Source organism: Quercus suber, unplaced genomic scaffold (assembly GCF_002906115.3).
Source record: "Quercus suber isolate HL8 unplaced genomic scaffold, Cork oak 2.0 scaffold_476, whole genome shotgun sequence".
Lineage (NCBI taxonomy): Eukaryota > Viridiplantae > Streptophyta > Magnoliopsida > Fagales > Fagaceae > Quercus > Quercus suber.
The window spans coordinates 236319-308407 of NW_027069927.1; the positions used below are offsets into that span (position 1 = coordinate 236319).

The 72089-nt window shown below is 33.9% G+C and overlaps 3 protein-coding genes and 1 long non-coding RNA gene across 4 annotated transcripts; 3 read left to right on the plus strand and 1 right to left on the minus strand.

Moving 5' to 3' along the window:
• Positions 1–4935: 4935 nt before the first annotated feature.
• LOC112030922 (uncharacterized) lies at positions 4936–5250 on the plus strand. The gene has a single exon (XM_065762845.1). The coding sequence runs from the start codon at positions 4936–4938 to the stop codon at positions 5248–5250; it is 315 nt and encodes a 104-aa protein (XP_065618917.1).
• A 15183-nt stretch (positions 5251–20433) lies between these two features.
• On the plus strand, positions 20434–22338 carry LOC112030918 (adenylate-forming reductase 03009). Its single transcript, XM_065762851.1, has one exon. It carries the CDS (start codon positions 20492–20494, stop codon positions 22136–22138), a length of 1647 nt encoding a protein of 548 aa, XP_065618923.1. The 5' UTR covers positions 20434–20491; the 3' UTR covers positions 22139–22338.
• A 12277-nt stretch (positions 22339–34615) lies between these two features.
• Positions 34616–36371, plus strand: LOC136063015 (uncharacterized). The gene is made up of 4 exons (XR_010624724.1): positions 34616–35063; positions 35176–35404; positions 36081–36123; positions 36262–36371. It is a non-coding gene; the product is annotated as an uncharacterized LOC136063015 (long non-coding RNA).
• Positions 36372–36737: 366 nt separating this feature from the next.
• On the minus strand, positions 36738–37874 carry LOC136063013 (uncharacterized). The gene has a single exon (XM_065762846.1). It carries the CDS (start codon positions 37872–37874, stop codon positions 36738–36740), a length of 1137 nt encoding a protein of 378 aa, XP_065618918.1.
• Between the last annotated feature and the right edge of the window lie 34215 nt (positions 37875–72089).

The following is a 72089-nucleotide window of genomic DNA, read 5'->3' on the forward strand; positions in this document are numbered from 1 at the left end:
TACCCACTAGAGCATTCAATTCATTTTTTTTCTCATTATTTTGCAGTCATTAAAGAGAAACAAAGAATGTAATGTGTATAATTAGGTATTTATACTACGCATCGTGAAAAGAAAAAAAAAATTATTATGCTAAACTATAGGTAATTATGATATTTAGATCTAGCAATGTTATATAATTATCTATACTACTATTTAAGGGGTTTTGCCAGTTTGGAATCCTCATTTTTTTTGTTCAAAAATACTCATACACCCTTATGTTTAAGTAGAAACAAAACTAAAGGATAATCAAGTAAAAATACAACCACTCTTTTGTTAATTTTTAAATTGTTTTATCCACTTATAAATTAGATTCTCAAAATAAAAATTTTATATCTATACTATTATTTTAGGGGTTCTCCTTGTTTGGATTCCTCAATTTCGATGTCCAAAATAAGCTAGGCAGCTATCGAAGAGCGTAGGAACGAAGTTTCGCTGCTTTTTACTTTTCTCTTTCTCATGTATATTTGTAAATTTGCTAATTTAAAAACTCCTAAATTTTAGCAAAATTTAAAAAAGCATTTTACAAATTATTTGCTCCTTGAATAACTGACTCCCACTCTTCAAACACCATACACAACCATCCCACTTACTTCCCACTAAATCAAAATCTCCTAGGATCATTTACTACTTTTATATCTATATCTCCCCCACTATTACTTGCTCTTCTGCTCATTTTTCAATTCCAAATAATCCCATTCTACTCCTATTTTAGATTCAGTTTTCACCTTGCACACGTTACTCCATTACTCTAGAGAAAAATTAGAATGAATTATAGGGTTGATGACTCACCAATCTATCCTTCCATCAAACAATTTAAAAGAATTTTCTTCAACTCTTGCCTTTTCAACCAAAGCCCATGATGATGGTGAGCAATTCCTAAGATTCCCTGAATTGCATATTTCCCGTTGTTTGGATTTTTCCTAAGTTAATTTCATCAATTCAACTACATTTATAAATGAAAACTAAAACTTTGAAAACATGCAATAGGAATCGACGGAGAAATACATACAAAGGTTAGTAATGCAGAACTTGATTTAACTATTACGTATTTGTTTTTATGTTGATGTTATTGGTTCTTTTCCATGTAGCCTTTTCAAATTGAACAGAAATGACCTGCTCTTAATGAAATATGCCAGAAATTATGATACTATTTCAACAAAAGAGAAATTCATTCGTGCTAAGATATTCCTCTAACAAATTTAGTTTCTAGCCTTGGGTACATGCCAATAAAAAATGGCACATAAAATTACAATCTCATGTAAAGGTGAATAAAAAGTTATCTTCAAATGATTTTTTTTTTCCTTTTTTAATAAAAGAGTGTCATTGGAATTATAGTAAACTACATATTCATGATTATGTCATATGTTTGTTTCTGCTAATTGATTGTTTATACTGGCAGGTGTTAAGTCTTTCTATTGTTCTATGTCTATGTCTATTGGAATGGAAATCTCAAGCGCAAAGCAAAGAAGTTATGACTGGAGTTGAGTAATGCTGTACATATTTTTTTCCAAAAATGTTATGTCTATAACAATTTTACAACAAATCCTAAATGTCACTTATAATTTGTTGTAAAAATGTTGTGAACGTAACACTTCTTTTTTTTTCAGTAGTAGGGTGAAACGTTTATTCTATAAATTTTAGTTTTTCTTAGGGGAAATTACACTTTACCACCTTAAATTATACCCCAAATTATACTTTGTACCATAAACTATTCAAATGCACATTTTGCACCTTAAATTAGTACTCTTGTTACACTTTGCACCCCGACATTAACTTTACTAATATTTTAAATGGAAATCTTGAACATATGACTCGCGCATGTGCATTGCTTAAGTGGCACAAAATTAAAAGACTAAAAACCCCTATTTTCAATTAATTAAAAATAAAAAGTTATTTCTTTATTTTTTACCTAACTCTATCTCTCCCTCCTTTGTGCGTGCATAGCAACTCCTCTTCCCAAATCAAATCATCAACGGCTCCACTACTGCTCCACTAGGACCACCACTGCAGCAAATGGCCGACTTGACCTCTTGAATATAAATGGTTAATGGCCTTTACAAGAGCCGCTGAACATGTCCATGAGGGAAAGTGAAAAACAACCTTTTCCTTAGCAGTTAATATGTGGCTTTGCCAATTCCACGAGGCTGACAATTTTATGGCACTGGATATTTAATTAATATTAACTTGTAAGCCATATATCAGCTTTTTGATAACCACTTACTGCAAAAAGGAGTGCAGACTTACCTTGAACTTAATTTTAATATTCAATGGAAATACATAATTTCAAATGCTCACACTGGCCTTTTCCCTTCCATGGAAAATTAACCATGATCTTACCTCTATGTAGTATAACATTTCCTAAGTGCTCCGATAACAAAATTTACCGATATATTTACTTGGGACCATGTTCTGATCTAACGTTGAAGATTTCCATCATCTGATCATCGTCATTGTTTATAAATTGGACCAGCCATCTTGAAATATTTTTTAGTTTATGGGAAAAAAATAACGAAAATGTCACAGTGGGGGAGTAATGGTGGAGTAGTGGTGGTGCCATTGATAATTTTGTTTTGGGGATTTAGGGTTTCACAAATTTTGATTGGAGAGAGAGAGAGAGAGAGAAAGCTAGGTAAAAAAATAAAGAAATAAGTCTTTATATTTAATTGACGGGAAAGAGGGGATTTCGGTCTTTTAACTTTGTGCCACTTAAGCAATACACATGTGCAACAGTGCAAGTCATGTGCTCAAGATTTCCATCCAACATAATAGTAAAATTAATGTCGAGGTGCAAAGTATAACAAAGGTAATAATTTAGGGTACAAAATGTGCATTCAAATAATTTATGGTGCAAAGTGTAATTTAGGGTATAATTTAGGGTAGTAAAGTGTAATTTTTCCTTTTTCTTAGTAAGAATTTGTTCCATAAATCTACATACCAACATATGTTTTCAATACTATATCAATGTTCATTTTTTGGAGTGACTCTCTTGACAGTTTTGGTCATATTAATAGTTTAAAATGCATAAATATTAATTAGCCTCAAGCGTCAAAGGCTCCTCTAATTTTTTGTAAAGGTTAATAATTTGCATATATTATAAATTAAGATTACTACATTTTTCAATCACGAAAATACCTAGAAGTGTGATAAGCATTTGTACCAAATATTAAAATTATTAACTTTTCTCCATGCATAACACTCATCACACTTCTAAATATTTTTGTAATTGAAAAATGTAGTATTCTCAATTTATAATTGATACAAATTATTAGTGTGGGGCCAGAAAATCGGGTAGCATTGGCCCACTCCAAACCAGGCCCAAATGGCCCACGCCAAGGATGCTAGATGGGTTCAAGGACGAAAGCTCGAAGACCAACCTCTGATGAGAATATCCGAGGATGACCATGTCCTCGGGCGTCCGAGACCTCGGAAAAACACGAGGACCACCTCACCAAAGGAATCCTTAATATCCGAGGAGGAGAGGACCCAGTGCCACGCGTCGGCGACAGGAGCAAGCCTTAGGTGAGCAGTCACCTCCGCATTGAATGCGCTCACCTAACCCCCCTGGCCGCATTAATGGGGATGTAACCCCTTGGCAGGGCAACATCGATCATGGTGAGCCACTTGAGTAGGGATAAGACCCCTGATGGGACAGAGGGTCAGAGCGGAGGCCAATGGATGATCAACAAAAGGAAGGAGAAGATAAGAGAAAGAAGCAGGATATAAGAGGTGGAACAAAGGAATTAAGGGGGGACTTTTTTGGGGGGATGGAAGGGAGTGACAGAGAGGGACTTATAGGTAGTGTCGGTTTCAGGGAGAAGGGCCTCCTCGGACGGGTGCCGAGGAGCTAACGTTAGTTGTAAACTGGGCTCACTCCCTTTCAGTGAGAAGAAAATAATTTGTATTCCGTTGTTAGTCTGTTAGGGCCTACACCTTCGATCCACTCTCTAAAAATGTATTGTTGGGAAACTTTTCCAAATCTGAGTCCCTACAATTAGCCTTTATCAAAAAATGTAGGATAACATTGCTTCGTTTCCATGTGATGAGATCCAATGACGGACCCACGTTAGGGCAGAGGGGGGCTCCCCCCCACCTCCCATTTTGAAAAAATATAGCACTATACATGCTAGTAGTCATATGAAAATGGAGATTTAACAGCTGATGCTATTGCAAATATTTGAAAATTAAAAACAGACAATAAGCTCACTGAAAAATATTCACTAGGGTATGACTATTTGGATACAACTTATTATTGTTGAAAACTGATTGTTGTTAAAAATACTGTAACAAAATAATTTTTAAATGTATGAATAGTGCCGCGGGACCTATTTTTAATATTTTTTTTAATAAAGTGATTGTGAGTCCCATAAATAGTGGGTAAACAGTAACAAAACAGTGTGTGAACAGTATTTTTATTCTCTACGCAGTAAATTGACGTGATTTACTGTTTACGCGCTGAAAAAAAAAAAAAAAAAAGTCTGAAAATGCAGGCGTGGGTTTAGAAACGCCATATCCAAACCCATTCTAAGGCCCCCAACTTCGCATGAGATCTAAAGATTCGAGTCCATCTCTACCCGTTGATGTAACAATTAAAAAGAAAAAAACGATATACATATCTTTGAATGTCATGTGGCGAAACGTTAGTGAAGCCACGAAGGTCGGGTCGCGACAGGAGACTTTTTCAAAATTATAATAATGCTATCCTCCACCAGGTCCAAAAGTCCAAAACCAAATTAATTGCAGACAAAACCATGTGTGTGATGGTGAAATTGACCCCACTTCCCATCTTATATAATACACCTATTACACGCTTAGAACACAATAATTCATCACAGGCTACTTTATCTCCGATCTTATCCTCAATTCAATAGTCTGAATTTCTAATATAAGCTTAGGATAATGTCTCATCAGGGTCCACCTCACGGCGAGGGACACCATGGAGGTCCTGGTCCTCAAGGACCTGGGCAACATGGAGGTCCTGGTCCTCAAGGACCTGGGCATCATGGAGGCCCCGGCCCCGGCGGCCATGGTCATGGAGAGGGACATAAAGATGGGCATGGTCAGGGTCAGGGTCCTCAAGGACCTGGGCATCATGGAGGCCCTGGTCATGAAGGTGGACATGGGCATGGTCATGGAGGAGGAGGAGGTGGACATGAACATGGTCATGGTGGTGGACATGAACATGGTCATGGTGGTGGACATCACCAACATTAGGGAGATGCTGCCTTGCCAAGGGTATGTAGTACCATCATAATATTAGCAAATAACTTGCTCTTTGCTTTGTAAGCCAACGAGCAAAAGCTACCCTGTGTGTTTGTGAAAAAAAAAAAAAAAATTGGAATCTAGATGAGTGTGGTTTAGATATGTTGCAGAAATTGATGCTTATGTAATGATTCTGGAATATGTAATGATTCCGTATCATGTATGTTGTTCTCATCTTTGGGATCTATCATCTATGTGTGTTACAATGTGAATTACTAATGAAATCTTGCCTTTATCACTACGATTTTCGCACCTTTACCAGATCTACTTTCCCTTTTATTCTACTCCACCACAATATCATATTGGTCATGTTTACTTTATGTTCTGGTGTGTTCTAAGATGGTCCATAGATATCTTATCTATGCACAATTTTTCATATCAGTTTGAATCTGCTGTTAACTAACCAAACGGCGTAGTTTTGGACATTAGCTAATATTTATTTATTTCTTTCTTAATCTTAGGAAAAACCTTAATAAATAAATAAATAAAAACTGAAACCCCACTCCCACCCCCACTCGATAGATCTGAGAAACCAAGAGTGAGAAAGAGGAAAGAGGGGGGAAAGAGAGAGAGTGAGAGATCGAGAAGGGGAAATAGAGATCGCTGATCAGGGAGAAAGAGAGAGAAAGAAGATTGCAGCACCGAAATCTTTGGTATCAGACATGCCAACTACAACTGTTACTTCAACTATTCATCATCATCATCTTTGTACAGTTTGTATCGAAAGTTTCGGGTCAAGTGATCAGGATAGTGAACAACAAGTCCCATGTGACCGACTAGTATTTACTGGAAATCCACTTTTCTTCCGATAAAGGTTGTTTCTGTTTTGAGGTTTCTATAGCTTTTAAATAGTCTATATCATATATGCCCTTGTAAGTTGTAAGATCGTCTTCTTCTTCTTTTTTTCTTTTTTAATTTCTTTTTTCTGATATTGAATTCTGGTGTTGGTAGACAGGAGACTGGTGGTTTTCTTGTCATGGATTATGGCAGAAAGTTGCAACACTTACCGACTGGGTTTTTTTTTTTTTTTTTTTAATTAACATTTTTCATAAGATTAATAATTAAATAAATAAATAACTAAATATTCATTAAGGTTCAAAATGATATTATTTTGGTAAGTTAACAGCATAAACTAACAAAATATTAATGGAAGATTTAATTGGGTAAAAATAAAATTTTAAAATTGAAATGACAAAATTTAAATTTAGAAGATTAAAATAAAAAATTAAAAAACTTAGAAGATGAATTTTACATTTTAACCATAAGATTAATATTCAGCACATATAACCATCAAATATATATATATATATATATATTCAGCACATATAAAAATATAATAAAGATTAAGCTGATTATTTTTCTTTTAAATGAATAAATATATAAAATTAATGTTGATGCTGCATCCTGTGGAAACCTGTTGAAGAATGTCCTTCAAGCCCGACCCACGCAAAAACTTGTGGGCCTTTGAACAGGCTAAAATTTATGAGATACTGGAGGAATTGGGCTTATTTCCAACGCGGCCTATTGGCCCGTTTCTACAACCAATCTGTGCACAAAGCTGATCCAAGAAAAATGCAACAATGTAGGGAAAAGCAACAAAATCCTTTTAAAATGTTAGATGGTCCAAAACATACAAAAATCCTTTTAAAAGGGAAAATCCACAAAGCCCATTAGTCTTAAAATTCAGACTTAAGTGTCTTGGTAGGCCGAAGGACTTGTGAAATTTGAATCTTTGGATCAAAATGGAACCCTATAAAAGAGGATATTTTACAATATTCTTTTCTATGGACTCACCTTAGCTCTCTTCTCTTTTCTAAGAAAATATCTTCTGGTTTTTGCTTGCTAATTTACTTTTATTTCTCTCTTGCTTCTAGCTTGCTTGTTTTGTTAACATTTATTCCTTTCTATTAAATCTGAAAATATTAAAAAGTAAAAAAAAAAAAATTAAGTGAAATATATTAGAATATAAAAAATTAAATAAATATTAATTTTATTAATATTTGGATGTAATAAAAAAAAAATGCCTCGTTTGAGTGTAACCTTTAGGCCCAAAAATGTATGAAGCTGGCACTGTTTGATAAATACAAGGAGACCGCCCCATGATTAATGTTCTTTAACTTAGGCAAGATTCAAATTTATGTTTTTTTATTGGATGATAAGAAACTTTAGGGTAAATTGCAAAGTACACCCGTGAAATTTGGAGTTGCTTGGATTTTACACCCTGAACTTTAGTTCTATTAGCAAAAACACACCCTCAATTAGTTTTGCCTGTTAAATGACATGTCATCATGCTGACAAGTTTTTATCTTTGCCCAAATCGTTAAACAATGCAATTTTGCCCAAAAGTCAAAACACAAAACTCAACTATTACATCATACTGTTTCTCCCAGATAAAAACTATTCCCAAATTCCTAACTCATGAACCCCAACTTCTGATAGCAGACCCCACAAACCTATTCAAGCTCATCCCAGTCTGTATACTTATGAATATACTTCTTTTTTTAAATGCCTAAATATATATGTAGTCACCGTAGCGCAACCCATTCGGGTATCATAGCACTCAAAGTACCATTTTAGGTCAAATTGACCTAAACGCTTCTGGTCAACCCTAAATTGACCGAAAGTCAAAGTTCGTCAAAATCATCCCAAAATAACATTTTTCATGTTTTTACATCAAACTTGAGCTACTCAGAGATTTTCGTCAACTTTGACCAAGTTTGACCCGGAGTTGACTCTCGAGAGCCCTAGAAACCTTAATTTTGATCCAACCTTCAGAACTAGTTGAAACCAGCGTCATCACAAAGATTGTTAAATTATATTTTCAACGACTATTCATGGATCAAAATCGAAGTCAAAACGATTGAGATATCTCGAAAACCGTGCAAGGCTCGTCAACTTCCTTTCGTAGGTAAGGCTATAACTTTTGATACAGCCTTTGAATTTTCAATTTCTTTAGTGTTCTAGAAACTAGTCATCCAAATCTTCCCAAGGACACCAAGATCAGCTCAATCGGAGTTCGGAAAGGCCTTTAAATATGCGATCGAAGTTAGAACCGAAAAGCTATAGGAAAAAGACAAGATTGCTTATGTCAGTAGACTCGACCTGGTGGCCACTAAAAGGCTGCTGGCCTGACCCGGCACACCCCTCAGGAAGCATGTCAAAGTTTTATTTAACCCCGCAGACCCGCAAATTTCAAAAGAAAAAAGGTTTTTAGGGCATTTTCTAGAAATTTTCTAGGCAGTTTTCTCTTTCTTTTCTCTACATTTCTTTCCCAAAAACACATCAAAAAACCTTTGATTCCTCCTTTCTCTCAACAATCACAAGGTAGTGTTCTTGCTCTTAATCTTCCTCTCCATGGATCTATTCCTTGGATTTGAGATTTATGGGTGTGGATGTAGCTTTTTAGCTACAATCCAAACCCATTTCTTTTCCTAGCATGTTCTTGCTTTATCTTGCTTCCTAGCATGTTCTATGTTTTTTTTTTTTTTTCTAGCATGTTTCCTTACTTTTGTCCATGTTTTAATGCTTTGATGTTGTTGGCCTAGCCTTCTTGGGCTAGAATATGTCTAAATTTTGTGTTTGTGCTTAGATCTACATGTGTATGTGCTCCTTGCCATGCTTTTGCTTAGATCTACATGTTTATGTGCACATTGCCATGTCTATGCTTAGATCTATATGTTTATGTGCTTCTTGCCATGTCTATGCTTAGATCTACATGTTTATGTGCTCTTTGCCATGTTTTTGCTCAAATCTGTATTTTTGAGTGCTCTGTGCCCTGTTCATATGTCTAGATCTACATGTTGATTGCTATGCCATGTGCTTCTAAAGCCTTTCTACCTCTTGTTATCTCCTTTTTCTTGTGTTTTGGCCCTTTTGGTGGGGTGTAGATCTAGATCATGTGGTCTAGGCCTACATCCTTACACCTAGGCCTATATCAAAGGGTTTGGATCATTTCCTTTATGCATATCTATGTTTGCCTGCTTAATTCTATGCTTTATATCCATGTTTGCCTGTCTAGATCTAGGCTTTGCCATGCCTTGTGCCCTCTGTGGACTTGTGCTTATCGGCTTTTGGAACTGATTGCTTGTGTGGTTACATCAATCCCTCCTAGGGCTTGTTTGGATGTAACTACTTGTGAGATACACCTCTGTGGTATCGGTATGATTGATACACACTTTTCTCCACTCCATGCAATGTTGATATGGTTGCCTTGCTTGTTTTGTGCTGCCTGTTTAGCTTTCTTTGCTCTTTTGCACGCTTGCCTACATGTTCGTGCATAAGTTTGTGTGTCGTCCATACTCCAATCCAATGGAACTATGGAAACTCAAACCAAACCTATATTTTTCCTTGTAGGACACCCTTTTCTGTTCGATAACATGTTTGTTTGCCTTTTTGTGTGCTTCACATTTTTTTGTTTGCCCCCGTTTAGCATCTTTTGCTAGTTTCTCTTTTAGCATGCTTTTTCTTCTATTTGTTTCTTTGCTTGTCTGCTAGCTTGTTTCTTTTGTTATTGCATGTACACGCATGAAGCATGGACACTTAGAGCAAGGGTACGACTTCCTAAACACAAGAAAAATGGGCAAGGATGCAAATAAGAAGATGCACGCCCACAAAGGGCAATGTTCAGTAAATTAGAGGGCCTAGCCCCTCATGAGTGGTTCTCTCTCTCTCTCTCTCTCTCTCTCTCTCTCTCTCTCTCAGCCTTTTCTCTAAAGCATTGTGTGTAATAGCATTGTGTGTGATGTATGTATGTGTATCTATGTGTGTGTGTGCGTGTGTGGGTGGGTGATCATGCACTTTGTATGATAGATTCTCATGATTACGTGAGTGACCCTCTCTGGCCATGAGTACTCTTGACCTTGTTGCATAAGTATGCGCTCAAGGCGATTATTGTAGATGCATATTCGTGTCATACTATGTGCATGGTCACCGCGGTGTAATTGTCCCGATCCATGTCATCAAGTGACACCGGTTTCCCTATGTATGCATCACGTATCAACTTACTTAATGCTTTAAGAGGCTCCGGCTCGTCCTAGCACAAGCTTGTTGGCATGTGTCGTATACACAGGCACGAAACCCTATTGGTGTACCATAGCACACCAAACGCAAAACTCTGCCGGATTTTCGCTGTGAAAATGAGGCATCCCCATTGCCATATTCTCATGTCAAAAGCTTGGTGAGAATAGCATTCGATGTGCTATGACGCATTTGAGGCGAAGCGCTGCCGGATTTCCGCCACGAAAATAAGGCGAAATGCTATCGGATTTTTGCCGTGAAAATTTGGCAACAATTCCAAACACACTTGGAAAGTATCAACCGAGACCACACCCTTTCTGAATCCAAATCTCAAAGCCCCATTCGCTTAAAGCCCCAAAAGCTAATGCCAATAGCTCATTTTCAATTGTCAATGTTCGAAAATTATGATTTTACCAAAACAAAGGACTGTCTATGGACAGGCGTTGTGGGGTGCCTAACACCTTCCCTACACGTAACCAGACTTCCGAACTTAAGAATCAAGATTTTTTTTACCCATCCATATTAGATTAGGAAATATGACCTTTTTCTTAGCCTAGGATCGGTAATAAAATAAAATAGAGTTAGGTGACCAATCACGCCTTAGAAAAACCCAATGATTGATGGCGATTTCACTTACTCTTGGTAATTTCCTTAAAATCAATTTATTTTCAATCACACACCCGAGGTACGACACACCTCCATACACCCCTTCACACCGAAAGAGGGAAGAAGCGTGCGAGTGTCGCCACGATGGGTGGTCGAGCAGCCGCGAGGCGTCAATAATATATATATATATATATATTGTAAGATATCGGGAATTGAACTTACTATTTATATAAGTGGGACAGATTCATGTACATTCAGTAGAGAGCTTCAAAATCAATTGAAAAATATGAAAAAGAGAAGAAGGCCCTCAAGGAGATGAAAGGTCTATTTGTTTTAGGGGTTTGAAATTGGATTTTTTAAAAGTCTAACTAGCTTTCAAAATTCTCACTCTATTTTCAAAATTCTGAAAAATAAATTATACTAAACAGTTGTGAAATCAAGTAAACGAAGGAAAAGACAAAAAGGAAACATTAAATCGTGGCTTTCCAAGAAATAGGCCCCTAGAGCAATAAGAAGCCTTATAATTGAGTTCATATATAAGAGATTTGACGAAGATAAGGACGAAGACATTTATGTAGAGAACCTGATCCCTGGTCTTCCTTTGAAACTTCAATGAGCTGTCAAGCTCCATTATCTGCTTGGATGGGTTCATGGGGTCTGCTATCAGAAGCTGGGGTTCGTGGGGTAGGGATTTGGGAATAGTTTTTGTGGGGACAGTTTTTGCGGCCCAAGCCCAAGGAGGTATGGATTCGGAACCCACTGAGCCCAAAACAATAAATTTTGTAGAGAGTGGGCGAAAGGGCTAGGCAAGTAATGAAAATGACAGTATTAAGCAGCAACACTGATGTGAGAAGCTGAATTAATGTGCTCTCGGACTAAAATGGGTACTCTGTCCGAAGAGATGTTTTCATTCATAATCAAGGATTACAATTCCTGGAGCTACAACCATCTACTATATCCTTTCTCTCTCCTGTTTTCCGATCCTTTTCTATCAGAGGTACATTTTTTTTTTTTTTTTTTTTTTTTTTTTTTTTTTGGTCCTTTTGGTGGGGTGTAGATCTAGATCATGTGGTCTAGGCCTACATCCTTACACCTAGGCCTATATCAAAGGGTTTGGATCATTTCCTTTATGCATATCTATGTTTGCCTGCTTGATTCTATGCTTTATATCCATGTTTGCCTGTCTAGATCTAGGCTTTGCCATGCCTTGTGCCCTCTATGGACTTGTGCTTATCGGTCTTTGGAACTGCTTGCTTGTGTGGTTACATCAATCCCTCCTAGGGCTTCTTTGGATGTAACTACTTGTGAGATACACCTCTGTGCTATCAACATGATTGATACACACTTTTCTCCACTCCATGCAATGTTGATATGGTTGCCTTGCTTGTTTTGTGTTGCCTGTTTAGCTTTCTTTGCTTCTTTGCACACTTGCCTACATGTTCGTGCATAAGTCTGTGTGTCGTCCATACTCCAATCCAATGGAACTATGGAAACTCAAACCAAACCTATATTTTTCCTTCTAGGACACCCTTTTTTGTTCAATAACATGTTTGTTTGCCTTTTTGTGTGCTTCACATGTTTTTGTTTGCCCCCGTTCAACATCTTTCGCTAGTTTGTCTTTTAGCATGCTTTTTCTTCTATTTGTTTCTTTACTTATCTGCTGGCTTGTTTCTTTTGTCATTGCATGTACACACATGAAGCATGGACACTTAGAGAAAGGGTACAACTTCCTAAACACAAGAAAAATGGGCAAGGATGCAAGTAAGAAGATGCACGCCCACAAAGGGCAATGTTCAGTAAATTAGGGGGCCTATCCCCTCATGAGTGGTTCTCTCTCTCTCTCTCTCTCTCTCTCTCTCTCTCTCTCTCTCTAAAGCATTGTGTGTGATAGCATTGTGTGTGATGTATGTATGTGTATCTATGTGTGTGTGTGTGTGTGTGTGTGTGGGTGGGTGATCATGCACTTTGTGTGATGGATTCTCATGATTACGTGAGTGACCCTCTCTGGCCATGAGTGCTCTTAACCTTGTTGCATAAGTATGCGCTCAAGGCGATTATTGTAGATGCATATTCGTGTCATACTATGTGCATGGTCACCGCGGTGTAATTGTCCCGATCCATGTCACCAAGTGACATCGGTTTCCCTGTGTATGCATCACGTATCAACTTACTTAATGCTTTAAGAGGCTCCGGCTCGTCCTAGCACAAGCATGTTGGCACGTGTCATATACACAGGCACGAAACCATATTGGTGTACCATAGTGCACCAAGCGCAAAACTCTACCAGATTTTCGTTGTGAAAATGGGGCATCCCCATTGCCATATTCTCATGTCAAAAGCTTGGTGAGAATAGCATTCGGTGTGCTATGACACATCTGAGGCGAAGCGATGCCGAATTTCCGCTACAAAAATAAGGCAAAATGCTATTGGATTTTCGCCGTGGAAATTTGGCAACAATTCCAAACACACTTGGAAAGTATCAACCGAGACCACGCCCTTTCCGAATCCAAATCTCAAAGCCCCATTCGCTTAAAGCCCCGAAAGCCAATGCCAATAGCTCATTTTCAATTGTCCATGTTTGAAAATTATGATTTTACCAAAACAAAGGATTGTCTATGGACAGACGTTATGGGGTGCCTAACACCTTCCCTACACATAACCAAACTTCCGAACTTAAGAATCAAGATTTTTTTTACCCATCCACATTAGATTAGGAAATATGACCTTTTTCTTAGCCTATGATCGGTAATAAAATAAAATAGAGTTAGGTGACCAATCACACCTTAGAAAAACCCAATGATTGGTGGCGATTTCACTTACTCTTGGTAATTTCCTTAAAATCAATTTATTTTCAATCACACACCCGAGGTACAACACACCTCCATACACCCTTTCACACTGAAAGAGGGAAGAAGCATGCAAGTGTCGCCGCGATGGGTGGTTGAGCACCTGCGAGGCGTCGATAATATATATATATATATATATATTTTGTAAGATATCGGGAATTGAACTTACTATTTATATAAGTGGGACAGATTCATGTACATTCAGTAGAGAGCTTCAAAATCAATTGAAAAATATGAAAAAGAGAAGCAGGCACTCTTGGAGATGAAAGGTTTATTTGTTTTAGGGGTTTGAAATTGGATTTTTTAAAAGTCTAACTAGCTTTCAAAATTCTCACTCTGTTTTCAAAATTCTGAAAAATAAATTATACAAAACAGTTGTGAAATCAAGTAAACGAAGGAAAAGACAAAAAGGAAACATTAAATCGTGGCTTTCCAAGAAATAGGCCCCTAGAGCAATAAGAAGCCTTATAATTGAGTTCATATATAAGAGATTTGACGAAGATGAAGACTAAGACATTTATGTAGAGAACCTGATCCCTGGTCTTCCTTTGAAACTTCAAAGAGCTGTCAAGCTCCATATCTGCCTGGATGGGTTCATGGGGTCTGCTATCAGAAGCTGGGGTTCGTGGGGTAGGGATTTGGGAATAGTTTTTATTTGGGTGAAACAGTGTCTTGTAAATAGTTGAGTTTTGTATTTTGATTTTTGGGTAAAATTGCGTTGATTAAGGGATGATTTGGAAAAAATATAAAAACACATCAGCACAATGACGTGTCACTTAACAGTTAAAATTAACGGAGAGTGTGTTTTTGCTAATGGAACCAAATATTAAGTTGTAAAATCAAATTTCTCAAATTTCAAAATGTAAAATCTAAATAACCTCAAACTTCATAGGTGTATTTTGTAATTTATCCGAAACTTTATCAATTAATATAACTGAACCATAAGCATTGGAGTTATATGTTTTTGTTTCATTAATTTGTACATTAATTAATTCCTAGCTAGCTCTGTGGTAGCACCGTTGACCGTTAAAGTCTGTAGCGTGACATATATCAGGCACGTCATTTGATTGACATAAGCCCTTTTTACATTTAGCCAAAAAACAAGTGTGTTCTATCTTGATTCTATAAGAAAATAAAACCGTAGAAGAAGGTTTCTAACCATTGAATCTGTATATATGGATAATTCAATTCAAGTTAGATTTAAAAATAATGGAATATATTCGGTCAGACAGAGCGAGCATGGGGAGGCATTAGTCAGTCATCTACGTACTACATGCGATGCAAGTCATTTCCAGGGGACTGATTCAATTTCACAATGGACCGCCACCTGGTCTATTCGAAAATTCTTTTTGACTTGGAAACAAGAGGTTCAAGAGTGAAGAGAAGACCATGGAAACAAGTAGCTAGATCCAAGCTTACAATGAATTAATTGTTATAAAGATAACAAAGACCAGTAATTGATAGACTGCTGGAATGATCTACCTTCAATTGACTACGAACTGTTGTCGCCTTGTAGATTTTAGGGTGACTTACTTTAACTTGTTTAGTGGAGTAAGGTGAATGAACAGAGCCAAGCTTGGAATGGGAGGCAATGGCCCCCCATTTTTTTTATATAAAAAAAATTATATATAGAGGTTTTTTTTAGAAAAATATATATAGGTATTAATTTTACCAATTTTATATATATTTTGCCCTCCCTAACAATATTATTGATTCTTTTATGGAGGCCAAAGTCGTTGCACGCAACCAACTGCAATGCCGCCCTCTCTAACTCTAAGTCTTGGCTCCATCCCTAGTGAATCAATTACTTTTCCTTCAAACTTCTAGCTTCCCTGAATTGACTGCAATTGTTGACTTATAGAATTTGGAGTGACGTTCTTTGAATTGTTTTACTAAGCAGTGGTTTAGCATCCTCAATAATCTTGTAATTAACACTTTTTTGTGTTTTCATAAGAATATTCTTTTTTTTTTCTTCTTGGGATAAACAAACATTCAGGATTTAAATTACTCCATCTCTCCAAAATTTATCGGATTACCAAAACAAAAAAAAAAACAATAATTGTTTTTAAAAAATATTAGCTCAATTTTAGTTTATACTAAAACTCTCTCATATATAATAAACTCTTATCCATCCATTTTGAAATACTTAGATTGAATATTTCCACATCAATAATACAAATAGATATCAAAGTGGTGATAGTCCTTGATTTCCTAAATGTTGATGACACGATAGAATTAAGTTCTCAATTTTCTATTTTTTATTATCTTTAATGGTGAAAAACTGAAAGTGATGAAGTGAGTACCAATTTCATAATATAACCAACCTCAAGTAGTTAAAGCGATACTTTTTAAATCACAGATAAATAACATTAAAAATTAACCAAAATGCATGTTGATAATCCTATATAAAACCATTGAAAAATTTATTTCATCAACAATTTTTTTTTCTTTTTAATGATTCCATTTCCATCATTATATACTAGGTCCTATAGAAAATTGATTTCATCAATTTTTTTTTTTTTTTTTTTTTTTTTTTATGATTCCATCATCATATACTAGATCGAATCCCACCTTTAGCCTTATGTGAGTGGCGGTAGCTGAGAAAGCACTGTTCAGGTGTCCTGTCCACATAAATGCGGCCAGAAAGGTAGATGCAGGGCATTAAATGTGGTGGTTGAAGTATGCCTCCTTGATATTCCCCTGTTGCCGTTATCTTTATGTGTGTCCGAGGCTCCTCTCCCTCCTGACGCTTGTCAAATAGATCACTTGAACCTCCCATACTCGCGTTTGATCAAACCTCTTCGGATCCGAGAACTCATGACTACTCGGACATATGAGCATCTCCTCGGATGGTATACGTGTTCATCCCCAGGCATCCCCCATTGGCGTGGGCTTCCGACTGAAGGCTTCATCTCCTCGGATGAAGAGTGTTCCTCTTTTAGGGCCTTGGGCCGAATAAGCTGGGCTGGGTTTTTCTCCCCCCACAGTTTTTATTTGGGTGAAACAGTGTTGTAAATAGTTGAGTTTTGTGTTTTGATTTTTGGGTAAAATTGCGTTGATTAAGGGATGATTTGGCAAAATATAAAAATACGACAGCACGATGACGTGTCAATTAACAGTTAAAATTAACCGAGAGTGTGTTTTTGCTAACAGAACCAAATATTAAGTTGTAAAATCAAATTTCTCAAATTTCAAGATGTAAAATCTAAATAACCTCAAACTTCATAGGTGTATTTTATAATTTATCAAAAACTTTATCAATTAATATAACTGAACCATAAGCATTGGAGTTATATGTTTTTGTTTCATTAATTTGTACATTAATTAATTACTAGTTAGCTCTGTGGTAGCACCGTTGACCGTTAAAGTCTGTAGCGTGACATAATCAGGCACGTCATTTGATTGACATAAGCCCTTTTTACATTTAGCCAAAAAACAAGCGTGTTCTATCTTGATTCTATAAGAAAATAAAACCGTAGAAGAAGGTTTCTAACCATTGAATCTGTATATATGGATGATTCAATTCAAGTTAGATTTAAAAATAATGGAATATATTCGGTCAGAAAGAGCGAGCATGGGGAGGCATTAGTTAGTCATCTACGTACTACATGCGATGCAAGTCATTTCCAGGGGACTGATTCAATTTCACAATGGACCGCCACCTGGTCTATTCGAAAATTCTTTTTGACTTGGAAACAAGAGGTTCAAGAGTGAAAAGAAGACCATGGAAACAAGTAGCTAGATCGAATCTTACAATGAATTAATTGTTATAAAGATAACAAAGACCAGTAATTGATAGACTGCTGGAATGATCTACCTTCAATTGACTACGAACTGTTGTCGCCTTGTAGATTTTAGGGTGACTTACTTTAACTTGTTTAGTGGAGTAAGGTGAATGTTGTGCGTATTGGATGAAATAAATCTGTTTACACAAGGTTAAAGAAGAGAGAGAGAAGATAATATGACACAAGGGATTTACGTGGTTCGGCAATATGCCTACGTCCACGGGAGGCGACAGGATAATTTTCACTATAGTTTGGAGATTACAACAATGACTTGTAAGCACTCTCACACAAACCCAAACCCCAAATACACCATTGGTTCTCTCACAAACAAATAGAGAACACCCTTTTGTATTTAGGCAAATTGCAAGACCCAACTTCCTAGCTCTGGTGCACACACACAGAAGAAGTTATTTGCTATCTCCCTAGCTCACCCTTGCATGCTTTCATTTGCTCCACACATATTGTATTTATAGCCAAGGTTTAGCCAAAACCTCCACCTTTAGAGCACACTAGAGACTTCTATTGTTTAGGGAAGTCAACAATAGTGGCTAGCATTTCATGAAACATCCAATTCATGAATGTTGTAACTCTTCACGCAAGCTTACATACAAGGAATTGTATGTCTTTGACTTTGTTGATCAAACCATGCTTTCACACATAGGCATGCATCCATTTATTAAAGTCATACATTTCGGCTAGAACAAAGAATGCATGAATATAGTTCAATCGGTTTTCTTGATGATTCATGAATGTCATGAATGTTTCGGCCAAAAGGTGAAGTTTGTAGAACATTCAAGACTTCTATCAAAGAAGTCAATAATTTCAGCTATGAGTCCATGCAATATTTCTTGAAACTTCTTTGCATTTCTTCATCTACAAAAATCATGCAATTTCTTGCAACTTCCAAATTGTTTGATATTTAATTGTCAAGCCACTCTATTTGACAATTCAAGCCATTTTATTTGACAATTCAAGTCATTCTAACAGTGAATGAACAGAGCTAAGCCTGGAATGGGAGGCAATGGTCCCCCTTTTTAAAAAAAAAAATATATATATATATATAGAGGCTTTTTTTTAGAAAAATATATATAGGTATTAATTTTAGCAATTTTATATATATTTTGCCCTCCCTAGCAATATTATTGATTCTTTTATGGAGGCCGAAGTCATTGCACGCAACCAACTGCAAAGCTGCCCTCTTTAGCTCTAAGTCTTGGCTCCATCCCTAGTGAATCAATTACTCTTCCTTCAAACTTCTAGCTTCCCTGAATTGACTGCAATTGTTGACTTAAGAATTTGGAGTGACGTTCTTTGAATTGTTTTACTAAGCAGTGGTTTAGCATCCTCAATAATCTTGTAATTAACACTTTTTTTGTGTTTTCATAAGAATATTTTTTTTTTTCTTCTTAGGATAAACAAACATTCAGGATTTAAATCACTCCATCTCTCCAAAATTTATCGGATTACCAAAAAAAAAAAACAATAATTGTTTTTAAAAAATATTAGCTCAATTTTAGTTTATACTAAAACTCTCTCATATATAATAAACTCTTATCCATCCATTTTGAAATACTTAGATTGAATATTTCCACATCAATAATACAAATAGATATCAAAGTGGTGATAGTCTTTGATTTCCTAAATGTTGATGACATGATAGAATTAAGTTCTCAATTTTCTATTTTTTAATATCTTTAATAGTGAAAAACTGAAAGTGATGAAGTGAGTACCAATTTCATAATATAATCAACCTCAAGTAGTTAAAGTGATACTTTTTAAATCACAGATAAATAACATTAAAAATTAACCAAAATGCATCTTGATAATCCTATATAAAACCATTGAAAAATTTATTTCATCAACAATATTTTTTTCTTTTTAATGATTCCATTTCCATCATTATATACTAGATCCTATAGAAAATTGATTTCATCAATTTTTTATTATTATTTTTTTTATGATTCCATCATCATATACTAGATCGTTATTTACAAAATTAAAATAGTGAAAGTCAGTTAGCGCGGTTATTAGGTAAAAGAATTGATTCATTATTATTTTTTAAATAAAAAGAGTTCAAAGAGTCGTTAAGTCATTATTACTCTTTTTTATTTTTTATTTCGTCCCGCATAAGCTTCAATTTTAAGGATCAGACAAAGAAATATGGTTGTATACTCATTTAATCAAAATCAAAATCATGCTAGACTTAGACATAGTCTGCGCTTGAATCATCACTCTTCCCAGATAAGTCTATTTCATTTTATTTTATTGATAAAACATAACCCTACTCTCTCAATTTCTAAACCTACTTCGTGATTAGGATTAAGCATTACTCCCAATTTGTGATTGTGTCTGATATATCATATTATTTGAGATATATATCTATCTATATATATATATATAGAGAGAATTTCAACTTATGGTACCTAATGATAGTTTTTTCTCATCAAACGAAGACACCAATCAGTTTTTGGTATAAACAGAGATTGAACCCTAGATTTCTTATTTAACTATTAGAGATTTTATTAGTTGAGTTAACCGAAACCTACAGGATATAATTATTATTAAGAAAAAAAGTTGTAAAACTTGTTTACATCTAAACAACAAGGGTATAAATATACTAAAATTGTGATGGTTTTAAATTTTAAAACGTAACTTAGAGTCACAATTTCAATGCATTTACGTGTAATAGACACTCCTAATTATTATATTAATTCTCTTACAATTATTATATCCTAATAATACCTAATTATTTTCAGATATCCTAGTCCTTTTCTCTTCTTTTCTTTTCTTTTTTTTTTTTGGGTCAACTATCCTAATCCAATTGGAGGTTATATAAGTAGCATATATTTCAGAGCATGAAAGCCAGAGACAGTTGGAAACCCTCCCTCAAGGTCTGTTTTATCCTCTTAACTATATTTTTTTTCTTCCTTGTACAAAAATATGCAAAGCACAGTAAGGTTTTCAAGCTGCCGAGGTGTGGCTTTTGAGGTCAAACCTCATGCAGATCCCTTTGCTATCAAAACACCCACACCAGAAGAGTCCTTGAGCAACAAGATATCTTGGCTCGGCTCTTCCAAAGTGTTCCCTTCCTTTATTTTCAGGTCGATAAGTAAAAGCAGCAGCCACTTTTGTGATCTTGACCCTGACGACGAACACCAAGATATAGATATTGATAATTTGGAGATTTTGGAAGAAGGGAACGACTTTGAGAAACAAATCAAGCAAAGCCCACTTCCACTTTTGGCTGCTAGTAAGCGTGATCAAGCATCATCAAAGCCTGCAGCTCGAAAGAAACATTCGAGGCTGTCAATTATACTCCTCGATCAAGGGTTGTTCACAGTGTACAAGCGACTCTTTGTTGTTTGCTTAACTCTAAACATTACTGGCTTGGTCCTTGCAGCCATGGGACAGTTCCCATATGCGAGGAACAGAGCTGCACTTTTCTCAATTGTGAATATTCTTGCTTTGACACTCTGTAGGAGCGAGGCTTTCTTGCGTGTTGTGTTCTGGCTATCAGTCAAGTTGTTGGGAAGGTCATGGGTGCCTCTCCTTCTTAAGACTGCCACAACATCTCTTCTCCAAAGTCTCGGAGGAATACATAGTGGTTGTGGTGTCTCTTCAATTGCATGGTTGATATATGCCTTAGTCCTAACTCTCAAAGATAGAGAAAACACTTCCCCTGAGATCATAGTTGTAGCCTCCACCATTCTTGGCCTTCTCTGCCTATCTTCTTTGGCTGCGTTCCCTCTAGTTCGCCATCTCCATCACAATGTATATGAACGAACTCACCGCTTTGCTGGGTGGACTGCTCTTGCCTTCCTTTGGGCCTTTATTGTCCTCTCTATTTCTTATGATTCCAAAACCAAATCCTACATGAATGACCTTGGCTCCAGGTTGATCAAACGACAAGAGTTTTGGTTCACAATAGCCATCACTTTGTTAATCATGTTGCCATGGATGACGGTGAGACGTGTCCCCGTTGAGGTCTTTAATCCTTCAGGCCACGCCTCGATCATCAAGTTTGAAGGCGGAGTTAAAGCTGGCTTATTGGGTAGGATTAGTCCATCCCCTTTATCCGAATGGCACGCATTTGGCATAATTTCTGATGGAAAGAAAGAGCACATGATGCTTGCTGGTGCTGTTGGTGATTTCACAAAATCCATGGTGATGAATCCTCCAAGCCATTTATGGGTTCGAAAAGTGCACTTTGCTGGCTTGCCTTATCTTGTCAACATGTATGATAGAGTTTTGTTGGTGGCAACTGGTTCAGGAATTTGTGTGTTTTTGTCATTCCTGTTGCAACCATGTTTGGCTGATGTGCGCTTGGTTTGGGTGGCCAAGGGAATTGAACAAAACTTTGGAAAGGAAATCATAGAAATTGTAAGTCGGTGGCCAAAAAACAAGGTGATTGTCCATGATACTGCTGTGTTTGGTCGTCCTAATGTATCTCAATTGAGCGTTGATACTGCTAGAAATTGGGAAACTGAAGTAGTTATTGTTACCAGCAATCCAGAAGGAAGCAGGGATGTTGTTAATGCATGCAAGGATGCAGGAATTCCTGCCTTTGGTCCCATATGGGATTCGTAAATCCCTTATCACTCTATACTCAATAAAACAGATGCCATATGTAAAACTAACATTTTCCAATTTGCTTTTGATAATTTATTAGCTTCAATTTCTCATATACTAGGTTGTTGACCCAAGTTTCAAGTGCTATGGATTTAAGAATAAAATAAAATAGAGGCAAAAATATCATTTTGGTCCTTACATTTTGAGGTCACAGTCAATTTAGTCTGTACATTTTAATAACAGTTAATTTAATCCCTGTTATTTTCATCTTGTAATCGATTTGGTTCCTATTATTACTTCACTAACAGAAAATGGCTACGTTGCTAACGGTGTGCACCGTTAATACGATTACAGAATACATGTCTACTAAAATAATATTGCATGTAATTTGACCTAATTAATCAACTTGGGTAATTGAATTAATTAACTAATGTCAATTTATAACCCAACACCCCATTAGCCCTAGAGATAAACTAGTTATTATAGGTTAACACAAACACCTTCCAAGAAAGGGACGTTAATTCTATTGTCTAAGAGAAGATGGAGGTTCCAACTTTCTTAGTGACGGAGAAACTTTTAAAAACAACAATACAAAAATCTGAAAAGCCTATGGGAGATGCTCTTAATTTTCTTACAGAGTTTGACTTGGAAAGCTACTTAAGATGTACTATAATTGGCTTAGTTTGAGTGTTTGGGTCATGAGTTTGACTTGGTTCTTCTAAAATGATCACAAGTGAAAGTTTTAAAGATTACAAAACTAATTTAAAATTAGGTAAACTATGTATTTGGCCCTAAACCTTTATGCTGTTTTTCAATTTGGTCTCTAACCTTTTAAATGTGTCAATTTAGTCTCTAACCTTTTTGCATTATGTCAAAAAGGTCTCCACCATTAAGTGGCGAATGGAAAAATTTTATGTGGCTAATAGTCTTATTAAAATATTAATTTTTTTGCCATGTAACCTGCCATGTGGGCTTAAAAAAAAAAAACAAAAAAAAACAAAAAAAAAAAACTAAAATAAAACAGATGCCATATGTAAAACTAACATTTTCCAATTTGCTTTTGATAATTTATTAGCTTCAATTTCTCATATACTAGGTTGTTGACCCAAGTTTCAAGTGCTATGGATTTAAGAATAAAATAAAATAGAGGCAAAAATATCATTTTGGTCCTTACATTTTGAGGTCACAGTCAATTTAGTCTGTACATTTTAATAACAGTTAATTTAATCCCTGTTATTTTCATCTTGTAATCGATTTGGTTCCTATTATTACTTCACTAACAGAAAATGGCTACGTTGCTAACGGTGTGCACCGTTAATACGATTACAGAATACATGTCTACTAAAATAATATTGCATGTAATTTGACCTAATTAATCAACTTGGGTAATTGAATTAATTAACTAATGTCAATTTATAACCCAACACCCCATTAGCCCTAGAGATAAACTAGTTATTATAGGTTAACACAAACACCTTCCAAGAAAGGGACGTTAATTCTATTGTCTAAGAGAAGATGGAGGTTCCAACTTTCTTAGTGACGGAGAAACTTTTAAAAACAACAATACAAAAATCTGAAAAGCCTATGGGAGATGCTCTTAATTTTCTTACAGAGTTTGACTTGGAAAGCTACTTAAGATGTACTATAATTGGCTTAGTTTGAGTGTTTGGGTCATGAGTTTGACTTGGTTCTTCTAAAATGATCACAAGTGAAAGTTTTAAAGATTACAAAACTAATTTAAAATTAGGTAAACTATGTATTTGGCCCTAAACCTTTATGCTATTTTTGAATTTGGTCTCTAACCTTTTAAATGTGTCAATTTAGTCTCTAACCTTTTAGCATTATGTCAAAAAGGTCTCCACCATTAAGTGGCGGATGGAAAAATTTTATGTGGCTAACAGTCTTATTAAAATATTAATTTTTTTGCCATGTAACCTGCCATGTGGGCTTAAAAAAAAAACCAAACAAACCAACCGAATGAAATCGTTAGACACACATTTGGGATTGAAATCCCTAGAGTCCCACTAAGAGCACGAAGAGAGAGATAGCTTCGACATTGATGGTGACCCACTCAATGGATAGCAGCAAACTCAGCATCAACGACGAGAAGTTTGAGAGGCAAAGACCGGTGAGTTTTGAGAAGATTTTGCAATATATATGTTATTCTTGAATATTTATGTTATTCTTGTCAAGAATCAAGATATCTAACTAAATGTTATATTTGTATTTGCTTGGTTGAGATAATTGTGGGATTGGCTTGGAAATTGGTAGTATGAATCAAGGTTAGGAACCAAATTGAAAAATGACATAAAGGTTAGGGACCAAATACATAGTTTACCCTTTAAAATTTTAAGAATTATGTAGGGACTTTTCAAATATTACCTTGAATTTTGACATATGTTTCACTTGTAATTTGAGCTTTCCACTAAAACAATTAATCCTCTAGAATCTAGACATTATGATTGTGAGTTTGTGACAATAAGCCTAATATATATATATATATATATATATATATTAATAGGCAAAGCTAAGAGCATAAAGAAAAGAAAATAAAGAAAGTTTTTAACCAAGAATATGTACCATTATGTAAGAGGTTATTTTAGAACTTAGCTTTGGTTCTCATTGTGTCATTATGCTATTAATACTATAGTTATTAATTAATAGTAGTATTTAACTAATTATGTGAACACGTGGCAAATATTTATTGGTGGAGTATAGAGTGGAGCAGGAAAAGTGGGACAGAAGATTTGGACTCGTATTTAGCTAGGTAAACCAAGCATAATGACACAATGAGAACCAAAGCTAAGTTCTGAAATAACCTCTTACATAATGGTACATATTCTTGGTTAAAAACTTTCTTTATTTTCTTTTCTTTATGCTCTTAGCTTTGCCTATTAATATATATATATATATATATAATGATAATATTAAATTAATTAGGTGAACACGTGGCAAGTATTTATTTGTAGAATATAGAGTGGAGCAGGAAAAGTGAGACAGAAGATTTGGACTCACTAAATACACAAAAGTTTCCTTTTTGCTACCAGACCAAAAGTAATGCACTCAATTACTTTAGGCATTGCAAAGAGATTTCGAGGGTCCAATGGGTAATTTACTTTTCTTCTGTTTCTTATTCTTTCTTTTTCTTCATTCTTGTTCTTTTTTGTGCTTTTCTTACATGTCAATTTTCATTCTAATGAGCCTATACTTGTAGTATAGTTTTTTTTTATTAGTTGATTTCTATTTTACAATGTGTAATTTACTTCTTTTTTTTCTTTTTTTCTTTTTTTCTTTTTTGCTTTTCTTGTTCTTTCTTCTTCTTCATTCTTGTTCTTTTTTGTAATGTTCTTGAATGCCAATCTTCATCCTGATGAGCCTATAATTGTAGTATAGTTTTATTTATTAATTTATTTCTAATTACAGTGGTTGATTACTGGGGTAACATCAACTATCGATAAGCCTATACTTGTAGTATAATGAATTTATCATTGTTGGAAATAAAATAAAATATTGATTGGTCTTTCCTCACTTGCTATCACAACCACACACCGTATAGAAGAGACTCACAAATTAAGAAAAAAAAAAGTGTGTTTTTCCAAAAACTAATTTACAATTGGGATCACCAATCACATGAGACTTTGGCTCTCAATTAGAGAGAAAGATACTTAAGAGCTTGAGTTGTACTTACAACACAGTTTAATTAATACAATAAGTTACTTTGCTATTACTAACTTTAAAACCTTCACTAGGTAATTTTTTTTAATTACTTACAATCTTCGCGCCAAATTTTTTCTATTAAAGGAAACACATTAAGACACTGCTCACACAGAAACCTTGTGAGCCATAGAGATATTTTTAGAGAGAGACACCGAGAGAGTGAGCCAGAGAGATATTTTCAGAGAAAGGCATATTGAGAGAGAGTGTGAGACTGAGATGCTGTGGAAGAAGCGCAACCACCTTGATCCTTAACCTGACCACAAAGAGGTCAACTATTATTATCGTTACCCTCATTCCTATGATAGCGTCAAATGCATGGTGAATCATTACCTTTGCGTCCACAAATTGGATATTGTGGAATGCACTTGCGACATTTGTGGCACACCATACTCTTGTCAGGCTCTGTTTTCTGAGCATAAGACCGATTTGCACGTTGACAATGACGGGACTAGGAGGCGCTGCATTAACTGCAGCACTTTTGCCCGCCGAAATGACCAAGTTGACATCTGCCGTGTTTGCAGTAGATCGTTTCTAGTTGTCCAGGAGGTCTTTCTTGCTTCTTCTTCTTCTTCTCTCTTTCTCTTCTTTCTCATTGTTTAATGCTACTTGGGCTTTTCTTGCAGGTCAACATTCCTCCTGAGTGATGAGCCTTTTCTTGTGGTATGGTTTACATATTTTTGTTGTTTGGATTCATTAGTATGTGTGTATATATATGTGTATGCAATTTTTTTGTTGTGTGTGTTTGAAGTGATATTTGTGAGTAAGAGGAATTGCTAGCTAAAGGCTTTGTGAATGTGGGAAAGTTTTTCGTAAGAGAGATGCACTACAAGAAAAAAAAAAATGTTTATTACAACAACCAAAAAAAAAAAAAAAAAAAAAAAAAAAAAAAAAAAAAAAAAAAAAAAAAAACATAGCAATAAAATCAAAGTCATTGCAATAATTGATGCAAGTTGTTGTAATAAAATTTGAGGTAATAAATTTGTGCAACAAAAAATTTCATTGCAATAATCTCTAGATATTTTCATGACAACTTTGATGTATATGATATATATATTGTTGAAATAAACAATTTATTGCAACGATATATTCGTTGTAATAAATAATTGTTTCATATTTGTCATTACAATAAATTGTATGCAATTTTTTTTTGTTGTGTATGTTTGCAAAAATAATTGGTCTCAAGTTTTTGCAATCTATTGCAACAAATTTTCTTAATGTAGTATCGATAATTATAAGTTATTGCAACTAATTATTTTTAATGCAATAATTTACCACTTTTAAGTTACTATTGCAACGAATTTTAACTTGTAGATGAAATATTGTATCTAATACTACTATACTAATGTTGTTGTATTAATATTTGATGTAATAGACTTATTTTGGTATAGTGATGGTTAGAGATAGGGTAAGCCTTACCATAATTAATAGGTGTAGATGGAGGAGTTGAGTAAGTAAGAATAGCAAAAATTGCAGCCAAGTTACAATGATAATCTTGAAGGTAATTACAAACCTTATGAGTTCTAGTAGAGCGTCTTAAAAGTGGCAAAAGAGGTTCAAGAAGAGGATTTGGTATATGTGGCTCAATGGTATTAACAAGAGCATAGTTCTCAAGAATAGGAAGAACTTGTTCTTGGAAGACTAAATTTGTAGAAGTTGATGAATCTGTAGAATCTATAGGTGCAGTATCTATAGAAGAAACTAATAAAAGAGTGGAAGAAGAATGATGGAAAGGTGGAGTAGGGAAAATAGAATTAGGTTGAGAGGGTTAAGAATACCCAGACCCTGCCTTTTAAGATATTGTGGATCTATTACTATCACCCATATTGTGGATCTATAGGTGCAATTTTTGACTTATTTTTTATGAGATAGACCCATGTAGTCCTGCTATGATCATCCACAATAGTTAGAAAATATTTAGAATCATTCAAAGATGGAGTCAAATATGGACCGCACATGTCACAATGGACTAAATCAAAGACAAAATTAGTAATATGATTTTGATTAGGAAAAACTTATCTTATTTGTTTAGTAAGAGGACAAATGGGAAAAGCAAAAACTTCATATTTATTAAAATATGAAGTATTAGGTACAATTGATTTTAACAACTCTAGTCTATGGGAAGAAGGGTGTCCAAGTCTGCAATGCCATAGATTGGAGTCACCAAGAGAGGAAGTTTTATTACAAGATGCAAAAAAGGAAGAATCAACTGAGAACTAGCGGGTAAAGAGGAAACATATTTTAACAGAAGAGATGAAATACAAGTTGGTAAGACCACTTGAGATGAGTTGCAAGGTTTGAAGATCACCATGCTTCTTAGCCAACCTAATCATCCTCCAATGTTGTAAGTCTTATATAAAACAGTAAGTTGGAAGAACGATGCAGCAACAATGTAGGTTTTTTGTGAGTATACTAATGGAAACAAGATTATAAGAAAGTGTGGGAATGCGTAAAATATTTTCTAAAACAAAGGTAGATGAAAGTCTAACTATCCCTATGTGAGTCACTTGGATAGTGTCTCTATTAGGCAATTTGACAAATATGTGAGCAATTGGAGTGATTTGTGGTAAGAAACTTTAGAGATTGGACCATGTGATCTGTTGCTCCACTATCAAAATCCAATCAATGGATGAAATCATGGATGAGTTAATATGGAAGGCATAATTGGCCGGTTCTATGGGAAATTACCTGATATCTCATGTGCATTGAAACCCTTTGCATATTGAGTAATGATGTTAACCACTTGGTGAGTTTCTTGTTCCATATCTAGTGTCAATTTTGAAGCAAAGTTAGACTTGAAATTCAATAAACTAAGAAGTTGTTGATACTAAGTGTGAGTAAGAGCCACATTATCATCTCCATTGTATCCAGCAGTTGACACACTATTTGCAGAAGCTGAAATACCTCCATTTGAGCTTTACCTTTGAATTTGTAGCAAGGAGGGTATCTATGTGGCTTGTAACACTTATCAACGAAATGGCCAAGCAAACCACAATGAATGCACTAAGGTCTAGGCTTTACTTAGTTAAAGGAACAGGAATTTGTGGGATTGTTGGATGGCCTGTTATTGGTGTAGGAATTGAAATTAGACTTAGACAATAATGTTGTTTCTGACTTAGTATGCATATCCTATCCTGAACCAACTTTCCTTTGTTTTTCTTCTTGAAGAACAAGAGAAAAGACTTAGTGTAACGTAGGCATAGGCTCCATGAGAAGGATTTATCCCCTTACAACTCCATAACTTTTATTCAACCCTATTAGAAGGGTCATAGTGTACTCTTCTGTTTGATGTCCATAAGAACAAGATATGTAATTTAAGAGTTCATCCCAAACACCCTGGAGTCTAGTGTAATAGAAATTGATAGTTGAATCATCTTGAGTTAGAGAACACAATCTTACATAACTCAAAGATTCGAGGGCCATTGCCTTGTGAATATTTGTGCTTGAGATTAACCTAGACTTCTCGACCAGTATTGAAATGCATCACACTAGTTACAAGGTCCTTCGACAATGAATTTAGAAGCCAAGATAGTACCATATTATTAGTCTTTTTCCATGAACTATAAAGAGGATCAATAGTGGAACATGGTTATGAAATGATTCCATCAATGAACTCTATCTTGTTCTTCACATTCAAAGCAATAAGAATGGACCTGCTCCAAAAATTGTAATTATCTTCAATGAGTGGCTGAGTAACAAGAACTATGCCTAGATTATCACCATTTTGTAATAAATATAAACTCGGGTTGTTTGGATTGGTGCCCTTAAATCCTATTGTATGATGCTATATATGATATTATGTATGACATTATGTATGACTTAATATTGTAATTAATAAAGTTGTTTTATTATTATCTGAAATAATGGTAACATGAATATTTGGACATTATCATATAGTCCATGAGATGCATAGAATGTGATTTATATGATTTAGTCACAGAAGATATAAGTCACAAGTTCTTTGTAAACTCAGAATTTTAGTTCGTAGTTGATGATAAAATTGGGCATTTCATTTGCGAAGACTATAACATATCAACTAAGATGATTTGTCTTGATCATGGAAGTTGAGACTTCTAGTTGATATGTTGATATGTTTTAAAAGTTGAGATATATTGAACTGGACTGCTGTGAGATTTATTATTCTCCTAACGATTTTCATATGAATAATAAATCTCACGACTTATATTTACATGAACTCTTAATCCTGAGAGAATAATGGACCTGATCATGAAGTATAGGCTACTTTGATATATCAGGAGTGAGATCTAAAGTATAAGTCAAAATCTCAGTGTATTGGACAGCCACATTTAGTGTTGATAGAACATATATTTTCAAGATAGAATTCATAGTCTCTTAACGGAGATATAAAATATTTCCCTTGAGATAAATTTAATGAGTTCAGTTATTCGAAGTGTTAGGCCTAACCACTTTAGTAAGAAATTACTAAAGTATATATTTATGAAATTGGATTTCATAAATATATAATGAATAACTTAAAAGGATTAAATCGGGTATTTAAGAATTAAGATGTAGTAATTCACGAAGTGGCAGTTTTCCTTCATGACTTTGTGTTATTACGAATATTTTATGAATATTAATAAGGCCTAGAGTGCAATTATATTTATATAGTGGTATTAAATATAATTAATGGTAACTTTGGTCTTGTCAATAGTTGATAAAAAGACTCAAGGTCCATTGGAGCTAGTATCTTATTTGTTCCCTTTTGGTCCCACTCCAAGCTACATACTAAAACCCAATTGGAAAAACCCAAAAGGCTAGCCCAATTAGATAATCAGTTATAAGGGGAGAAACATACAGAATTTTATATATATGAAACAATTTGTATGTTAGTGTTGGACACTTTTTGATTCTCTCTAGAACATACACATAACTGATTGAGAGACCACACTTCTTAGGCAACAAGTGGCATTGGAGTGAAGATTGAAAGTGTTCTCAAGAACTTCTGATCTTCGGTTTTGAATTACACCCCATCAAGGTACACTCTTTTGTTCTCATATTATGAAACTTACATGGCACATGTTATCAATTGTGCATGAAGTAGATCCGTTTAATTTTTTCCGCTGCGTACACTCATATTTCCAACACGGGTATCTTCCCAAACTGAAGTGGTTTGAGGAGCCGAAATAGTTTGAGGAAATTAAGAATTAGAAGTAGCCATTAAATTTTACTTAGATCAGATCAAATTCAACAAGGGTGATTTAATCAAGAAGATGAATACCAAGTAATACAGCAATTAGGTCAAATTCAATCAAGAACTTGAATTTTCCCAAAAATCGTATTTTAGGAATTCAGAGATCAAACATTGCTAATTTAATTAAGAAAATTTGTGGAAAGCAAAATCAAATCAAAACGTGAAATTGATTCTATAAATTGACAAGAAAGCAAAATGATTGAACTAAAAGCAAGAACAAAAACTTGGAATTGAATACACGAAACTGAATAAAGCAAGAACACACACTAGGGAGATCAGCAATGAATTCAAGGCTTGCTGTGCTAGTCAGGTTCTGATACCATACTAAACTTGCTTGAGGAAGCCTTATAAGTTGAAGTGATGAACCAAGACTTTGGAAATGGTTTCTATATTCACATAATGAATTAATTTACAGAAGCTTTGTCCTTATATAATAATAAGAAACAACAAATGCCCAAATTTCATCATTGCTCTTTTTTCTTTATTTTTTTCCCTAAACTCATTGAGGGTGAAATCGAGTATTTACACTTACTTTCTTTAGTTATGTTAGGTTTACCAGATACTACATAGCCTTATAATAGTGATTATTGTTACTTCACGAGAGACCAAGGTTATCAGGATCTAGATTTTGAACAATATCGGTGAGAGAGTTCAGGTCAATATTGTAGGATTGGCATAAGGATTGTATGATCCTACTTTTCGATTAGAAAAATATATGAAAAAATATTTATAATTATAATTCATAATATACCTTAAAGAAACATTAAACAAAAATAATTTTTGACACAAGTATATTACTATATATAATTGCAGAAGTTTATTTCTATATTATCTCCCATTAAGCCATGTGTACATTAAAAAAAATTAAAAAACAAAATGCTGCAACGCTTAAGCGTTATACTTTTCATATGTACAAATCCTGAATCATCCCTAGTCGCTCATTAATATACTATTTAAGGGTCTATTTGGATACTGCTTATTGCTAAATACTGAAAACTAAAAATACTGTAGCAAAATAATTTTTAAATGTGTGAATAGTGCCGTGAAACTCGGTTTTAAATTTGTTTTTGCTGAAAAAAAGTATTTGCGGGTCCTATAAACAATGCACAAAACCCACTAAAAAAATGCACACACCAGGAAACGTGCAAAACACACTTCCCAAACTCACACTAAAACGACTATCAAAATTCAAAAGATCCCACTGTCAATATTGCATTTTCATACCGTTTCTTTCAGACACTAATAAAGTTGCTTAATCTAGTATTGCAATCTAAGTTATGATGGGCACAAGGCGTATTATATTTCAATTAAATTTTATAAAAATACTTTGTAAATTTACTTTAAAATTTGAGTCACAGTTTAAGTTCACACAGGCATCTCTACTATCCACTAGATTACTTTGTGTTATTGTGTAGACTCTTGCATTTATCATTCTCTTTATGTTATGATGATTGTAAACCATTTATTTTTAGAAGTGATCTTCCTTCAACTTAAAGGGTCAAGATGGTGAATTTTTATAAATGTTAGGTCTTGGGCACTGTACTGTATGTGGGTTTTACGATAGTGTAAGTATATCCATGTGGATATACATTTCTTTTATTGCAAGTAGATTCATTGTGACAACTGACAAGTAAGTTGGCACATAGCTGGGGTTGATTAGATTTCTTATAAATCCTCAGAATTTTAAGTATGTTCTGCCACAATTTTGTTAAATGAATATGTTTTGCATTTTCTTGTTTAATGCTGTTGAGAGCTTCCAATTTTCACAAGATCTTTCTTTGTTTAAAGGCAATGGGGAGAGGAGTGACATTCTAAGATATTGCAGATATGTGCCTTAACTTACGCCCCAAACGGTATAGTTAATTCTACTCAAATATATAATCCTACCTTATTAAAGCTTCTATTCTTGCTTTGATTCACGCAACACATGGTAGATATCCACAAAGCAAAAACCTGAGAAAATACAAGCTGACCTCAAATTTTTTTTTTTTTTAAAATGGTATAAGAAAGTTTGGTTTTTTAATTAGTTTGAGCAATTTTTTTTAATAGATTATTAGATTGAGCTAATTTTGTATCTGGTTTTTGGGAAAATGCTTGGCCTTTAAATTTTTAATCCAGTTGTTGCAAACAAAAGGTTAGCATTTGGGATTGAATGTATTGCTGGTATGAGAAATTTTGGTTTTTAAGTTCCTCTTAGGCAATTTAGAATCTGAGTTTAGTGAAAATGTTTGGATTTTAAGCCTTTCTGTTTTGTTGTTTCAAACAAAGGGTTAGTGTGTTTGGAACATAAGTAGATATTGGTATAGGAAAGTTTGGTTTTTACTTAGTTAAAGTGAGTTTGGTATCTGTTTTTATGCAAATGGTTGGCTTTTTAAACATCCATTCACTTTTTACAAACAAAGGTATAGTGTGTGTGTGTGTAGGAGTGAAGTTGCTTTTCTTGAGGGAACATAACTACATAAGTGATGGGTTTTGATGAATTGGACTGGGAAGAAAGTGTCAATCTTATCACTAAGCGTCTGTTTAGAATTCGCTTATTTTGTTAAAACTAAAAACTTTTTGCTAAAATTACTATAAATAAAGGTAAATGTTAATTGAAATGATATAGTTGAACCTATAAATAGTACCAAAAAGTGCAATGAGACCCATAAATAGTAGCAAAAATAAGTTAAATAATAAAATAAGTTAGCCCAACAGACACTAATAAATGTGTAGATTGTTGGGTGTCATGAAGGATTAGTTCTTGGGCTGCAATAGTATTAATGGAATTCTAATTAGTAATTCATCAAAGAAAGAAAGGGAAAAAAAAATTATTAAATATGGTTTTATCAACTCAAATATCTATTATTTATCCAACCAGTTATGTTGTAGGCTTGTAGCTAGTTATAATACATAATTGATCGAATTTCTTTAAATTTGTATAAAAATATAGATGAAATCATAATTTGATGAGTATCATATTGTCTACGAAGCAATTACAAACTTTTTTTACATTGTAACACTCTACGTGAGTATCATATTGTTCGTGGCAAAATAATGAGACTTTGATGTCTAATATTGTTTAGATACTATTGATGATTTAAGAGTTCATGCTTATTTGTAAATGACCGAAAAGCAAGAAAACTTTAGAAGCCAAATGGATCTTCATGGACTTATGGGGGCCAAACTTGGTAATAGATATTTGATCTCATATTAATATTCAATCATCTAATTATGTTTTGTTGAGGTGCATACGATGACGACGAGGTTGTTGCTTGACCTTATGATCTAGCTTCCTTAAAAGACTTGGACTTTGGCACTCTTAATAATAATTGTTCTGTGAGTTTCAATCACTTGAAACACAAAATTCAGCTTCTATGTTCTATATTTCTATTGTTTTTCTATCCTTTCCTTATTGATCTGTTTTCAACTTAATTTTACAGTTTTGTTATTATGAATAGACTTCGTATTCATCTATTTCTTACTTGCTTGGTCTTCTTGGCAAATATCAAATCTCTGTCTATTTTGCCTTTAAAAAAAATCTTAATCTACTACAAATACCTTTGTTTTACAATTCTTGAATGAATTGACAACTAATTGTACTCTCATGTGTTTTTTTCTTAATGTTACAAGGGTATTTCTGCAAACAGGAAAGGCAACAATACACAATAATAGAGATAAGTGCAAATATATTAGATGAAAATCTCTGTACATGATTCTTATATTGCCTGGATCAATGTTTTGCATTTAGGTACAATATCTGGTAAATGCATTACTAAATGGATTGAACATGTGAAGGATTGGAATTTGAGTCACATTAACAACATCAGAGGCTCTCTCCAATTCCTCTAGGACCCCAACAATTTCACTTTCTCTTTCTGCTTTGTGGGCTTTGTTAAATTTGTGATTTACTGATGATATTCAATTTTCTGGTGTTATAGGCTCAACCATGTGAAAGGAGGATAATAAGGTTCTCTCACCAAGTCTCCACAGCTTCCTGAGCCTTCAGAAATACCATCAATGGCTGCAACTCCACTGGTACTCCTCACTCTCTGACTTTCGGCTTCTGCTATTGTTATCTTTTTTTATTAATAGGTATTGTTTAATCTTTGGGTGGATGATATATTTTTCTTAATTAACTTTATGTAAGGCCCTTATTTCAAGCCACTAAAGAAGGATTATGGAGCATCTACTGATAAAGTATGTCATGTATGTGGTTGCAAGTCAAGATGTGTTCCCAACACACCTAAGAGAGGCATCGCTCTTACTCTCTATATAACATTGTTATCTACTCCCTTTAAATGTTCGAAGAAATGCCTTAAACAAACTTTCCATTACCAAAACTCTTCAGAAAAAAGGCTTGGAAGTTGGAAGTTTAGGTAAAACATCTTATTTGGTATTAATTAATTCTTTTAAGCTTCAGAACTTTGTATATCTATGATTAGGATTAAGGGTATACTATTCCAAATTGTGGATATGGACACTTGACATACTTGAATAAAAAATACTGGATTATTGCTCCCTTTTACTATGTTTGTTGATGCAATTATTATTATAACCTGTTTTAATATATGATAAGAGCAATTAGAAACCCAAGCAATTTTGCAATGCTGGTGTATGCATGTTCTATGGCCACATATTCACCAAAGTTCATAAAGTATTGTTTTCCCAAAATTTAATTGATATAAAATCATCCTTTTGATGGAAGTGCCATTAATAAAGCTAAAGTCACATACTAATAAAATAAAATCCATGGCCACAACTATGGCCCCTAACTTGAAATTACATCATTACAAAATTCCTCTAATTAAATACAATGACCGATTTTTGGACCAACAAAACTTCTTGCTTATAAGTTGATATTCCCTTAGTCAAAAGTTATGCTAAAAAGTTGTTAAATTATCATATCTACCAAGTTGATGCAACTTAACTATTGTTAGCAACTGACATTTGTAGTGTTCATTTTTTATATGAGTTTTATTCTATATTCAAGTAATTTATTACTGACTTATGATGCTGAATTTTTTATTAATTGTTTCTTCTCTTTGTGTGCAGAATCCCTTTTTGCAAGATATTTGTTGTTTTACTGACTTATGATGTAAGTAATTTTTTTAAATTCAAGAGAGTATTCTCAAAAGTAGCATTTCTTCTGAGAATACTCTCTTCTTCTTCATTTTTTTTAAATATGTTTTTGTAAGTAAAGTTTCCATGCCTCTCTATTATATCTTATGTACAGGAGATTCTATCTTTCTTGAGGCTTCCAATTTGATAAGGTAGCAAACTACGTACCCCTAAGCATAGGACAAGCTCACTCAAAATTTTTCAATAAAATGTTTATTTTTTTCATGTATTATCTTTTTATCATAAAATATTTTTTATCTCAAAAAGCTTTAGATAGCCTCCCCCTCTTTCTCTCCTTGCAATAGGGGACCTCATTCATGTTAGGTGCTATCTTACAACAAGTCTGATTCAGGTTCTTAATATATATATATATATATATATATATATTGTATAAAGCAATATTCACGAAGTGATTACCATTAACCTCAATGATTACAATAAATCGCTATTGATATTTTCTTTATTTTTATTTCAAAGTGTCGGATTCAAGAATCAAGCTGGGATTGTAACAATAAGAGGAATAGTATTGAGTAGTCAACATTTTTTTTTTTTTTTGGTAACAATGGAAAATCAACAAGTGTGCACACAAGACTAGGTTGCCATCTTCGCCAATTGCTGGACTTCTTTGAATATGGGATCAGGAGCAACTTTGATTTGTAGACTTTGAAACATTCTCTTTTGGGTTCGGATATCTTCTAGGAGAATCTCTGCTTCCTTGTTGTTTGTATTTATGGTTGTCAGTTCATCAGCTAAGTTTTCTGAGCTAACAAGTAAGATGGCTTTTCTGTATCCTTCCTTCCAAGCAGCGTAGAGCGCTTCACGAATAGTTAAGAGATTGCTGGTATTCTTATTCCTCGTATGCCATGAGAAACATCCCTTCTTGATGGACTGTCCTAAGTGATTTTTTATCACAAAGGCTCCTCCATCCCAATTTGTTTTGCCGCGAAGGTTTTTGTTTCCTATAATAATTAAAATTTGCCATTCCTTACAGTTTGAGAAATTTCTGTAATGTCTTTTCTCTTGTAAGTCGTAGTGGTGTTGCTCTTGGAAAGTCATTGCTTGCATCCATTCACTCTTAAATCTTTGGACTGTACGTAAAGCTTGATGAATGTCTGGCTCTATATTCTCAAAAATAGCTTTATTTCTTGTCTTCCAAATTGTCCAAAGAATCGCTCCTTGTTCGGTCAATATCTCTACATCCCCTTGACTTTTTATATTGCAATTTTCAATTTGAGACTTCATCCAGTTAGCCATATCTGTTGTGTATGTCAAATGAGTTCTCAACCCTTGCGCAGCACCATACCATATAGCTCTGGCAAAGTGACATGACATAAACAGGTGATCTAGAGTTTCCTGGCCTTCTCCACAAATCACACAGGTATCATCTGTAATTATTTGCCTCTTGGCTAATTCGGTTCTTATAGGTAGCCCACGGTGAAGAATTTTCCACAAGAAAGTAGACACCTTAAAAGGAATCCCCAGTTTCCATAGATTAATCCAGCATTTTTTCCTTGTGTGGTCGTTACGATTAGCATTCTCTTGATTTAAGGCCGTTAACATCTTGTAGCCCTTCTTCACTTGGTATTCACCGCTACTAGAAAAGGGCCAGACTACCTTATCATTGTTCCCAAATTTGGAAAAAGTCGTGCTCAGGATAGCTTCTGCTTCAGTCCTATTATAAATAGAATTAATCAAATTACCATTCCAGTTCCCTGATATAGGATCCATAAGGTCTTTAAATGTAGCATTCTGTAGTTGAAGAAGATCTAAATGGTCAACACTTCTTGGCTTGTACCAAAGGGAGTCTCTCAATTAATGCTATCCCTCTTCCCACTTGCCACTTTGCTTGCGCCAGTGAGGAGTTCCTTGTTTGCCATATATTTTTCCACATCTTGCTTGAGTTTTTAGGGACTCGATCTATTTCCCATATATGGTTGACCTGGGGTAATATTTACTTCTCAGGTTTTAGCTAATAACAATTGTGGATTTTGCCCTATCCTCCAAAATGTTTTGCTACTAAGGCTTTATTGAATGTTTTGTTTTCCTAATTCCAAGACCCCCGTTGCATCTTGTTTGGCAAATCTTTTCCCAAGCAATTGTATGAATCTTTTTCTTCTCAATATTATCACCCCACCAAAAGTCTCGCATTATTTTATCAATTCGTTTGCAAGTATCTTTTGAAGGAGATGTATCGACATTGTATAAATTGGCATAGCTTGCATAACTGATTTGATCAAAGTGAGTTGCCTGCTTGGGACAATAACTTACCTTTCCAATTCTGTAGTTTACTTTGAACTCGGTCAATGATTTGATCTCCTATATCTTCATTTTGGTACTTGGGTCAATGGGAATTCCCAAATATTTCCAATCTTGTTTTTCATTTGATCTTAAACTTGTGTTGCAAATCTTCCCTTTCTTCCGAATTACAGTTTGGACTAACAGTCATGACGGATTTGCTATCATTTATTTTTTGTCCAGACATTTTACAATAGCTTTCCAAGACCTCTTTCAAGTGCTCTGGAGTTTGTTTGTTTAGTTTCATGAATAAAAGGATGTCGTCAGCAAAAAATAAGTGTGATATGGGCATTTCTCCTTTTCGTAGTCAATACCCTGTGTAAGTCCTTTATTCTCTATATCCAGAAGCATGCAAGATAAAATTAGCACAAAGAATAAAGAGGTAAGTGGAAAGCGGGTCACCTTGTCTGATACCTCTTGTTGGTTTGATGTTTTAGTTGGAGCACCATTGATTAGGATTCTGTAGGTACTGTGCTTACACATTGCATAATAGAATTAATCCATAATTGGTTGAATCCCATTTTCAGAGAACAACTTCCAAGAAATTCCACTTAGGCGGTCATAAGCTTTTACTCAAATCTACTTTTATAGCTGCAAATCGGGCTCAGCTTTTTTCTTTGTTTTTATGGTATGGAGTAATTCATGATTATGAGATTGTCTGAAATAGCCGCCCTTTGATGGAGGCATTCTGGTATAGGGTAATGATGTCTTCCATAATGGGTTTTAATCTGTTTGCCAAAACTTTCGATGCTATCTTGTAGGCAACGTTACACAGGCTTATTGGTCTAAAATCTCCAACCATTTTCGGGCTTTGGCACTTTGGGTCAAGGTATGAAAGTGTTGTTAAGTTCTTTAAGAATGAAACCTGATTTTAAAAACCCAGGTAGCCTGTGTAATTGTAGATCCCATGGTATTCCAACACTTGTGTGGGAACCAATGCAGAATACCGTCTGGTCCAGGTGCCTTCTAGGCTCCCATTGAAAACACACATCCTTGACTTCCTTTTCTGTGAAGTCTTTGTCTAGTTTCTGCCTATGAATAAAGATAACCCCGAAAGATTATAACTGTCAGCTTCCTTAGTATTTCCTCCTTGCTCATCTCTCTGGCACTTGGTAAAGCTTTTCAAAGTGTTCTCTAATATGTGTTCTGATAGATTCATCATCCTCCAACCATAGCCCCGAGTCCTGTCTAATGCGAACTACACGATTATTTATCCTCCTTTGCTTTACTAAAGCATGAAAGTATTTTGTATTTCTATCCCCTTTTTGTATCCAGTCTTTTCTAGCTTTTTGTGCCCAAAAGGATTCTTCCATATCCAACAGTAGTTGTAGTTCCTGCTGTTTCTCTCTCTTTTTTGACTATCTCTGGGGTGTAATGTTGATTTTGCAAATACGTCAATTGGTTCTTCAAATCTGCTAGACTTTATGGATATTTCCCAGATCATTTTTATTCCAATCATTACATACTTGTTGTACTCTTTTCAGTTTTGTTGTTAGTATATATGCAGCTGAACCCCATATTTTCTCTTGCCATGTCTCTTCAATGAGTTTTTTACAGCTTGGGTGTAATAACCACATAGCTTCAAATCTTTGAGGTCTTTTATGAAAGGCGTGCCTTTTGTGGGTATCTACTATTAAAGGGGCATGATCTAAAATTGATATTGGCCAAGCTTCCAAACTGCTATGTTCATAAGTGTGTAGCCAGTCCAAATTAACAAAGGCTCTATCAAGCCGTTCACACACTAATTCTTCCCCTTCCCTATTATTTTTCCATGTGTATTGTACTCCTGTAGCATTCATGGGGATCATACTTGCTTCTTAGAGACAATTGTGTAGGTCTATTGCACCTGGACATGCTTGATTCCTAAGGGAAAATTTATCTTCTTAGTTAAGGACTTGGTTAAAACCTCCAATCCATACCCAAGGTCCTGTTATTGTGCTACGAAGGGATAAAAGATGATTCCATACACGTTTCCTTTTATGTGTGGTTGGATGACCATAAATGAAAGTGCAGTAGACAAAACCAACATTTGGCATTTTTATTCTAGTGTGGATAATATTCTTTGATGCATCCAATACAACAAGACAAACATTTGACCAACATAACAAAAGTCCCCCTGACATACCCACTCTACCCACTTCTTCAAAATTCTCAAAAGACCATCTATGTGTCCAATATTTGCCTTTACCTTCCTTTTGTTTTGTTTCCATCAAAAACATAATGGATGGTCTTTGTGCTTGGACAATCTTTGAGCATAGAGAAACTGTAGAGGGATTGCCTAGACCCCTACAGTTCCATGCCAAAATCCTCATGGTTTCTTCGGAGGCCTTTCATGGGCCGCCTCTGATAGCCCTAGGTTGGACAAAAGGTGCAGAATTTGTGATAACATCAAACTAGCTTGTAGCTGCTGAGAGGGTGGACTGATCTAGCTGAAGCTTGGTTCCCTGTGTTGACTAGGGGTGTCAGGGACTCTAATTGTGATTCTAAGCTCATTATTTTCAATACCAGTACATTGTAAAGCTGCTATTACAGTAGACATTTCCTCTGCTTGATTATAAGAACCCCACTGAGTTTCATTACCAGGAATCCATTGATGCTGATCAATTCTTCTTCGGCGTGGACTGCTTATAACCTGTGCATCATCACATCTTTGCCGTTTGGGTGAAGGCTTTTTTGGTTTTTGATTTAGTAGCTTATTAAAAGAAGAACTGGAGTCATGCATCATCACCTCTGTGCATGCATGTTGGTTAGGTAGAGCATCTATAGAATGAATCCTGGGATCACTTAGTTGTCTCACAGAAAGCCCATTTACCTGCATGAATCGTTGAATCAATCCTTGGAGATGATTTAGAAGGAAGGCAGGACTTTGGGTTTTGCAGCAAAGAGAAAGGAGGGTTGTTATTGTTAATTGGGGGCTGAGCTCCCAAATATGTGTGCTAAGCTCCAAGTTTCCCACTGTGTTGTCTCCATACTGGCCAATGGAATTATGAGAGCTTATATTCTCATGTTGAGCCTCCCTGGTCATCATACTAGTGAGAGTGCCTCCAATAACTTGTGTGTCTTCATTGTCCTGAGTAGTTCCACTGCTTTCTCCTATTTCAAAGTTTGAAAATTTTGGCACTTCTAGTAAAGTCTCAGCCATATTGGTTTCAGGGCTTTCTGCATAAATTATCCCAAAGTCATAACTTGAAAACTCTTCTCTTACAGCCCTTTGGAAGCTAGAATAGGATGCCTCCCAATATGACCTTCTTTAGATTAAGTTTTCAGTGCCAATGTTGATTTCCTTAGTTAATCCGCTACATCAAATTTGGTACCTCAAAATTTGCCTTCATGGTATTGTTGCTTTCTAACAATTTGACAGTTTAACCAATTGCAAAGGACTATTGATTGGTTCTATGCTCAGGTAGTACACATTCTATGTTTCACAATTTTTTATATATACTAGGCCTATGCTTGAATTTCATAGTCCAAAAACTTAACAAATTAGTCATTCTACTTGCTCAAGAACTCTCCATTATCAGTGATTAATGTTATGTAATTCAACAATTTAGGATGGACCATGGCTTAAAAAAAAAAAAAAAAGGAAATTTATGGATCTATATGGGAGTATCATTGCACTAATTTAGTTCCATGAGAGGTTATGCAGAAGGCAAGACAGCAAGGCTTCCATTAAATTATTTTCTCATTTGGCAATAGGCTGGCGAAGGATATCTTTATAAGAAGAGGATTGTGCCTTGACAAATAACAGTTGTAACGGAAGACATTCGAAGCTTGCTGGCTCAAGGAATTCAAATATTTATATGTCGTACATATAAAGGTGTTGCCAAAAGCAAGACCCCTAGCGCCTTCATGTCAAAGTCTAATATGCATACATATGTGTTTTAAATATGTAATACATATGGTTAGTATATTTTCCATACACATCCCAACACTCTTCTTCATACCTTCTTCAGCACATAACCAAAAAGATAACGGAAGTTCCCTAGCCAATAATGTGAAGATATATTATCACTTTTATACAAAATCTACTATTAAATATTTCTTTACTTAAGGAAATATGTATAATCCCTATTATTTTCATCTTGTAGTCAATTTGATTCCTATTATTAACCTACTCTACATGGCTAACAGTGTGCACAATTAGCACAATTGAAGCCTACGTGGTTTATAAAATAATATTGCATGTAATTTGACCTAATTAATCAATTTGAGGAATTGAATTAATTAACTAATGGCAATTTATAACCGAACACCCCATTAGAGATAAACTAGTTATCACAAGGAAACACAAACACCTTCCAAGGAAGGGACATCAATTCTACTGCCTAAGAGAAGATGGAGGTTCCAACTTTCTTATCGAGTATATCAACAGAGTAACTTTTAAAAACAACAATACAAAAATTTGAAAAGCGTATAGGAGATGCTCTTAATTTTCATACAGAGTTTGACTTGGAAAGCTACTTAAGATTTACTATAATTGGTTTAGTTTGAGTGTTTGGTGCATGAGTTTGACTTGGTTCTTCTAAAATGATCACAAATGAAATTTTTAAAGATTACAAAACTAATTTAAAATTGGGTAAACTACGTATTTGGTCCTTAACCTTTATGCTGTTTTTCAATTTAGTCACTGACCTTTTAAATGTATCAATTTAGTCTCTAACTTTTTAGCGTTGTGTCAAAAAGGTCCCCGCCATTAAGTGGTGGATGGAAAAATCTTATGTGGCTAACAGTCTTATTAAAATATTAATTTTTTTTCCATGTAACCTACCATGTGGGCTTAAAAAAATATTTATAAAAAAAAAATAAAAAATAAAAAATAAAACACCAAACCAAACCAACCGAATGAAATCATTAGACACACATATGGGATTGAAATCCCTAGAGTCCCAATGAGAACACAAAGAGGGAGACAGCTTCAACATTGATGGTGACACACAGCGGCAAACTCAGCATCAACGGCGAGAAGTTTGAGAGGCAAAGATTGGTGAGTTTTGAGAAGATTTTGCAATATTTATGTTATTCTTGTCAAGAATCAAGATATCTCTAAATGTTATATTTGTATCTTCTTGGTTGAGATAATTGTGGGATTGGCTTGGGAATTGGTAGTGTGAATCAAGTTTAGGAACCAAATTGAAAAATGACATAAAATTTAGGAACCAAATACGTAATTTACCCTTTAAAATTTTAAGATTATATAGGGACTTTTCAAATATTACCTTGATTTTTGACATAAGTTTCACTTGCAATTTGAGCTTTCTATTTAAACAAATAATCCTCTAGAATGTAGACATTATGTTTGTGAGTTTGTGACAATGAGCCTAATCTATCTATCTATATATATATATATATAGGCAAAGTTAAGAGAAAATCCAATTAGATTTCAAATTGGAATTGGAATTCAATTAGAGTATAATTTTGTGTCACGTATCCCATCTAATCCAAGTTTTTAAATTTTTGTGCCAAGTGAGTTAATTCAATGTGAAAATTAGATTTCAATTAGAGCTTAATTTTAGGTCAAATGTCCCATCTAATGTAAGTTTTTTAATTTTTGTGCCATATGAGTTAATTTAATGTAGAAAACGATGAGTCCAATATAAATAAACCATTAAAAACTTAATATTATATTTAACTTTATATATAAAATTAGAGGAAGAGAGAGTTTGAATGATTTTATATTTATGAGCAATTTTTTATGTATAACTAAAAAAATTCAAATTTATAAGTCATTTATGTAATATACCATGACTATATACGGTCTATTATTAACTAGTTAATATTTTTTTTTAAAACCAAAATTTAGAAAAAATTCAATTAGAATAAAAAAAAAATTCGCTTTCCATACAAATTAAATTGTTTAGATTTTTGCAATAATTTTATACTATTTATATTCAAATTTTTTGAATGCGAAGATATTGAACGTAACAAACTGTAATTAAACTGAACGATCTTATGCACTTATTCCTATTCAATTTAGGAGATACTACTTGACCAATTTATTATTTTGTTTTGTGTTGTATTTAGTAGAATTTCACAGATAATAATTGTGAATTGATATTGTATATGTAATATCCAATAGTAATTTTTAAAATTATATACGTAATAGCAATTATAAAGGTACTAGTCGCTAACCCGTGCGATGCACGGGAAAGCTATTATATTTGAAGATGTAAACAGTTCTTTGTAGTTTCCTCTTTGATTGTACATTAGGATATCAATCTCAAAATTTCCTATCTTTGATATGAAACATTAAATTACGAAAAAAAAAAAAATCAAACTTAAATTAAAATTAAAATTAAGATTCCAATCCTTAACATCTTCAATTATCTAATAAATGTATGAATCACACATTTATAGAACTACTTAAGCAATATTTCAAATAAATTAAAAAGACAACTTTAAAGTATTCTTTGTATCTTTTCCCTTTGTTGCTTTGTAGTAGTATTGAATAACTCCTTTTGTTTTCCTTAATTACAGATGTTGGTGTGAGTTGTACATTGCTTTGAACATCAATTTTTCGAAATTTTGTAGAATCACTACATAGGTAATACCTCCCATCGTACCAAAGACAAATGAGGGTTGTTACTAAATTTGTGAACACATAGAGGAGAGTCCTAGTAGTCTAATAATTAATGATTATGAATATGAAAGAAACAATATCAAAGGAATCAAAATTAAGATCATCCAACTAATACAATTTTTTTTTTTAATTAAATCATAGGAACAAACTACAATTTTTTTACTAAAATATAAAACTTAACTATAAACACGCACAGCAAAAAATAAATAAATAAATCTCAATGAATGAAACAAATAAAGAGAGGAATAAAAAGGAGTTCAAATTAAGATCATCCAAAGCAGTATTGATATATATTCAATATGTTCTACGTATTCACTGAAAAATTTAAACAAACACATAGAGAAAATACATAAAGATAACCAAGACAAAAGTTTTTAAAAACAATGCAGAAAGTTATTCAAAACAGTGCAAATTTAATGAAATGGTGCAGTGCAGTGCAGATTTCTATGAAACAGTGCAGTGTAAATTTTGTGAAATAGTGTAGTGCAGATTTTAGTTGTAAAAAAAAGTAGACTTTAGATGTGTAACAGTGCAGATTTCATGTAGAAAAATAGTGTAGAAAAATAACATTTTGAAGAAGAAATCTTTTTAACAAATTGGATCCCTAGACCAAATTTTATTCATGGAGAAATTTAAACAAACAAATAGAGAACAAACACAAAGATAACCAAGACTAAACCTTCAAATTCATTTTGCTTATTTTATAGAGCTTGGCATATGAAACAAAAATCCCAAAGCCAAAGCCTATTAGTAAAACCACATACCAAATAAAATGGAGGTTATGATGTGGTTTTGGGGAAGGAGACGGGTAGAGAAAAGAGAGGATAGACTAACAGAACACAACGTATTCAAGGCTAGTGATACCCATTGAGAAGCTTCAAACAAGGCCAAAAAAAAAAAAAAAAAATCCTTTCAAAAACTTTTCTTTTAAAGGTATAGATAATAGGTATACAATATCAATTGATTTTTTTTATATTCAAAATAAAATTTGATTTGTGGTAAATTATGATAAATTAAGTTTCAAGACCCCAATATTTGTAAGCCACTTAAGTTAGAAAGTAAATTGCCAAAGTCATAATCTATTTACTCTAAAGACAACCACACAAAAAGACATTTAATGTTCTTTCAAACATTACCCTAACAAAAACATGTGTGAGAGAGAGAGGGGGGGGGGGGGTTGTATTTATACAGAGACACAGTGAGAAAATTGGTGAATCTATTGAACAAAATTCTGTTTTGATTTGTCTATTAAAGCCAATGAATGTTTTAGATACCAATGAATGTTGAAGGCTGATAGCAAAGGGGTTTTGAAAGGCAATTTTTGATTTATTTAAGTTTTACTTTTCTTTAAGAATACCCTTTTTTTCCCTTTCCTTTTCCTTCAATTTCTCACCAAACAAAAACAATCATAAGAAAATTGCACCAAAAAAAAAAAAATTAGGACTTACGGTGAACCTGTGGACTTGTTTTGGAACTTTGCAGGTCAAAAATGGTGAAGTCTTGCTTTGAGTTTCTGCAGATAGGACAAAATTTATATGGAGGGAAGTAAAGAGAAAGGGTGAGAGAGAGAGGGAGAAGAAAGTATAGACAGATAGAAGAAGTGTTTGTTTTTTTTTTTTTGGGGGAAGGAGTTTGACACTTGCAAAATTTATAACTACCCATGTAACGTTGTGTCTCTCTCTTCCCCTGCTTGATACTCTCAATAATAACGTAGTGAACACCTGAATTTCAAATTAAGGACATAACTTTTATTGTAGTGAAAAGGTATGGATTAATGGAGAGACTGTTGAAATTCCATGTCTTTTTATGTCTTTTATTGGCTGCACCTGAATTTATTTGATGATTGTTGGAATTCTATATAATAGCTACATTTGAAGAGTCTGGGTTAATGGAGAGACACATGATGATGGAATTAAATTAATAAAAAGTGGGATTTATGGTGGAGATAGTGGTGAGAATTAAATTAATAAAAAGTGGGTTTTATGGTGGAGATAAGGGTGGGATTTATTTTATATTTATTTGTATTTTAAAATTTAAAAAACTAATTTTAAATTGTTGAACAATTACAAAAAATATGGTGGAAATGATATGGCTGCTGACGTGGCTCAACGTGAGCGTAGCAACATTGAATGCTACGCTTCAGCTTTTAGTAATATATAGATATAGATTGGGAACACACCATATATTTTAAGTATCAAATTTATTTGCCAAAGGCCTTGTAGTTGAATTAGCACATTCCCATGCACAAAGTACTCGGAGATCTAAGGGAGAAAGGGTTCGAGCAATATATTGAAGAAGATGATGCATTCGAGATAAGGTGAGACATTATATTGAAGAAGATGAGAAGCTAATAGTTTTCTTGAAGCAATATGGTATTTGAAATTGAAGCTAGAAGTCAAAACTTGCTGGTAGGAAACATGTAAATGTTCAATTTCAGTCAATAAAAACTCAAGCCATGAAATTGTCATGATTGTTTGCAGTTGTTTTGGTCGTCTGGGCACAGTTGTGCTGTTTGAGCGATTTGGTGAATGCTGCTAATGCCCACCATCACAATAAACTCATTAGTTAACACCCTTAACTAATTTGTAATGCAGTCCTTTTACAATAAACCAAAAAGAAAAAAATAAAATTAGTATTGGAATTAAGTGAGAAACAAAAGTAGTGGAAATAAAATATAAATTATATAAACATAATTTCGTAATATTTTTTTTTTCCCAACAGTTTTTACACATGTAGATCAATGAGGCAACTAATTGACACTGAATTAATTGTTCCGAGTGTAGGCCAAAATGTAAACAGCCCATTTTGTTCAAATGTCCTTCGATTGTTTTTTTTTTTTTTTTTTTTTAATTATAAATAAGCCCTTATGTTTATTCTATGCATAAAATGAATGGTGGTTCATTTTTTTTTTTTTTTTTTTTAATTATAAATAAGCCCTTATGTTTATTCTATGCATAAAATGAATGGTGGTTCATTCAGAAAAATTTGGAAACCATTTAACATTTGTCAAAACAACTTATCTAAATTCTAAATGTTGTATAATAATTTCTTAAAGTTGCTTATTCGTTCATTCTTCTATCTCTTTGACAAAACAAAGACTAAAAGATTATGCATATGAAATATGAGGTATCTTATTTCATTCACCATGTATGAATATGAAGTTTTATGTAAGATTATGCATATGAAATATGAATTTTTAATCTGCATAGTTGGATTTTTTTTTTTTTAATTAATATGAATATTTGATAGATAGACAATTGGACATTTAACAAGTTGCTAGTTAAATAATTAAAGTTTAAGCTTGCCCATGTAATTGGACAGCTTGTTAAACAAATAGAAGTTTCTATTTGCTTGAAGTTTTGAATAGGTTGATGTATGGATATTGGGCTTGAAAGTCCAATTTTTTTTATAAGATTTTTTTTTCTAATATTTCAAAACTTGTTAATTAATTAATAAACTCAATGTCTTTTTATTGGAGATGAATTTTAAAAAATCCATCATTGTATACATTTTCTTCTTATATCTTATATGCTTGCAAAATTTCTAAAAAATTAAAGATCAATAATTATGTCATCAATAAATTGTTTAAATTACAAGTTTTTGTAATTTAAAAAATTATGCATAAAATATAAACTTATAGATCATATAGTAATAATATCTAATTGACACAAAATTTGACATGTGTATTAAGAGTGTAAAGAACATGTTCCAACGGTTAGGTTTTCAAAATATGTAATAATATTAGTTTTTTGTTAATGGAAGTTGTAACCTTAAGTTATAACTAATTTTGTAACTAAATTTTGTTATTTACTGAATAAAACTCAACCTTATGGACCTTATCTCACGGAATGTGTAGTGGTTTTAGGACCGCAACAATTTTTTCCTATTTTTAATTTTTTATGAATTTACTATTTTTTTCTCTAACACTTATAGTACCACGTTACAATTTGTGACAAAAATTGTGGTCCAACGACAATCATAAACGGTTAGCAAAGAAACAAAGGTTTTGTGTTCACTCATTACAAACTAAAAGTTGTAACAAAATTCTATGTGGTTGATAAACTAAAGCTTATAAATAAACAAGAAATAAAAAAAATTTGTTAGGGAAAAATGGTAAATTGCTTAGAGTACATCATCAAAAGACCCTATAACCTAGCTCCCGCATTATGCGGATGCGTAAGCTCCTTTATCCTCTCTGTATGTGCGGGTGAGTGAGCCTTACTTTGATTTTAAATTCTACTTCAAGAAAAAAAAATTAAATTAAATGCTAACATTTAATTATGCTCCGTTGTTAGTATTGTTGGCACAGCCTATATCGGATTTGGGTGTTGATAGCACCACACAATCATGGCTCATGATAATTGCTGCCCTCATTGGTTCCGTGGCAAGTGGTTTCATTAATCACAAAAAATCAGCAAGGTGTTCACTGCTGTTAACAGACTTGATCAACTTCTTTGGTTCTATGTTCATACTCATGAAGGGAGTCTCTTTTGTACCGCAGATTGGGCAAATTACAATCTGCCTGGGTTCGGGAATTTCCCTAATGAGTATTCCCTTGTATATTAAGGAGGAATCTTCTTCAAAGTTGAGCGATGGCATCATAATATTCAGTAGTTTCATCATGATCATGGGTCCTGCAGTGCATTATTACTTGAAGATAATGTATACTGATCAAGTGGCGACAACTTGTCTTACCGTTATCCTGCCAGTCATACACTTTTGTGGACTCTACTATTTAGATCTTTCTCCGAGAGATTTTATGATACAGGTATTAATCCTATTTTATGTTTAATGATTGGAATAAAAATTTATTTGGTTTTTTGCTCAAATTTTTTATTAAGAATTTATTAGTGAGAAATGAAAAAGAAAATGTATAATTTTTTTAAGAGAGAATGGTTATATTTAGTTATTTAAATAGGTACCCCTTGACACGTTCAGTGATGTTCTTGGCTCGTAAGATCATTTTTTTATCGGTTCATACAAAATTTTTTATCTATATTAGAATTAGAACTTACTTTAAAAATATATATTATTTTACATACTCACTTTTCATAATACTTCACGTCAGATTATCTATTTTACATTATATTACATTAACAAATTATGTAAATTTTACGCATTTTTTTATTTATTTAAATTATGACTTTTGTTTGTTTGTCTTTTTTTTTTTGGGTCGCAGGGCAAGCAGGTACATGCCCTTAGAGCCATAGAAAGGAGGTACCTTGATAATGAGGTGGCATACCAATTTACTCAACTCAAGAATCAGTACCACGTCAAGCGAAGTGGGTCGAGTTCTTCACTGAAATCGATACGAAATGGAAAAACTCTTTCGTCTCTAATTAAAGGACTTGTTCCAATCATCGTTTCCCAACTTTTGGGCCACCAATTGGTCATCCATTCCATTAAAGGCTGTCTTGAAAAAACTGAAATACGAAAAGAGTTCGAATTTATGTCTTCAGTATTTGTAGGTTTTGCGTCCATGATGATTGAATTCTATGTCATAAAAAAATTTGGACTAAAGAAAACAATGGTCTGTTTTTTAGCCTTCATAACCCTGGATCTATTCGCATTGGTTTCAATTTTAGAATTCGTAGGTTCTTCTAAAAAGGAGGGAAATCTTATTTTGTTTGTAATTTTTCAACTGTACGTGATATTCTATACAGTTGGATTCGACGCCATCCCGGAGTTGTTTAATGTCAAGATCTATAATGAGGAGGACTTATGCTTTGGAGGGGCTGCGGCTTCGTTTGTCAACAACCTTCTCAACGGCCTAACCATTTTGATCTTATTTAAAGATGGGGAGAAAAATATTGATATCAAGCGAGCTTTCGCATGGTACTTATTTTTTGCAGCGGTAGGAGGGATTGCATTATTATTCGTTGTACCTGATGCAAATAAAAGGAAGAAGAAAAAAAAATTGGCAAGAAGAAGAGGAAAGAGGGCGATAAAAATGGTTATTGCATATTTGGTTTGTTTAGCTGAGCGGTCCACAGATAGAGACCCACCCAATCCGACTAACTCAACCTCGAGTGGATAGTTGGTCAAGACTTTGGGTGATCAAGTTTTTATTTTGGGTATAAACTGTTCCTTCTCTGTTTCAGCTAAAGAATTCTCTGGATGTAACGGAATTGTATGAAATGACATTGGTGGCTTCTACTTTGAGAATCAGAAGACTGGCAAGATTGTAGATTTCCAAGATCAGTGGCATCTGTTTTGGCCTCCTCCATCTTGGCTTAGCTCAAAACATTCATCTATATGTTGAGTTTAAGTAAATTTTTACATGGTGGTTTTCTTTTTTAATTAATTTAGCAAGAGATGGTAGTGCCCTTGAACTGCTCTATGTTAGTGTGTCTTTTGTGAATTTAGCTTTAATTGTGATGTCTCCTGTGTTACTTTGTTTATTGATTGTGATATTAATCAGGTATCAGCCTGACATAGTGGTTGATTCTTGTCATTTGATAATCCATGTTGCTTGAAAATTTGATTTCTTCTTTTATTTGTCATTTTTCAAGTTGATAAGCTTTAGGTCCTGTCTGCTGTTGTTTAAAGCAATTATCATAAGCTATACCTTCCTGTTCTTTTCCATTCATTTTTCTGCTTTCCTTTTATTTCCCACCTGCCAAAACAGTTTTAAGCTTCCCCTAAATTATAGTCCTGTTTTAAGGAAAACGGTATTTTTCTTAAGGTTCTTAATCCTTGTTGTCTATATTTGACCTCGATAAAATATAGTTTGCTAGTGTTTTCATAATGAAGTCATCGTGTTAAAACGATTCTCTTCAAATAATTTTTTCAAAAATTAAGGGAAGTAAAGTGGGTTATCAACAATCATCATAATGCATCAACACAGCAAAATGGCATAGTTTGCTAGAATTATATAAGTGAAGAACACATGAAGTCTTTGTAAGACAAGTTTTCATTTACATTTGCTTTTACATTAGGGTTGTGAAGCAGTCATATGTTTCAGAACTGCATGGATAGATTGACGAGCAAAATACTTTTGCCTTAGCATTACATATGGATTGTTGGGAAAAAAATCCTAGTCCCCTCTATGTCTATGTGTGAATTAAAATATATAACTATCAAGCAATAGCAATAATATGGAAACAAAAAAATTCCAGCAAGCACCACATAAACACAATCACACAAGAATACTAAATCTTACGTGGAAAACCCTCTAGTGTAGAGGGAAAAACCATAGGGCAGCTCCAAAAAATATCCACTATGAAATAGAGATTACAATTATCAAGTTTATGCTAAATTTGAGTCTACAATAAATTGGATATACAATAAATAAATCTCAAGGAGTAAATACAATCTCACCACAAACCCAGTAGTAAAATCTTCCTCTAAATACTCCAACTCTCCATAGTTGTAGCGCTCAAGAACTCCATGAGAACTCCACCAATTTATCTTCCTTGTATGCAACTTGAGCAAAGAAAAAAGTCTCCTTTTTCTTTTTCAATCTCTCACACTCTCACTGTGTTTCTCTCTATTTCTTCACACGGACTGCACCTCTCAAAATGGCTGAATATCTCTTTGTGTTTTGCTCTCTTTGAAACTCACACACACTGGCCGAATGTGGCTCTCTATTTCTGCTTCAGCACACTACAAGGCCGAATGGCCTTTCTTTCCTTTTCTTCTTTTCTCTTCAGCGTGTCCAACACGCTATGCAATCCACCAGCCTGCAGGCTGCAATCCACCAAATTTCCATGACACATATTAGTGTCAGCAAGGGTTCATCAAATTCAAGCAGGTTTAACACAACAAAAATTAATAAAAGTGTTAAACAAGGTGAAAAATCACATGCAAGAATTTAAAACAGAGACTTCATTGAAGAAAAGATAAAAAAATCTAATCTCAGGACTCTATAAAATGAAAATAAAAATAAAAATTGACCAGCTCTTAGAATATGCCATGTAGTATGAATAGAAAATCTCCCACATATAATAGATCAACTGCAGCAGGTTACTTCATTAGCATGTCCAGATGATGCAGAGACAATGGAAGTAATGGATTTTCGGACAAAACTATCACATTTATATATGCCATGCAATTGCAAGAGCTTGAATTTGCAAGATAACAGACACCAAAGCAAGTGCAGGATCTTTCGACCAAACTATCACATCTATACCAGGCCAACTTGGATATGTTATGATCTAACATATAATAACAAATAATTCTATTTTAAAGAAGTTGCAAGTAAGTGTTTGGCAGTCCAACACACAATTAGAAAATGGTTGATGTTTTGGGGCATCAGAGCCAAAAATGGATAAATAAATGATTAGATCTCCACAGACACGATGATAAGTCATGTCTAAGATATGGAACAAATCTTCCAAAGTGCCAAACATTAAAACAAATAGTGAGCAAACAAGAGAGAGACAGAGAGAGAAACTACGTGGAAAAAGGGGCCACCTGATCCAAGGACCACTGGCAACTCTTATGAAAAATACTATTAGGAAAATAAATCTCAAGTCATCCAGTCACAGCCATTGTTAAAACCATTCCTTCCAACCTAAATTCTGATCTCTATTTCTAAAAATATGGAAACAGAAATGTATGGAAACAACCTTAAAGGTTCATAGCTATAAAATATGAGTAACATATGAAAAGGCACAAACCAGTAGGTGACCTTGAAGGGTACCGCTTCCAAAACCAAATGACATCATGGCCTTGTTAGCCTCTCTCTTGTCATTTACATACACAACCTGAAGTGGCATCATCATCCATGGAAGAAACTCCTTGAGACAAACACAGAACTTGACTCCATTCTGAATTGGAGTCTTAGAATCAACAAATGCCCAATCCAATCCAAAATGCCTGCAATAATCATATTAATCTTAGAATTTGGATTTCCCTAATTAAAATTTTCTAACTCTAAAAATAAAAAATAAAAAATCCACGCACCTCCAAGTTTGTAGAGCGCTTTTACCCTTTTAAAAAGTCTCAAGACCAGAGCCAACTAACACGCGCATGGTTTAGTAAGAAACCATCTTTTGAGAGCTCTTTATCTTCTTGGAGGCAAGACAGGGGCTTAGCAGTAGGTCCTCTGAATTTAGCGTCATAGTTGAATGCACATGACCTAATGATAAACATCGGACATCAGTTTAGATTAGAAAATCTAACAATAAAGATTTCATTTCATTGACACAAGACTTCAGTCAAATTGAAGTTGTCATACTTGTTGATGCAGGCCTTCTGTTCTTGAGGAGATGGACGAGCCCAGCACAAGAAAACCATCTCTGTCAAATATATTGATAATCATCAGATGATAATTATGAAGTGCCACATGTTGAACAAATAATAATTATATGGCCCATATACCATGTAATAATTATATGAAAAAGTACAAGTTTTTTGTATTAATGAAATTCATTGACTAAATGCAGGTTTTTAAGGGCATGGTGTTATTTCAAATTCATAACATGAGTGATTTGAAAGTTTAAAGTATAACTCAAAACAATCTAGAACATTATAGTTTCAGTTGCAGTGGGGCTTCGGTGCCGATGCTCACTATCCCATATGCAGGTGCAGATTAGCAAGCAGAGCTCTTATTTGAATGCCCTTTTCCAAAGGGATCTGGAACAATAACATGTGTTGATACCTTGTCAAGTATCCTAAGTCCCATTGAGACGACATTATAGCCCGGAGACAGGCTCAATCAAAAGGAAAAAAGCCTCATGTTTATAATATGCAGAATAGCTTTACAGTCTGCTGTTTATCATATTTGGCAGCAAAGGAATGCAGTAATTCACCAAGGGAAAATTAGTTCTGAGGAAGGCATTGAGAGAATGATAAGATGGGAAGCTAAGAGCAGAGTTAAGACTAGTGGAAGTTTTTGCAATTCTATTTTTATGTTGAATAGAACAGTTTGCTGACTCTGGGAAATTTCTTTCTCTGTACTTAAAAAAGCTCTTCCCCTAAGTAGCTTGGTAAAGATTTTGCTCGTTCATCCAAAACAAAAAATCTCAAAACAACCATATATTAGTGAATTTCATATCAAACAATTTGGACCGAAAGTTGCTACTCAAATCTCTTGATTTATATCCTCACATCCAAATGCAACCATAAGAATTGCAGCATTAGCAAATTAAATAAATCTTGAATTTACAAAGTGGAGTAGTTAAAAAAAGCACTTGATCATCAACAACAACAACAAAGCATTAGTCCCAAAACTATAGGTCCGCTATGAATTGCAACAAACTAATGGCATAGTTCATATGCATTCTTCTCCGCCATTCTACGACTACAACTAAGCTTTAGTTCCAAATTTTTGGGGTTGGCTATAGATTCTCAACGAATTAGTTTGGGTCAAACATGGGTGTATTTTTTTCTGTTATTCTATTTTGTCAAAAATCATATCACTGGACATAATCCTATTGCAACTTCCAGTGCTTAATTAACAAATTAACATTAAAATCATTCTCTTTCACTAAATGAATCAACAAAATGGCAGACTTGCAAAGATGAAATAATTCAAATAGGGAGAAAGTTTCTCTGCAATCTGAATTGGAGGAAGTCTCTCCAAACTGTGACATGTCAATATCAGAGAATGACACCTATCCCACCCCACTAAAACTCAAATTCAAGAGATAACTCTCGTTAACTCAAACGTTAGGCACTTTTCCATATTTTTTTATTAAAAAAATAATTAATTATTTCTCACCACCATCACCTAAACAATCAATCCTTTCTCTCTCTCTCCTTCAATGCAAATCGGTTCCCCATCTCTCTGTTTTGTTCCAGACCCTTTCTCCCTATATTCGATCGTTTTCAGCCCCAACCAATGCTACCTTCGCCGATCCCCCCGATTTGTCTCTTGTCTCCGACGATCCCACCCATCCACCACTCTCCACCATTCCACCCATCGAATCCCTCATTCTACCATTCCCATCCCTCACCCACACTATCGCCGCTGAGAACCACCCCTCCAAACCCTTCTTTTTGTGGCAATCCCTGTGTGATGAAGATGATTATTTTCGCAATTATATTAGTGATAAAGACAAAGATGATTCTTTTTGCAGTTATCTCTATGACAAAGACAGATGATTTCATTTGCGGTAATCTCTATGACGAAGAGAAAGACGACTGCTTAACCTTTTTCGAGGTTTATTTTCCATTTGCAGATTTGAGATTTTTATGCGTGGTTTTGTTATTTCTATTGTTGTTCATTGTTTGTGATTGATTTTCAAAGTTTGAATATTGGAGTTTTCCTGATTTTAGTTGAGTTTTGTAGCCCCTAGTATCGGTGGAATTGTGTCTAAAACTGATGTTGTACTATCTATTTAATTTTCCTATCAGTTTCTGTTGATAGTGATTATTAGTGGTAGTTGGGTTTGTTGTGGCTAAACTTTGATTACCGGTGGTAATTGGGTAGGGATACTAGAAGCTATGAAGGAGGGTGGCAGGATTCTTGGAGGAGGATTTGATGGTGGAGTTTAGGTTGTCAACCAACTGTTGTACAAGGGAGTTCCTTGCTTGCTGGGTGGGGTTTTAGGAAGGATTACAAAGAACATAATGAGAACGAAAATAAAAAATTGACAGGAAAATTGAAAGGTCATTACAGACTTGTGTTAAAGCAAAAACAATTAGCCAATACTCCCTATTACTGCATAATTCAGAGCAGATTTAAGGGAATGGTTTCAAAGTTCAAACTCATGCTTAAGTAATATGTGGATTTTCATAGTTTGTGGGTAGGCATTAAAATTGTGATGTGTTAATTAGTAGTTTGATAAAATTAAAAAAAAAAAAAAAGGTATTATATGTAAATGCATTGTGCACTTTCTATGCAATGATTGAATGGGGAACCAAAATGCAATAGGTTGTTATGTTTGGATGGCTTAGTTGAAATTCCTAATCCTTTATCCGACAATTTGTGAAGTCTTTTACTTTGTATTTTGAAAGACAAAGTCGCTGCACTTGTTCTTAATAGTAGCTCTTAGGTTTGCAACCTTTGTTATGGAAAGCAAATACCAAGCTGGGAGACACAAGCTATTAAGAAAAACATTGTTTAATGTACTGTGATCACAATTGTCAAAGGCTTAAAGGTGCTAAGTCATGTTATGTTGTCTAATCTATTGTCATAATTAAGATTTTGAAAATTGTTGATGCTAGATGTCTATAAAGGCTTAAAGGTGGTATAAAGTTCAAAATTTCTTTTTTGCTTCGTAAATGTTAAAATAAGTTTCTTTGAATAGATTAAAGTCTAAATCAAACCAAAGAAAAACACTAATCAAGAACCATAATGTATAAAATGGCATTGCTGGATTTACCTTTGTGAAATTTTGCACTAAACTTTGTAATGAACTTCATAATGTTACAAATTTGAGTGCTACTGGTTCATTTATATATAATTCCCATTATCTAAAAAAAAAAAAAAACCTTGGGCTATTTGACATGTACATGTGGTTTGAGTACTGTATTTTTGTAGAAAGGGACTAGCTAATACAAGCTTCTATACTATGGTTTAGAAGCTCTCATATTGCTTTCATCCCTCAATAAGTTATGTTTGAAAACTATATTCACCATTGGCCTTATTATATTTATTCTTTTTTTATCATATATGTCATATCATGTAATGTTTGCATCTATAAGATGTTTAATTTTTTTTTTTATCATGATTATTTCGACATATAGGGAATGGGAGGATGGACGTAAGCAAGGGTAAGCAGGAAAATGAAAAGAAAACCAAGAACTGAAAATGAAGGAGAAGACAAAAGTTATTTCAACTTTGCTATGTGGAGTATATGGAAGAGCAGAAATTCATACGTCTTCAACAGGAAAAATCCAAATCTAAATCTGCCTATGGAGATCTACAACCAAACATTGGAGTTTATGTATTGTGTGACTTCACCACGAAATCCAGCCCGCAAAACTAGCAAAAGAATCTGTCGGGAGAAACCTCCATCAGGGTGGAAGAAGTTGAACACTGATGGATCGTCTATAGGCTGCATGGAGCAGGCTAGATGTGGAGGTGTAACTAGGGATGAGCATGGAAATTGGGTTGCGGGATTCATAAGACACGTTGGAGCAACTAACAGCTTTGCTATTGAACTTTGAGGGCTTAAGGATGGTCTTATGTTGTGTTGTAGCTTGAATATACCCTGTCTTATTGTTGAGTTAGAATAGGCGCTGATCTGATGGCTAGAATAGGTGCTGACCAAGAACTAGATTTCACTTTGTTTACAAGTCCACCTGTGGACTTAGCTAAGGCTTTGGAGGATGTTTGTAATGGTGTATTTTTTAACAGACTTTGTACTGAACTGGATGTAGCTTTTTAGTTTAATGTTATTGTCTTTTAACCCAAAAAAATTTTCCATTGGACTTTGTATATGGAATGTGCGTTAGCTGATATTCTTAGAGATAAGCACAACTTAAGCCATAATGCAAATATCATTGCTAAAAAGTGGGAGATATTTGCCTCAATTTTTCACCTCTACCAACAGTGATTTATGCTAAAAGTGGGAGATATTGCCTCAAGTTTGCACTAGAGATTGGCTAAAATGTTGTTGAATAGCATTTTGTTTTCTTTTTAGTAATTTGTTTTGGAAACTATCTTGGCTTGTAATTGACTGTATTCTTGTTAACATTGTTTAGCTTGTTTTGGTAATTGTACTTGGCTTTGGATAGCCTATAAGTACTTTCTCTATCTATTTTTGCTTAGTTTAGTAAAATATTCACTTGTTTTGAAGAAGTTGCAAACATTATGTGCAATTTGAAAAATCATAAAGCTTCTGTAATATATCACTTTGTTCTAGTTATAGATTCTGCAGCATGAAATAAAGTCATCTTGAAACATAAAATCCAAAAATGAACACCACCTAGCAATGAAACAAAAAAGGCATATACAAAACTTTTTCATTACATAATATGAAGTTATGCACATATGGATCTTAACATATAGAAATGTACATTTTCATTGCGTTTAAAAATATTTGTCATTTTACATATATCATTAGTGTCTAACTAGAAGCTACTCAAACATGCAAATATAGAACCTAACATGTTTGAGTAGCTTCATTAGTTACAAAAATTGTTAGATATTATTTCCAACAAATTGTCCAATATGATGTTGTCCATTAGCTGTCATTTGTATATGCCATATATTGTCCATTAGCTATGCAAAAAATTGTCCAAAAATATTGACTAGCTTGCCAAGTAAGACATGCTTTGCAAAAATATAATTCAAAAAGTCTCCAATATGGTGCTCTTCAAGGATTATAAATTATCATCAAGAGCTACTAAAACCTGCAAATATGCCACCAAATATAAATATATGTATGAAAAAAAAAACTTAGGAAAAATATAGGTTTAATTTGTAGCAAAAATCACAAGGAATATGCATACCTGATTTGTCTCAACAATTTGTCCAACAACATAGTCTTGTCCAACCAAATGACTAAAAAAGATAGATTCCTACATTTTACATTTTAACAAATTTACATCAATGACATGTTTATCTTATTATTTCAAATAGTGAGGTGTTCATTAAATACACACACACACACACACACACACAAACTAATTCTCCCACATAGTCAATTAGGCTTTGTTATGGGAAGGAAACATTTCCTTCTTTTTCTCCTTCTTGATGCAAGATTAGATTATAAATTTTAGTTACAATTCTAACACACATTCATTGCTTCCCCCAAGCACAAGAGATGTGTATGTTTTTAGACCCCTTAAAACACAACTGGACTAACCTAGTTAATAAGCCAAGTTATTAATTAATCCAAATTTCAGATCTAGGTTATCACAATCAAACAATCATATCATCTCTAACAGCGGAAAAATAAATAACATAAAGATATGATCAGCCAGGAAAACCAAACTAGTAAAAAACCTAGGGAAGATTTAACCTAGCTATCCTCAAGGTAAACTTGAATCCACAATAGAAAGAATTAAAGTTTTACAATAGAATTTATACCACTAACATTCTATTGCTACCCAGTAGTAGAAACTTATTGACATGACCACTTGCAAGCTCCGAGACCACGGACTCCTTCTTTCTTGGATTCTCCAGCAAGTACAAGCACTCCCGCTTGTGTATCTTTAAGCTCTTATGGCAGCAACTAAATAATCATCAAGTTCTTGAAGAAATCTCCTCCTTAATAATTCTAAATTTGTGTGAAGGAAAGCTCCTCTCATATCTCACAAGAGATTCACACAAACAACAATATGAGCAACCTCTAAAACGTGGCTAGGGTTTGCTTTATATACCTAGGGCAAAACATAAAACCCTAAACGTTTTAAGTGAAATAGGGCTGAGTTGGAATTCTGTAGAAAAATGCATTCTGCTCGATTTTAGATTGATCGAGCCTAAGCTTCGATCAATCGAGCCAGGCTGAAATGCATAGTAACTTCTGCATCAGTTCAATTTCAACTTTACATAAAAGACACAACTTTGAGCAAGCATAAACAAGACTAAACAACCTGTTTTGATCATAGTTTGCCAACATTACACATTAGAGTTCTAAATACATAAATTCCTAAATCTTTAGAACCCAACAAGATGGATAAAGCGTGACTAGATTTCCTATGAAAAAGAAAATGATGTCGCGGAAGCCTGAAGAGAAAGCACACACGATGCTCTCTTGATGAAACAGAAACTAAATTGTTAGTTTCTGGTAGTAAACCTCGAATCCACGAGGGGTTTCCCTAAATCCACAAGGGGTTTTCCTGAATCCACAAGGGGTTTTCCTGAATCCACAAGGAGATAAAACTGGAATCCACCAGAAAAAAAAAATTGACAAAATGTCTGTGTTTATTGATAATAATAGTCTGTTTTGCCTTTAACGGCTACAAAACATATAAATACTGAGAAAAAACGTTTAAAACCCTAATTTTCACTAATTAAGCGATTAGGTGACAAAATTACCGAATTTTACCAAAAATGGCAAAATTGAGTTAAACGCAGAATCATAAACTATTGACCTTAAAGGTCGTCCCAAAACAGACGGGACCTTATTCTGACTTTTAAACTAAAAGTTATTAAGGAAAAACAAATATTACTATAAATAGCAAAAACACTGTTTTCGGGGCCTTAACGAAGGAATTTGCCTAAAATTTGGTGACGTTCATGGCTTGTCATGATTTTGGATCAGAACACTATTTCCCTTTAACCTGCCAAATTTCATGCAATTCTGACACTGTTACCTCTGATGGCCCCTACTAGCACGCCCCTTTGATCTTGCGTTGTGACTTCCTGCACCCTTGTTGCTCCAGGAAGGCATGTGCTGTCTGTTCTACATCAAAAAACCAAGCCTTACTGAAATTGTGGAACTTCTTAAATTACTATCTATCAAATGGCTAAGTTGCTTGGACATATATATTGTCAATGCCTGGTGATACGGCCACCTCTTATTCGTTATCATATAAGTACCAAGAATGAATGAGGGCACATTTCCTTGCTCCCCCTTCCTTTATGGCACCCTTTGTTTTGTCATATGAAAAAGAGGGTATATTTGCACGGTAAACATTCCATTAGCATGCTAGCATGAAATTTTGTTTCAAATTTTTTACAAGGAGATGCTATAAATTGTAATAAAGTCTTTGTATGATATCTGTCATCTAATTCTTTGATATACTTTTGCAGCAATATACTACTTTCCATGAACATGTTGCTTCTCATGAAAGTTGGCAGATGGAGCAACTTGGTAATTATCCAAGAAAAGAAAATGCACAATGATTATTATTGGTAGGTTGAAAAGTACTTGAAAACTAAAACCCAAATATTCATACCTAAGTGAAATTATTCACCAACTGTGAAACTTGTTCAACATTACTATGTTTTTCAAGAGAATTAAGGTCAACTGAGGAATTGTCCTATAACATGTGCAAAGAATGATTGTCACATAAACTTAAAATAAATTTATAGACATATAAATTCATATATTATAGTGCAATGTAGCATATCTTACTTTATTTAGACATCCAAGTGATTGAACTTGTCTTGACTCACATGCCTTTTTTCTTTGAGATTTAGGATTTCTTGGCCGTTCTAACACACCTTTCAACCTTGATGTTGGACATCCAATAGTAGGTTTTGTTTTAATCCCACGTATATCTTGAAAAGTTATGCCCTCATGGGATTGGCATCCATTATCACCTTGTAAAACATCCCTAAGAACAACTTCATCATGGACTCCTATCTGATCCTCCATGCTAAGGGAATAACATTTTTTCCTAATTTCTCGCAAATCCTTCAATAATGTGTCAGAACATCTTTTGGCATAATCATACATTATCTCAGACTCTGCTGCAAGTATGGAAAATTCAAGAAAATTGTGACATAAATGAGATTAACGCTTTCCCAATGACTCTTAAGCATTACCTTTAATATCAACACTATGATAGTTCTTGATAGAACCAACATTTGCATCTTGTGTCCATCTTTTCAATATATAATAAGTTGGAAGTATCTGAATGTTTTTTTTTTTTTTGTCAAGAACCTTCAAAGCATGGACACAAAGAATTCCTACAAAACTGAACTTCATGCAATTGCACTGGACATTAGTTGTTTAGGCTTCATATTGAACCAGGTTCTCTTGAGTTTTTTTGCCTATATTTAACTTTGTATTCAATGATAGTATCAGATTTACTAACCTTGAAAATTGTACAATCCCCCATCTTCATATATTCATCTTGAAACATTTTGAACATTTTTGGGATGTACAACTTTACAGCATGTCTCAACATCTCTACATCAAGTTGTAAAACTGGTGTTGTCTGCCTCAATTTGAACTCAGCTTATAGTTCTTGATGTCTCTTATCAGCCAAGACTCTAGAGTAATGTCCCAAAAAAGGCAAAAGATTATATTTCAATTTCAAGTATTTCTTCAACACATTGTTCATTGACTCACTACGTTGGGTGCTTTTCATATCAGTAGTAAACATATGTCGACCATGTACCATGGCCCATTTTTCTTTTAGATCAAATATCTCACACAACCATTTATTATTAGTAAGATTATATTTCTAAAGCATATTATTCCATGCAACTAGCCATTCATCTTCATCTTCATAATCATACATACAATTGCTTAAATCAGTTGCAAATTGCTTTGATGAATGAAATACATGACTTAGTTTCTTAGCAACATTTTGATAAATATGCCATACACATAAACGATGATTCAATTCAACAAATACCTCTGCTATTGCCTTAACCATTGCAACAGACTGATCTGTAAGTATAGTTTTAGGCTGCTTCCCTGACATTGCACTCAAAAAAGTTTTAAACAACCACTTAAATGACTCTATGGTTTCATCATAAAGTAAAGTTGTATGAAAGATGGTTGTTTGTTTGTGATGATTAACTCCGATGAATGGAGCAAAGGGATGATCATATTGATTTGTCCTATGGTAGGAGCGATAGATAATTCTTGCCAACCGCATCTCACCTGCCAAGCAGAGAAAGTGGGCTTTGTCACGAATTAGGCAGATGTGGAGGAGCTACAAAGTAGAATTGAAGGAGAAGTACTACATGGAGGGCGTTAGTAAGGAAGAGTTACTCGAGCTAAAATTGCCAGAGGTTGATGCCGATCAATTTTATATATTGGTCGAGTAATGGTTTTCTAAGCCAGGCATGGTATTAATATTTTCAGTATTATATATGTTTTGCTTTTATATGACCTATGTTTAAGAGTATTATATATAGTGGACTTGAAGAATATATTAGCCTGTTGCTGTAATTGGTAGTAACTTTGTTCGAACAGTCTAAAGATAACAAAGAACGGCGTAAGAAGCAAAATGAGATGCATACTTGTGGATCCAGAAGCTATTCCCAGATGGTGGATCTCCTTATAAGAACAAAATTTTATATATTAGTAACGTGCAAAAAAATAACAAAACTTAAATTATTTTGTGTTTTAAAGTAGACAAAATGTGTTTCAACACCATCACTCTAATTTACTGAATGTAATGACCATGTTGGAGGAAAAAAAGAAAGGAAGGTAAATAGAGAGAGCGAAGCTTTATGAAGTGGTGTATTCACACAAGGATGGTACTGCTGTGACAACAAAAACAGAAGCAAACATTATAAGTATTATATAGATCGTACATGGAGAGAGATTATACGTTACTCATGTTGTCAAGTGTGTTAGTGTAATCGTTGCTAATATGTTGTCTTGTTTATTTGTGAGTATTAGGCAAAGATGAAAAAGCTATTGGCATCAAGATCATAGTTACAGGGTGAGTCCAATAAGGGAGGCATTCTATGGTAGCTTGATGATTCATTTGCACAAGTCATGGGTGCAGAGAGAGGTGGCCATATCCGGGGGGTAGGCTTTGGACAACCCTATTTGGCACACATACGAGGAACATGGAAAACTGTAACCATCAACATCCACTGCAACAGACCAGAGGGTTAAGGAGTTTACTATTGAAGTAGTTGAGTTAAGGGAGAAATGCAGTTGTGTTAAGTCCTTGAAAGCTGAAGTAATGATGATGAGGAAAAAATTTTCTTAACTCAACTCAATGTTTACTATCTCTCAGGTAAAAAGTTTGAATTCCATTTGCCACGTTTTTTATAACTTGGACTTGTAGCAATATTTATAGTGTTGTGAGAGAATATTGAGATATAGGTGGATTCCACAAAATATTACAAATTGCACCATTGGCATTGATAGCATATATAGCATAAAATATATATATAGTGCTGCCAAATTATTTAGCACATTGATAGCATAGAAACCATGTTCAAAGCAAAAATATGTGATATTTAGCTAGCATTTCTCACTGTGTTGTGTTGAGAAATAAGAGATGGAGAAATTTGATGCAAGTTTGATTCTTGCTCTGTGAGTTTGATTCCATGCAAAAGTTCAATTAGTTCCTTTGATGTGAGTTTGATTCTTGGCAAAGTTTGATGTGTTCAACTGAATTTGCCACGTTATTCATGTAGTTATGTAATGTGTGTTAGACTAGTGATACTGTGTCATTCAGCTACTAGTGTTGTTGTTAAATATACTAATTCATTGAGTGTTTATTAATTCGTAGGATGGTGATGATAATTCGGCAATGGATGTCTATTGCCCCTGTGATCAATGCTTATCATCCGATGAGAAGCATTAGGCGATGACGACAAAGGATGTGGGCCTTATTTTGGAGTAGTTAGTGTGACATTTTGATATTTATAATGAAGTTTCAAACTTTGATATATGTCATAGTTGGAAACTTTATTATAACATTATAGACAATTGGAATGTATTCTTTTGTGCATAACATTCTACACAGTTGGAATGTATTATTTTGTTCATAACATTCTACACATTTGGGATGTAATATTTTGTGCATAACATTCTAGACATTTGGAATGTATTATTTTGTATATATTTATTGGTATGGTATTATTAAATATATTTGGTTCGTTGGTTTAACGTGGTATTGTATTTAGGATTTGGTATTGTATTTTGATTACATTACAGGTGCTTGGAAAATATGTATTACAGGTTTATCATAGGTGCTTGGAGAAAAAAAAAAAAAAAAACCCTATAGCAGCGCTTTTTAACCACTAGAATAGGGTATTTCAATAGTTTCGTTGATCACCTTGTACTGGCGGTTTTGAAACCGTTGGTATAGGTAAGGCTTATTACAGCACTTTCAAAAGTGCTGTAATAAGATGTAATTCTTTTTCCATAAATAACCTATAGTGGCGTTTGTAAAACTGGTGGTATAGGCAAGCCCTATTGCTGAGTTTTAAAAACATTGGTATAGGGCTTATTTATATATCCTTAAATGACCTACACCAGTGCTTTTGAAAGCGCAGGCATAGGCAATACCTATTACAACGATTTAAAACCACTGGTATAGGTTGTTTTTCTATTTCCGTCAATACCCTGTAGGGGCGGTTTTAAAACCATTGTTATAAATACACCTATATCGGCGGTTTTCATTTTGAAAAAGCACCAGTATAGGTCTTGAAATTGCTGATGAAAAATGTCCTGACAAAAAAAAAAAAAAAGGGTTCTAGAATAGGGTCTTAAAACCACTGGGACCTATCCCAGCGGTTTGAAAAGCGTCGGTGTAGGTCAAGCAGACCTATTGCCACACTCATTGTGCAACGGTAGAAAGTGCCGGAATAGGTGTTTTTGACCTATACCAACACTTTTTGGGGCTATTCTGACTATTTAAAAGCACTGGAATAGCCCTGGTTTTTTGTAGTTAATGGAAAGAACTATGGTTTGTTCTACATGTTACCCAATGGTGTATCAATTTCACTTCTATAAAATTTCTCTAGATCAACTATGATTTGTTCTAAATGTGGTTCTTTTCAATTATAAGGAAAATTCATAGCACATATATAGTTTGAACAGTTTGTAAACCCCTTAACCCAACCAAATTAACCTAGTTAATTAGCCAAGTGATTAACTTAGTCAAATTATGCAAATCTAAGTTATCACAATCAAACAATCATATCAAGTATATAGCAGCGGAAAAGTAAATAATACAATAATATGATGACCCAGGAAACCACACGGTAAAAACCTAAAGAGATTTGACCTAGCTATCCTTAAGATAAACTTGAATCCACTATCTTGAAAGAATCGAAGTTCATACAATAAGATTTACAAGCCCCCATGCTCGACTTCTTATTGCTACCCACCAGTAGAACTTACTGACACGATCACGTGCAAGCTCTGAGACCACGGACTCCTTCTTTCTTGGATTCTCCAGCAAGTACAAGCATCCACGCTTGTTTTTCTTTAAGATTCAATGGCAGCAACTGAGTTGATCATCAAGGTGTAAATAATATCTCCTCCTTGAAAACCCTAAACTTTGTGTAAAGGAAAGCTCCTCTAGATCTCACAAGAGATTTACACAAAATAGCAATATGAGCAACATCTAAAATGTGGCTAGGGTTTGCCTTATATACCTAGGGTAAAAACATAAAACTCTAAACGTTTTAGGAGTTAGGGCTGAGTTGGAAATCTGCAGAAAAAATGCATCTGACCTGATTTTTTATTGATCGAGCCTAAGCTTCGATTGATCGAACGAAACCGAGAAGCACTATTCAATCCTGCATCAACTTGTTCCAACTTTACATAAATAATACAACTTTGAGCAAGTCTAAACAAGACTAAATAACCTGTTTTGATCATAGTTTGCCAACAATACAAATTAAAGTTCTAAATACATAAATTCCTAAATCTTTAGAACCTAACATAGTTAATGGAAAGAAAGGATTTATAAACAAAATCACATAGAATTTGTAATTCATATAAATTTTATTAATACTATCTGCTATTTTTATTTGAGTATGCTTGCTTCTAATGAGATTGGCTGAGGGAATTGAAAGTGAGTTCATAAACAACAGTGACAATAATGAATGTTTTTGAAGTACTTGCTTTCAACGCATTACTTAATTCATATTTGATAATATATAATAAGGTCATGCTAACGAGTGCCCTTAGGACAATAGTTAACAATCCATTTTAGGAATATTTTGACACCACTTTTATGAGAAATAGAAAGAATTGTCAAAACATTAATTTTTTTTTCTTTTTCCCATAAAAACTTTCTTTAAATGGATTATTAACCATTGCTCTAAAGGCATCCGCTAGCATTTCCCTATATAATAATAAAAATCAGTTATTGATGCTAAAAAAAATCAGTTACAATGACAATAATTATTGTCCATAACAGTAACTATAAAAATAGCAATCTTAATTTTATTCCATTACGGTTTGTCGTCTGATAGTATTAAATACAGTCGAAAAGCAAACTGTTAGAGAAAATGGATTTAATATTATTCAAACTTCAACTCTACACTTTGTAACCACTTGTATTTATGATATATTAAAAATCACGTTACATTCGGTTGAGAGGGGTTCAAGAAATTGGATTTACTTTAATTTATATAGTAGTATAGTTTAAAACTTTAAACCACAACCCCAATCCCTTCTAGAGTCCACAAATTAAAACAATACCAGTCTCATTTTTAACGAGCTGTAGGAAAGGACAACAAAATTAACAGCAGCTCAAGAACATCAAGAGTTTCCTCATATAGACTTCGAAAGGTGAGTTTCTTTTCTTATATTTGATTTTCTTTTCATGCCTTAATTTTTCATGAATTTGAGTTTATTTCCTTAACAATAATAAGAAAAAAGAAATAGGTTTGATCTCAACTTTAAAAAAATAAAAAAGAACCAGGATTGACCTTTTGGAGATTAAAAAGTTTTGGTTTTATAAAAATGCACATATAAATATCATTAGAAATAGTTTTGCTGTACGCTCTTGCTTTACAATTTGTAGGGCATTTTGACAATAAATATTTAACCAAGCGTATGATCATTTTTTATATTAAAAAAAATGGTGGCATTAAAATGCCAATGTTACCGACCTAGGTTAATTAAACCTTTTGCCATCTTAATTTGAAATTTAAAATGTCTCACTCAATTTTGTATATCTTTGTTAGAAACACCAAGAGATGACAATTGAGTTACAAGGCTCTTGACACACATAATACATGATACCAATAGGAAATAAAAAGAGTCCTTCGTATGTATATTAAGTTATATTTTAGTGTAAGAAACTCAAAATGAAAGCATATTCATTATATTTTGTTTACTTATTGTGGACATTTTGCACGAAGAAGATGCTTTATGATTTTTTCAAAGTCACAATTCTACTAGAAAATGAAAGGGTTTTTAAATCTTAATAGTTAGATAAAACCTAGTATAATGCACATGAATTTATGTTATTGTGTAATACACAATTTTATTACGTATTACACAAAATTTTATAAAAGAACATAAATTATTCTATAAAGAATTTAAAATTCTACTACATTTTATATTATATTACTTTTGAAAGATATAGCTATAATTTTGCTTTCATCATGTTAAAACTCTAAGTTTCATATTTTATATTCCTCTTCTTCTTCTTTTTCTTTTTTTCTTTTTTTCCCTTACCTTCAACTTTTTAAAGGTTTTGAACCTTAAAGACATTCATAAAAGTAGAAAGATTTTCTTTCTATTTTGAATGCATTTTGATATATGCAAAGGAGATAATAGTATATTGATTATAAGTGTGATAAAATAAATAAATATATTAACAAAATTACAAAATTTTGCCAAAATATTAGAAAATAAAAAATCAAATTATAGTTTGGGATGAGGGAAAAATTGTAAACAACAATTAAGTTTTTAAGTTTTTGGCTACCATTGGGGAAATTTCACTTTAAGAAGAAATACATATATTGTTTTGTTCATGAAATAACCTTTTATTTTTTTATTTTATAACTTAAAGTTCATTAATGAATATTATCTCTTGAATATGGAGAATAATAAGCCACATCGTAGACTTGCCTTACCAATACAAATTGAAATCTTTCAAACTCCATGTTATTTCAAAGGCATCCAAAGGAGGAATTACTAAAAATGCCCTTTCCAGGTTTGCTATGGAAAAAAGAACAATGGTGTTGGCTCTAATGCTTTGTTTGGTGGTTGGGATGCTTGCGGGGCAATCTAGAGCAAGGAAACCAGAATTTCAAAGATGCTATGATACCTGCTACGCAAGATGCCTTGCCAACACGATGGGTGCTTTCAGCCTCGTTGAAATATGTTCCAACTGCTATGAAAATTGCGAACTTAAGATAAAAGGCAAAGCTTGTTTTTTAATTTGGTGTTGGAATACAGGCAAGAAGAACTAGTCTATACTTGAGATGAAATAAAAGTGATGATGTTATTAATACAAAAGAATAAAAATTGAATTTTTGGACCTAATCTTTGTTCTCACAAGTCAATTATTGTTGACACCATATTTTATGGATTTTGATTTTTGTGAAAATAATCAACACTATATTTCACCGCTTTTGATTTCTATGTAAATAACCCCATTTTTTTGGGGAGGACTAAAATAGAAATCCCACTCTAGCCTAATTTAAGTGTATGTGTGTGTGAAACTCACTCTTAAAGACTTGAACCTTAGCCTTGTTCTCCCCTGTGGAGAGACCATCATACTAAGAGTGTGTAATGGTAAATAACCAAATTTTGAATTGAATGACTCTAGATAACTCTTTCCTCAAATTTATTGCACATAGAGTCAATCAAACCAATTTGTGTGGATAGGATGTTACAAAACCAAAATTAGCCAGAAAATGCCTAAAACCCTAGTTCAAGCACTTGTTCACCCAAATACAACTATGATCAATTGATTTTGGCTTGGCACGAATGAAAGTCAATTAATCTCAAAATCCCAAATAATAAAAAATCCCATGTTTTTATTATAAAATCCGTGTATCAAGACACTTTGATCAAGGTTAATCCGATTTGTCAACGATGGATCGAAGTTTGACCAAAATTTGATCAAAGATCAAGTAGCCCGATTGTTAGGACATATATAATTCAATGTTAGGAACATCCACATTTTACTTGTAATTGGGTAGATCTAGGATGTGTTTAATGCTTCAAGAAACCTTGTTTCAAGGTCAAGTGTTAAAGCCATGTAAGATTGTCCAAGAATCAAGGAATGAAGTGCAGAATTTTAAAACTCGATAGCTAGCATCTATCAAAATTTAAAAGCTGCTGAAGCCTATGGCTCGACAGCTAGCTCGATAGATGGCTATCTATCGAGGTTTATGAAATTCAAATTTTATGTTCTGTTTTTCATCCAATCCGTGAGTATGTGTTTAGGCTTTCTTTTCTCACAACCCTAAACATATATAAGGATTATTTTAAGGGCTGAAAATGTGATGACAAGTTGCACAAGAGCACAATTCCACAAATGTGAAGAAAGTGTAACCGGAAACCTAGTTTGCCCTAGTTCTTCAAGAAGCTGCTGTGTTTATACACTATAAGTTTTGTGACCAAGCAACTTCATGATCTTCATCGTCTGGATGAACTGAAGAAATTTGCAGCCAACATCCTTCTCAAGTTGGTGATCGAGTCACGTACTAGGATCTGTGCAATTGGTTAGTCACGTACTGGGAGCCATGCATTGAAAATGAAAGAAAATGCCATTACAGAACAAGTTCAATTAGGTATTGGGGTAAGGTTTCAACTGTAGGTTGGTATAAGGTATTGGGATTCCTTTACTTATAACCACTTATTTTGATAATAGTGGATTCTCGGGAGTGGTGACCTTAAAATCACCCGGTGGGGTTTTTTTGCCGTATAGGTTTTCCTCATTCGTAAACAAATTACCGTGTCAATTTATTTTCTGCTACATACTTAGTTTAATTGGTGATTTGTTTGTACTACCACATGCTTTGCATGTTAATTTGATTAATTAATAAACTTGGCTAATTAATCAATTAATTCATCACAAGGGGTCAATAGGTTTTGGCCTATCACCAATCAAAATAACTTGTTGAACAATTGGCCTAGAGTGGAGCTAAAATGAATGAGATATCATGGAAATATCAAAATGTTGCCCAACACTTGTTAATTTTTGCTAAGTTTTGAACAATCGGCCAGAAGGTACTGTGGTGTCTTCTCCACATCTCTATGCTTCATCTCTTCAAGGTTGATGGTGCACTTGATACAGTCAATGCCTGCCATTGCTAGAGCTTCAATAGATATGGCTTCACTAGAAAACCAATTTTAATTTGTGTGTTTTTTTTAAATTGAGAAGTATATAGGAATTGATTTAATTGAAAATAAGAAGCAAGCTTCTTAGCAAAATGTAGCTATGGATAGATGCAGTGATCAAGCCGCAGCTGCAAAATCAAGTTAGGCTAGCAAAGAATTGGTGGATTTGATTGAAGCAGTACCCTTCCATGAGCAATTCATTTATTAATTGAAGGAAATGATGCCTCGTGCATTAGAGAGTTAGAAGGTAGTTACAAGTTGAATAGTTGAGGTCCACGTGTAGCCTTTAGATAGGAATTGATGTAATTGCTTTTCCCTCCAAAACTGGGAGTTGGTTATTCTGTTTTTAGCTTGCTTAGATCATGTATGTATAGGAGTAGTGGTAGTGTCTAATGAATTATTGGATTGTATTCATTTTATCAGATCAATAAAATCAGTTTTCTATTTAGAGAGAGAGAGAGAGAGAGAGAGAGAGAGAGAGAGAGAGAGAGAGAGAGAGAGAGACATAGGAATAAATGGCCAAGCTGCCCCAGCAAATGATCC

Coding starts and splice junctions, on each gene's coding strand:
- LOC112030922 (XM_065762845.1), top strand. CDS start 4,936: ATGTCTCATCAGGGTCCACCTCACGGCGAGGGACACCATGGAGGTCCT.
- LOC112030918 (XM_065762851.1), top strand. CDS start 20,492: ATGCAAAGCACAGTAAGGTTTTCAAGCTGCCGAGGTGTGGCTTTTGAG.
- LOC136063013 (XM_065762846.1), bottom strand. CDS start 37,874: ATGGATCCTATATCAGGGAACTGGAATGGTAATTTGATTAATTCTATT.